Source organism: Lasiodiplodia theobromae (assembly GCF_012971845.1).
Source record: "Lasiodiplodia theobromae strain AM2As chromosome Unknown scaffold_1, whole genome shotgun sequence".
NCBI lineage: Eukaryota > Fungi > Ascomycota > Dothideomycetes > Botryosphaeriales > Botryosphaeriaceae > Lasiodiplodia > Lasiodiplodia theobromae.
The window spans coordinates 1,463,898-1,530,006 of record NW_023336399.1 but is presented as its reverse complement, the minus strand read 5'-3'; the positions used below and the strand labels follow the sequence as shown (position 1 = coordinate 1,530,006).

General features: G+C 56.0%; 21 protein-coding genes across 21 annotated transcripts in view; 8 read left to right on the top strand and 13 right to left on the bottom strand.

Moving 5' to 3' along the window:
* The window catches only part of LTHEOB_462 (Extracellular thaumatin domain containing protein), a gene marked incomplete at both ends in the record, with an annotated part of 979 nt that extends 818 nt beyond the window's left edge, over positions 1-161 (bottom strand). The window contains one exon of the mRNA XM_035513674.1: positions 1-161. This exon is cut by the window's left edge and continues 152 nt beyond it. Coding sequence (XP_035372464.1) covers positions 1-161 — 161 coding nt within the window.
* Positions 162-2,593: 2,432 nt separating this feature from the next.
* Positions 2,594-3,775, bottom strand: LTHEOB_461 (Ketose-bisphosphate aldolase class-2; the record flags this gene model as incomplete). Its single annotated transcript, XM_035513663.1, has 3 exons — positions 2,594-2,792; positions 2,843-3,618; positions 3,668-3,775. 3 exons carry the CDS (start codon positions 3,773-3,775, stop codon positions 2,594-2,596), a joined length of 1,083 nt encoding a protein of 360 aa, XP_035372463.1.
* Positions 3,776-4,608: 833 nt separating this feature from the next.
* LTHEOB_460 (Ribosomal protein l9 RNAse h1) lies at positions 4,609-5,595 on the bottom strand (the record flags this gene model as incomplete). Its single annotated transcript, XM_035513652.1, has 3 exons — positions 4,609-5,070; positions 5,126-5,352; positions 5,406-5,595. The coding sequence occupies 3 exons, from the start codon at positions 5,593-5,595 to the stop codon at positions 4,609-4,611; spliced, it is 879 nt and encodes a 292-aa protein (XP_035372462.1).
* Positions 5,596-5,896: 301 nt separating this feature from the next.
* Positions 5,897-7,750, top strand: LTHEOB_459 (Peptidase C19 ubiquitin carboxyl-terminal hydrolase 2; the record flags this gene model as incomplete). The annotated part of the gene is made up of 1 exon (XM_035513640.1): positions 5,897-7,750. One exon carries the CDS (start codon positions 5,897-5,899, stop codon positions 7,748-7,750), a length of 1,854 nt encoding a protein of 617 aa, XP_035372461.1.
* A 2,536-nt stretch (positions 7,751-10,286) lies between these two features.
* Positions 10,287-11,970, top strand: LTHEOB_458 (G protein-coupled receptor protein; the record flags this gene model as incomplete). Its single annotated transcript, XM_035513629.1, has 2 exons — positions 10,287-11,024; positions 11,074-11,970. The coding sequence occupies 2 exons, from the start codon at positions 10,287-10,289 to the stop codon at positions 11,968-11,970; spliced, it is 1,635 nt and encodes a 544-aa protein (XP_035372460.1).
* A 515-nt stretch (positions 11,971-12,485) lies between these two features.
* LTHEOB_457 (uncharacterized protein) lies at positions 12,486-12,806 on the top strand (the record flags this gene model as incomplete). The annotated part of the gene is made up of 2 exons (XM_035513618.1): positions 12,486-12,500; positions 12,561-12,806. The coding sequence occupies 2 exons, from the start codon at positions 12,486-12,488 to the stop codon at positions 12,804-12,806; spliced, it is 261 nt and encodes an 86-aa protein (XP_035372459.1).
* A 679-nt stretch (positions 12,807-13,485) lies between these two features.
* Positions 13,486-14,364, bottom strand: LTHEOB_456 (Glycoside hydrolase family 17; the record flags this gene model as incomplete). Its single annotated transcript, XM_035513607.1, has 1 exon — positions 13,486-14,364. The coding sequence occupies one exon, from the start codon at positions 14,362-14,364 to the stop codon at positions 13,486-13,488; it is 879 nt and encodes a 292-aa protein (XP_035372458.1).
* Positions 14,365-15,359: 995 nt separating this feature from the next.
* LTHEOB_455 (Hemolysin-iii channel protein) lies at positions 15,360-16,371 on the bottom strand (the record flags this gene model as incomplete). Its single annotated transcript, XM_035513596.1, has 3 exons — positions 15,360-15,551; positions 15,612-15,842; positions 15,889-16,371. The coding sequence occupies 3 exons, from the start codon at positions 16,369-16,371 to the stop codon at positions 15,360-15,362; spliced, it is 906 nt and encodes a 301-aa protein (XP_035372457.1).
* Positions 16,372-16,739: 368 nt separating this feature from the next.
* On the top strand, positions 16,740-17,582 carry LTHEOB_454 (SAC3/GANP/Nin1/mts3/eIF-3 p25 protein; the record flags this gene model as incomplete). Its single annotated transcript, XM_035513585.1, has 1 exon — positions 16,740-17,582. One exon carries the CDS (start codon positions 16,740-16,742, stop codon positions 17,580-17,582), a length of 843 nt encoding a protein of 280 aa, XP_035372456.1.
* A 4,617-nt stretch (positions 17,583-22,199) lies between these two features.
* On the bottom strand, positions 22,200-24,781 carry LTHEOB_453 (Serine threonine-protein kinase prp4; the record flags this gene model as incomplete). The annotated part of the gene is made up of 4 exons (XM_035513574.1): positions 22,200-22,409; positions 22,469-23,739; positions 23,788-24,044; positions 24,093-24,781. 4 exons carry the CDS (start codon positions 24,779-24,781, stop codon positions 22,200-22,202), a joined length of 2,427 nt encoding a protein of 808 aa, XP_035372455.1.
* Positions 24,782-28,750: 3,969 nt separating this feature from the next.
* LTHEOB_452 (BZIP transcription factor) lies at positions 28,751-30,851 on the top strand (the record flags this gene model as incomplete). The annotated part of the gene is made up of 7 exons (XM_035513563.1): positions 28,751-28,763; positions 28,887-29,218; positions 29,278-29,736; positions 29,787-29,926; positions 29,979-30,336; positions 30,420-30,529; positions 30,599-30,851. The coding sequence occupies 7 exons, from the start codon at positions 28,751-28,753 to the stop codon at positions 30,849-30,851; spliced, it is 1,665 nt and encodes a 554-aa protein (XP_035372454.1).
* Positions 30,852-33,139: 2,288 nt separating this feature from the next.
* Positions 33,140-34,391, bottom strand: LTHEOB_451 (Peroxisome membrane anchor protein Pex14p; the record flags this gene model as incomplete). The annotated part of the gene is made up of 4 exons (XM_035513552.1): positions 33,140-33,868; positions 33,917-34,001; positions 34,064-34,301; positions 34,355-34,391. The coding sequence occupies 4 exons, from the start codon at positions 34,389-34,391 to the stop codon at positions 33,140-33,142; spliced, it is 1,089 nt and encodes a 362-aa protein (XP_035372453.1).
* Positions 34,392-35,061: 670 nt separating this feature from the next.
* LTHEOB_450 (Siderochrome-iron transporter sit1) lies at positions 35,062-36,968 on the top strand (the record flags this gene model as incomplete). Its single annotated transcript, XM_035513541.1, has 3 exons — positions 35,062-35,301; positions 35,350-35,574; positions 35,631-36,968. 3 exons carry the CDS (start codon positions 35,062-35,064, stop codon positions 36,966-36,968), a joined length of 1,803 nt encoding a protein of 600 aa, XP_035372452.1.
* An 807-nt stretch (positions 36,969-37,775) lies between these two features.
* LTHEOB_449 (DNA-binding protein Smubp-2) lies at positions 37,776-41,450 on the bottom strand (the record flags this gene model as incomplete). The annotated part of the gene is made up of 1 exon (XM_035513529.1): positions 37,776-41,450. The coding sequence occupies one exon, from the start codon at positions 41,448-41,450 to the stop codon at positions 37,776-37,778; it is 3,675 nt and encodes a 1,224-aa protein (XP_035372451.1).
* Positions 41,451-42,881: 1,431 nt separating this feature from the next.
* Positions 42,882-44,629, bottom strand: LTHEOB_448 (C4-dicarboxylate transporter malic acid transport protein; the record flags this gene model as incomplete). The annotated part of the gene is made up of 3 exons (XM_035513518.1): positions 42,882-43,839; positions 43,890-44,205; positions 44,275-44,629. The coding sequence occupies 3 exons, from the start codon at positions 44,627-44,629 to the stop codon at positions 42,882-42,884; spliced, it is 1,629 nt and encodes a 542-aa protein (XP_035372450.1).
* Positions 44,630-45,471: 842 nt separating this feature from the next.
* LTHEOB_447 (3-ketoacyl- thiolase b) lies at positions 45,472-46,713 on the top strand (the record flags this gene model as incomplete). The annotated part of the gene is made up of 1 exon (XM_035513507.1): positions 45,472-46,713. The coding sequence occupies one exon, from the start codon at positions 45,472-45,474 to the stop codon at positions 46,711-46,713; it is 1,242 nt and encodes a 413-aa protein (XP_035372449.1).
* A 71-nt stretch (positions 46,714-46,784) lies between these two features.
* Positions 46,785-47,780, bottom strand: LTHEOB_446 (uncharacterized protein; the record flags this gene model as incomplete). The annotated part of the gene is made up of 2 exons (XM_035513496.1): positions 46,785-47,541; positions 47,599-47,780. The coding sequence occupies 2 exons, from the start codon at positions 47,778-47,780 to the stop codon at positions 46,785-46,787; spliced, it is 939 nt and encodes a 312-aa protein (XP_035372448.1).
* Positions 47,781-47,994: 214 nt separating this feature from the next.
* LTHEOB_445 (Succinyl- synthetase beta) lies at positions 47,995-49,569 on the top strand (the record flags this gene model as incomplete). The annotated part of the gene is made up of 5 exons (XM_035513485.1): positions 47,995-48,042; positions 48,106-48,189; positions 48,251-48,323; positions 48,371-48,473; positions 48,549-49,569. 5 exons carry the CDS (start codon positions 47,995-47,997, stop codon positions 49,567-49,569), a joined length of 1,329 nt encoding a protein of 442 aa, XP_035372447.1.
* A 2,406-nt stretch (positions 49,570-51,975) lies between these two features.
* LTHEOB_444 (Heterokaryon incompatibility protein) lies at positions 51,976-54,815 on the bottom strand (the record flags this gene model as incomplete). Its single annotated transcript, XM_035513474.1, has 2 exons — positions 51,976-52,858; positions 53,059-54,815. 2 exons carry the CDS (start codon positions 54,813-54,815, stop codon positions 51,976-51,978), a joined length of 2,640 nt encoding a protein of 879 aa, XP_035372446.1.
* A 603-nt stretch (positions 54,816-55,418) lies between these two features.
* On the bottom strand, positions 55,419-55,885 carry LTHEOB_443 (Eukaryotic translation initiation factor eIF-1; the record flags this gene model as incomplete). Its single annotated transcript, XM_035513463.1, has 3 exons — positions 55,419-55,433; positions 55,487-55,713; positions 55,774-55,885. The coding sequence occupies 3 exons, from the start codon at positions 55,883-55,885 to the stop codon at positions 55,419-55,421; spliced, it is 354 nt and encodes a 117-aa protein (XP_035372445.1).
* Positions 55,886-60,576: 4,691 nt separating this feature from the next.
* LTHEOB_442 (Serine threonine protein kinase) lies at positions 60,577-61,955 on the bottom strand (the record flags this gene model as incomplete). The annotated part of the gene is made up of 2 exons (XM_035513452.1): positions 60,577-61,307; positions 61,364-61,955. The coding sequence occupies 2 exons, from the start codon at positions 61,953-61,955 to the stop codon at positions 60,577-60,579; spliced, it is 1,323 nt and encodes a 440-aa protein (XP_035372444.1).
* Between the last annotated feature and the right edge of the window lie 4,154 nt (positions 61,956-66,109).

The window sequence follows — 66,109 nt, the reverse complement described above, 5'->3', positions numbered from 1 at the left end:
TCTGGGCCATCCGAGTCGCCAACCGAGTGGAGGTAGACGGTTTTCTGGCAGTTGTTGATGATCTCGGCGGAACCAGTTGCACCTTCGATGGCGTGGTCAGCCCGAGCAACCGAGCCGAGGCCAACCACCGTGACGGCGGCGAGTTTGATGGCGTACTTCATCGTAGGCAATGAGGCTTGAGGTGAAATGCTGTAGAGAGAACTGAGGAAAGAAAACCTAAGGCTTTTATACCTCACCGTTCGGATCAGACCCTCTCTGTACCATTTTCCGTACTACTTTTTTCTTCTTCAACAGGGTCCTATGGCTTGTTCGTTTTGGTCCCTGTTGCTGGTCCCGAAAACACGGTACCCATTCTGAAAATAGTTGAAGGAACGGCTTGATGACGCATTTTTACCATGTGGAGGCTTCTCCAACATCAACAAAAGCACTTTTGGTTCAAGCAAAGAAATATTTATCCACATCTTTCGGAATAATAGCGGTGCTGCAATCTTTCGTGAGTACACTACTGATTTTTATGGTGACCCGCTTGTCCGTGGTACGAGAAATTAATCATCTCAACTTCACTCGGCCTTACGATTTCTAGCATAGGGTAAACAAGAGAAAGCGCCGGTAAGAACGTAGAAAAGGGTAATAAGCATGCATCAGTTGGCCCACCCTTTACTGTATAACTGTGTTCATACCCAGCCTCATAGCTGCTAAGTCCTCCGAATGTCAACAAAATAGTCGTTCACAATTATAAAGTGGAAACTCGCACTGCGGTATCATCCCATTTGCGCGGCGGAACTTAGACTTCCCCCCATCTCGCCAGCTAATACACCGTCTACTACCAAGGTTCTTGACCCTTCTTAAGCTTCTTTAAATTTTCTTGCGCCACGCTTGTAGCCCGGCCCCAAAGTCTGTAGTCAATCATCTCTCTACAAGCCCCTCCTCTAAGCCCTACCGTTAGGTATGATGAGCATTTCAGTTTCGAGCTCCGTACGTCATAAAGCCCCCAGAAAATCAATGAACGAGCTTTCTTCAATCGGTTTTCTCGACTTTCTGTGGGATGCCTGTGCACATATTTCCACTCCTCTGAGGTGATTTCATCAATTCAGCCAATGAAACGACCGGGCACTTGGTCTAGGGGTATGATTTTCGCTTCGCATCGTCATCAATCGTGCTTGTGAAAGGTCGTGGGTTCAATTCCCACAGTGTCCATCTTTTTGCTCTTTGCGGGGCCTCCAGGTATCATTTTGCTGTCTGTGCTGCTTCGGAAATATTTACTGAGCCTGCTGAACTTTTGAGCCAGCTGAGAAGCCGTTGTGTTGAGTTATAAACTTAAAATTTTTAAGTGATGTCATGCCTCTTCTAGAAATACGAAGCAAGTTAAACCTTTCACGTTCAGACTAGGCGCTGTCACTTTCATTGGTTGTTTTGACAGTTGAAATATGGAGCGTACGTGGCCCCATCGCCTATGCCCGGTTGGTGATGAGCTGATCATTTCTCGTGTGATGCACATCCTGATCCTTACAAATGCTACACCATGAGCTATGGTTCTCGATTAGTGAATTTGTCAAACTTGGCCCTTCTCCTGCAACTAACTCTATAGCAGGTATGGTTGTCAGGCCGGGGTAGCGGCCGAGTATAACGAAGAGTAGAGACAGCGTGACGGACGGGCAGAGCTCATAGAGTTACTACCTAGCCGTCTTTCTATTTTGTATACGGATGCGTGACCATTCACTATAGCAATCATCCGACCCACCTCCAGGGGTGCATAATCTTTTTTTTTTTTCGTTGTACCAAACGAAGGACGTAGGAATACACTCCGAAGAGGTAGATCATACCCCAACTGCATCTTTCCCATGCTTCCCCGACCGATCCTCCGCAAAATCCCGATCTCCTCCCAGGACGGTTCTGCTATCCACTATTTCCCGCATGAAGCTCCCCAGACCCACTATGATAGCATACCTAGAACGTTCTCCGACCACAGCAGCACGGCGTCTTTGGCCGTTGTGAACTCCCCCCGCATACTTAGCCGCGCACCCGGGTCTCCCCGTATGTTCCCGGGGAATGCGCTCCTTCCCCGCTTCTCTCCGCGGCCAAGGTGTCAATGATACCCCGAACGACTTGGCGAGAGCGTGCCGTTGTCGGAGAGCTATCACGGTTTGTCCGGCAGCAAAGGGACGGGCCAGAGGAGGCACATATCCGAGGGTTTGTTGGCTTAGCGATGGCCGAGGATGCGCGGAAAATCGAGCTTGGGCGCGGGTTATCCGAAACACATGACGTTGACCAAGAGGCATCGAGAAGGAGGAATGGGATGCTGAAGGGAGCAATTGATGAGCAACGGCGACGATCGAACGATGCTTAATTGCTGCTAAGGGATTGATCGAAGCGAAGCGCCCATGTGACTTCGGTTTGGCGGGGCTTCGTTCCTGAGTCACAGCTCACTCAATTCCAACGCAAATTCCAATCAGGTTTGGGTGAGTTTCATGCATTCATTTATACATCACAATTCGATCTCCTACTCCAATGATGCCGTCTCCTTTTCCATCCGGGAACGTCGTCACCCATTAAACACACAAAAAGAGCTTGGTTGCGGTCTTAGGCAACAAGCTTACAGCTGGCCAGCAGTGTTGAAGTCGACAAGAGCCTCCTGGACGCGGACCGTCATGGTCTTCTCGCCCTCGCGGACCCAGACACGGGGGTCGTAGAACTTCTTGTTGGGCTTGTCGGCACCCTCGGGGTTGCCGACCTGCGACATGATGTAGTCCTTCTTGTTGAGGACGTAGTCACGGATACCGATGAGGTAGGCCCTACGTATTCGTTAGTGTTTGTAGGAATTGAGTTTGGGGCGTCCACATACCACTGCAGATCGGTGTCGAGGTTGACCTTGACGACACCGTAGCTGATGGCCTGCTGGAACTCCTCCTTGGAGGAGCCGGAGCCACCGTGGAAGACGAGGAAGACGGGCTTGTCGTCAGTGCCGCCAATGGCCTGCTTGACGTGGGCCTGGTGCTTGGACAGGAGCTCGGGGTGGAGCTTGACGTTGCCGGGCTTGTAGACACCGTGGACGTTACCGAAACCAGCGGCAATGGAGAAGTAGGGAGAGATGGCCGAGAGGCGCTGGTAGATCATCAGGATGTCCTCGGGCTGGGTGTAGAGGGAGTTGTTGTCAACGTCCTCGTTGTTGACACCATCCTCCTCACCACCGGTGATACCGATCTCCATCTCGAGGAGCTGCTTCATGGGGGCCATGCGCTGGAGGTACTTGGCCGTGGTGGAGACGTTGAACTCGACGTCCTCCTCGGACAGGTCGATCATGTGCGAGGACCAGAGGGGCTCGCCGGTAGCCTTGAACCACTTCTCGTCGGCATCGAGCATGCCGTCCAACCAGGGCAGAAGCTTCTTGGCGCAGTGGTCGGTGTGGAGGATGACGGGGATGCCATAGGCGGGAGCAATGGCGCGGATGTAGTGAGCCGCGGCAATGGCACCCTGGATGGAAGCCTCCTGGTTCTTGTTGTCGACGCCCTTGCCGGCGAAGTAGGCGGCACCACCCTGCGAGGTCTGCAGGATGATGGGCGACTTCTTGTCGCGGGCAGCCTCGAGCGCGGCAACGACTGTCGACGAGCTGGTGACGTTCTGGGCAGGGTCAGCCAATGGCAAGAACGAGAGGCGGGCGATGACTTACGATGGCGGGGATGGCAAACTTGTGCTGCTGAGCGTACTTGAAGAGCTTGAGGACGTCATCGCCGTAGATGACGCCGGACTTGCGGCTGAGAACGTCCTGGGCACCCATTTTGGTAGAAGTGGTGGGAGTGGTATGTGAGGCTGGAAAGACGTGAGTTGGGGGCGAAGCGCAGGGGAGGCAACGGGGTATCACAAAGAAGACGCAGAAGAGAAGAGGGTGGAGGGGGAGGGGCAGTTTTTGAAGCTGCCGGCGCAGTGGAGCGGTTGCATCAGCGGGGCCATGGCTGGCGGCGGGCTGGGCGCACGGGCACTAGGGAGAAGCGAACTCACCAGATCAAGGCGTGCAGCGGCGATGAGAGTGCGATGATTTCAGTGGGCTCGAGTCGGTGGGAGGAAGAAGCTGCGTGTGTTGAGGGGCAGGTGGGGATTTCATCATAACACTGCGGCCGATTGTGTCATGGCCGGCGGGGCTACGGCTCTGCATCGGCGCAGCACTGCTCAAATCGTCCCGAGGATCCTCGTCGCCGGCAAGCGCAGGCACGCCCGGCGCGCGCCCTCACTGGCCGCCCAGCCCGCAGGATCAGCGACCTGCCGGCGCTGTCCGTCAGATGAATCCGCCCTCCCAAGGGTCCCGTCCCGCTGCCACGAGCTGCCACAACACTCCAATCTCCCGTCGTGCATTGGACACGCTAATCGCCTTGGGCCGTCCGTTCGCTTCGACGGCCGGCGGCGGCCAGCCCGCCAGAGTCTTGACCCAGCCTGCTTATCTCGCAGCATGCCGCATGCCTCTCCTATCTCGCATTCTCGATTTTTTCTCTCGTGCATTTTTTTTTATCGCGCAGCCCGTGACATGATCCTGATGTCCCCTCGGGGCCGAAGAACCTCAGAGTTAGTGTATACACAGTTATTTGCCTCCGCCGACCCAAAACAGAGGTCGGCCGATCATGATTCCACCTCATGCACCACCTCACTCGAGCGCTCCACGGCGTAAACGCGCAATTTTCGCCTTACGCCTCCCTCCGAACCCTTCACCTTGATCTCGACCTCATATTCGCCCAGATGTCTCACTTTTGTCTCGTCGTTTGGCTCCGTGCCGTCCAGGAAGGACACATCACGCTCTGACACCACCACGCGCGCTGCCTCCTCGTTGACAGCAAGCTGCTGAGTGATGAACGCAGCCACGTCCTTGGTAGACACCGAGCCGTGGATCGGAATGCGCGAATCTACGGGCTTCGGCGGCGCTGCAGATGCCGCAGCCAGCACGTCCGCTGCAGACACACCCCGGAGCTGCGGCTGCGGCTGCTCCCTGGGCTTTTCCTTGGGCTTCCCTGTGTCTCTTGGTGTCCCGGCGATATCGATGCGCGAGGGAACGAAGATTTCAATCAGCTCCATGGATCGTTGAGGCTGTGCAACAGTCAGCAATTTGAAGTAGATAGAGGCTGCCATGTGAAGCACGCACGCTGATTCCCTCAACCTCAATCGGCTTGGGCGTCGCGATCTCCAACACCTCAGCGCGCGCTTCCTCCTGCTTCACTTCGGCCTCTTCCATGCCAAACGTGTAATCGCGCTCAATGGTGACATCGTTGGCCTTGAGCTGGAGCAGTTCGGCGGGCGTGATGTACTCGGCGGTATAGCGAGGGAACCAGCCGTTCCTCATCAGACCAGCCGGGACGGGGACGAACGAGCCTGCCGGGATCCAGTGAGCTGGAGCTGTGCAATTGGCAGCTTTCCGGGCGTACCTTTACGGCCATAGGCTTTGACGTCTTTGAGCAGGCGGACGGAAAGCGTCTGCGGGAGGTTGCTGGCCTTCTTCTTTGCGCCGCGGACCTGCTGCTGGAACCGCGGCCAGGCGCCCAGGCCGGAATTGGTGAAGCGGCGCGCACACGAGGTGCATTGAGGCAGCAGCGAGGGCCGCAGCGGAGCGGACATGGTGATGGCACTTTTGCAGGTAAGGTCGACGGCGCACAGCGCGTCTTGGGTTGGACTTCTTGGCGCGCGCAGCCTCGGCCTTTTTTCTCTCCGATCCTCTCTCACGGACGGCGGCGGCCATCGCGGCCTGCGCTGCCGGTCGAGCTGCGCAATAAGAGCAATCGATCTGCTGCCAGCCAGATGGCTGATTCGCCCGCCGCGCTCACGCCCCTCAGCCTGCTCCGGCGATAGCCGCAAAGCACTCCTCTGCACACCTTCATGCCCGCCCAAGCCCCCGCCGCCAACTCCTCCACTCTCTAGGATGCCGGAAAAGCCGTTGACCATTGCGACCTACGCCGCCGGTGCCTCTCTGGCGGCCATCACTCTCGTTTACGTCTTTGGTCCGACCTTCTTCCTCGACGACGATGCCGCCAACTCCGCGCGCAAAAAGGGCGTCGTCGGCCTCAGCAATCCCGCAAATGACTGCTTTATCAATTCTGTTCTCCAGACGCTCGCAGGCCTCCCGCACCTGCGTCTGTACCTGATCCGGGAGATCCATCGCCGCGCGCTCGACGGCCCCGAAGTCTACAAGGTCCCGGAGAATGGCAAGGACGTCGAGGGCGGCCAAAAGGACCTTGACGCGGTGAAGCTTGACGGGCTACAGCAGGGCATCGTGACCCATGCCTTGAAGGATGTGTTGGATAGGTTGAATGAGCGCCCTATATACCGCAAGACCATCTCGGCGCAAACTTTTGTCGGCGCGCTTGAGCGCGCATTCATGTCGCGCATCAGCAGACAACAGCAGGACGCCCAGGAGTTCCTCCAGCTCGTTACCGAACGCGTCTCCGAGGAGTATCATGCCGGCCACATAGCGCGGAGGCGGGCAAGGAGGCAGCAGGCGGCCCTATTGAGAGTCGACGCGCCGGAAAAGGAGAGCGCCGATCTCAGAAAGGAGCTCCTAAAGCAGAAAACGGGTTCTGCCGCGGACGCGGACGTGGATTCGGATACCGAGGAACAAGATGACGAGGAAGGCTTTCCTTTCGAAGGCCAATTGGAGTCCCAGATTGAGTGCCTCACTTGCCACTTCAAGCCGGCGCCATCGGTTTCCAGCTTCGTCACCTTGACCTTGAACGTGCCCCACCAGTCCTCAACCACGCTAAACCAATGCTTCGACGGCATGCTCAAGATTGAGCATATCGATGATTTCAAATGCGAGTATTGCCGCTTACAACATGCTGTGGAACTTAAAGAGAAGGAATTGGCGAAGGCTGTGAAGGATGATGCACGGGAGCGGCTGGAGACAGACATAGCAAAATTGCGCAAGGCTCTGGAGGAAAATCCGGAGAAACCGCCAGCAGACGTCGAACTGCCAGATAGCACTTTGGCGCCTAAAAGGAGGATTGCGCGGCACATGCGCATCTCCACTTTCCCCAAGGTTCTCGCTGTTCATCTTTCGAGGTCACTTTTCATGGCCGGAAACTACGGGACCTATTCGTCGAAGAATATGGCAAAGGTTTCTTTTCCCGAAACCTTGCCGCTTGGCGGAATTCTGGATCAGAGGAAGTACCATTTATTAGGTGTCGTTACCCACAAGGGAGGCCACAACAGTGGTCACTATGAGAGCTTCCGGCGCCAGATTCAAATCCCCCCCTACTCTACACCACATTCCTTTGGTACTGAGGGTGTATATAGTCTAAACGGCAGCCCAAATCCCAGCGCGTTGCCTAGCACAGTGCCCAGCACAGTCCAAAGCCCTCGCCCTTCGGCGTACAGGGAGCCCCTCGAACCCGCAGAGATCCCCGAGTCTGCCCATTTACCCTCTCCTGCCTTTCCCACCGCATCATCGTTATCACTGTCATCCAAATCTTCGCGCTCCTCGATGCGCCAACGTGCAACGCCGACGTCTGTGCCTCGGGATGACAATTTGTCGCTCAAGCAGACGTCGTCTCCCGGACACTCCCCATCGAAGTTGCACTCGATGGGCGAAAGAGCAGCAACAAAGGCAGAGTCGATTGCCAAGTCGGTGAAGCGGAAGTCGAAGAAGCGCGATAACAGGTGGTGGCGCATCAGTGACGACAAGGTCAAAGAGAGCAAGACCAGCGACGTTCTGGGGATGCAGAAGGAGGTTTACCTTTTGTTCTACGAGATCGCGAGACCCGAAGAGGAGGACGTATGAATCCAAACACTTTCCGTCGCGTCTGTACAGCCATAGGAGAAGATGGTGGCGTTTCGGTGTATTTCGAGGCATTCTCGACATTTATTCATTTTGGCATTCAAGCCAGCTTCTTGGGTGGCAGGTGTCAATTACCGGCGGTTGGTCTTCACTTAGAGCGTGTTAGAGATGGGTGACTGGCATTCTTTTCCCTTTCCTTTTATTCGGCATCAGTGTGGGTGTCACCTCTCGCTTTATCCTCTTCTTTCTCTCTTGTTCCGAGACCTTCACATGAGTAGGCCACATGCCTACTGCTCGGACATGTCCATTCCCTGAGAATTCAGATATGCTCTGAATCGTTCAATTTATCTCCTTTTGTCCCACACAGTTGATGGCCTGCTTGCCACTGCTTTATTTCCTGTGATGCTCTCTGGACGCAAGACCAACTTCGCCATTAAGTAAGGATATTCGAATGCTTGAAATATCATCAGTGGATTGCGAGGCTCAGGAAATTTCAATTTGAAAGGCCCCAGTGAACAGAAGCAAAAGCCCGTACCCCGTACATCGCACATAGTGAAGGTCGATACATTTCTACAAAGCTGCAAATTCGTATCTAATGTTCCAGCCGAATCTGAGCACTGGATAGATCTTACGACAATGGCAACCTTGACCTGCGGGGTATGTCGTGCCTTGCAAAGTGAAGTAAATTGCTTCTTAAAAAAAAGTCACCAGACGGAATGCTTAAAATCGCTTGAGTCGCATAACCCGTTGCGTCGTTGCCATCTTTTTGCTCGTCCAAGGCATAAATAATATTGCACCCTTTTCTATTTTCAACCATCCATACATTTTATTCATTGTTTTGCAAAGATGGTTATCCATGGTTGTAAATAGATATCGTGGCCGAAGGCTGGCGCGAAGAGGAAGAATAAGAGGCAATACCTCTGCAGTTTTTCTTCGAGGAACAATACGTCACCCCGATGATTTTAGTTAGTATTTAACTTGTTTATATAGATAGTAGAAGCTATATTCTAGAAGTAAGTGTTTAACGCGATTCTTAATATATATAATTCACATTTGTACCTGTCTAGATTATTGCCTTATCTACCCACGCCACGAACGAAATAAATTCTTACTAGTCTTCGGTTGTAATTAATAATACCTCTCTCTACCTCGTCTACTTACTACCTACGTGAAAGAGTTAAGAAAGTACTTATTAATTAATTCATTCACTCACTTCAACATTTCGGTTGAAAGTGATATTATAGCGGCCAACTAGTAGCAAAGAAAACAGATGCCTGCTGCTGCTTGTTAAGCAGCTCATAAACAAGTAGCGGGCAGGACAAATTTGTCAGTGTTTCCCTACGTGCCAAGGGTCAAAGTGGACCAACCCCCCACCCCTTTTTGCATCCCTTTCCAACAACCAACAACCCCAGAAGGCAAAACAGAAGGCCTGGGCAAAAGAGAAGCGCCAACCCGGGATCGAACCGGGGACCTCGGGATGATTGCTGAGTTTAACTGCAATCCTACGCTCTACCGCTGAGCTATTGACGCTTGCTTTGATTTGCTGGATGATGATACTCGGCCTCAATTTTGCAATATAAAGTGCATTTCTTTCTTGTCTGCGATGAAATGACTCGGAAAGAGCGATAGAGATGAGCAATACGTGCAAGATTACTGGTGGCTGGCTCAGCAATCATCCCGATGTGCCCAGTTCGATCCCAGGTTGGCGCTTCTCTTTTGCCTAGGCCTTCTGTTTTGCCTTCTGGGACGGCAGCACGAGGCGCCGGTTACGCAGCGCCTCCAGACGCGGGGACTGTTCCATAGATGTCTCAGAAGTGAGGAGCGGATTGGCGGGTACAGTATAGCAGAATAGATATTGTCCTTCCGCTGCTCCGGTACTGTATTTGCCCCTGGGATGCAACGACGGAGCAACGGCAGTGTAGTGAGATGGCTTTCTCATTTCAAAATTAGGGAGACTAGTCTACAAAGGCCTAAAGTGAAGAGTACAGGGCGGGTCCACTTAATTCTAAATAAGGGCCCACCGCGAAGGATAGCAGAGGCGCAGATCTGGATGATAAGAGCGATTAGTAAAAAACGCAGATCGAGAGGCTCTTGTGGTGCGCTGGCGATGGTGCCACGGTTCGGGGCCGGGCTGAGGCCTGAGGCGACGACAACCCACGATGCAAGCGGACGGGGCGGCTCGAAATAAGGCGGACTCGTCAGCGTTTTCAGAGGGCAAAGTGGCGTTTGCGCATCGCAATCGGGGTCATTTCGCAAAGCCCTTGCAGTTTTGGCCGGGGGTGGGCCGTGTGGCTGGGGCTCAACGATGGTTGCGCGTCCGGAGACTCCGCCTCTGACGGTGATGCAAGGCGCATCCATGAGCCTGCGACAGCCGCCCTTCGACGCCGATCCCGTTCGGTTGGAATTTGCATGTTAATGGTCTACACCCGCTCTTCGACACGCATCGTCGACCGACTCCTTCGCTCCCCGCTAAACGCCGTTGCACCGTCCTCGCCGCTCGCTCCAACTCTCACACCTCGCTCACTCCGCGCGCCGCCCCATGCTGCCCACCGCCGACGACTGCGATGACTGCGTTCCCGACTACATGCGCCGCTCGGCGTCGAGCACTCTGTTCTCGTGCCTGCCCTTCGTCGCCACCTTCCTCGTAGTCGCCCTCATCGTGCACCACCGCCTGTTCCCGCTGCTCTCGGGCTCGCAATCGCCCACCTCGCCGCCGCCGCCGCACCACCATGAGTCGCACTCGCCCACGACTGCCGTCGCCTTCCGCGAGCCGTGGAGGCGGAAGTTCGGCGCTCCGTCGGCTCAGCGCGTCGCCGGGCTCGTCTTCTCGACCAACGTGGCCCTGAGCACCGTGCTGGTCGAGCTCATTCTCTGCGAAATCTCGAACTCGCTCAACCAGGCCGCCCGCGGCCTGGCCCTCCGCACCACCCTCTCGCTGCTGCTGGTCCTGATGATACTGGTCACGCCCGCCCTGGAAATCCACTCGGTCATTTCCGCCGGAGGATGGAGCTTCACCGATTCGGGCAAGGGGGGGAGGATCAAGATTGCGTGGTTGCTGGAGGGCGTTGGAATGTCGCTTTGGTTGCTGGGTTTCTGGTGGTTGGGCGAGGGGCTGCTGGGCAGCTACCTGCACGAGAAGAGCTATGTGAACAAGCACAGCTTCAGCGAAGGATGTCTCGAGCGGATCGGTGTCATTGGCGTCAGCCTGATGGCCAGTCTTGCAGGCTTTGCCGCCGTTAGTTCTCTGTGGCAGAACTTTGGCGTCAAGCAGAAGACGGTGAGTGCTGCTCTGCTTGTGAAAAGGGATCCTCCACTAACGGCAACAGATCACAGAGGCAGACATTGCTCGCAAGCAGGCTGGCCTGGACGCAACGAATGACATGCTGCAGGCCAAGCAAAGTCGGCTGCGTGCCGTGCAGCGCCGCCTGTCCGAGAACCAGCAAGAAGGCTTCATGACGCGCGTTATCGGAAGCATCCGCGGCAACGCCGAGCAGCAGGAGCGCCAGAGCCTGGAGCTCGAGATCTCCGGCTTGGAGACCATGGCAGCCGGGCTCTCCAACTCGCTGCTGGCCATGCAGAACAGACGTCAAGCCCAGCTGCGGTCCAAGACGGCCGTGGGCAAGCTGCTCAACCTCTTCTCGTACATTTTCTCCATTTACTGTCTGTACCGCATCGGTGCAACCACACTGACGACATTCCGCCGCCTGCACTCGCCCGGCACCAACTTCTCCAACAGCGACCCCATCAACAACATCCTCGCCCTGCTGGCCAAGCACTGGGACCCGTCGCTGGACCGCGCCGCCTGGTCGCGCCAGATTTCCTTCTTGCTGGCCGGCGTCATGCTGCTGGCCTCGTTCAACAGCGTGCTGCAGACGTTCCTGCTGCTCTCGCGCCTGGCCGGCCCCGCCCTGGCCCTGCTGCAGCACGCCCGCTCCAACCTCGCCCTCATCGTGTCGCAGATCTCTGCCGCCTACGTCATCAGCTCCGCCCTGCTGCTGCGCTCCAACCTGCCGCCCGAGTACCGCGGTGTCATCAGCGAGGCCCTCGGCGCCCCGCTCGAGCCCGGTTTCGTCGAGCGCTGGTTCGAGGGCTGGTTCCTGGCCGCCTGCGTCGCCTCGGCCCTCGGCGTGTGGTTGGGCAAGAAGGTGAGGATGGGCGAGTGGGGAGGCGACTTGGACGACGATTACGCCGAGGCCGACGTCGAGATGGGGAAGATGAGCTGAGAAAGGGTGGATGATCCTCTGAAACTTTTTCTCCTTTGTTGTTGATTTGACATTATGAACCTTGTAATCACACCCCAAGAGGAAAAAAGGACGTGCCTCACGACTGTGGACGGGCATCATGCGGATTGCATAAGCGATGGCTGGACCTTTCGCACTACGCACTGCATTTACATGTATTCGCAACCAAGAATCAATAGAGCAATCTGACGTTATAATGAGCTTTCACTTGGCTGTGTTGAGGCTTGGCAGCTTCTAAGATGTGACGTCCAGGCTTCGGTCATGGCACTTGCAGACAACCTTCGCATATCATTCAAGTCTCCACTTTATCATGGAGATATAGACCATTTTTCCACCGCTGCGGGTGATGTCGCTAGTCTGTCGAGGGCGAACGGGGGATAGTTATGGTGATGTCACCCTCTGCGTCCTCGTCCGATATGTTCATGTCAAGTGAGATAGCAGAAATGAAAGACAGAGAGCACTCACTCGAACAAAACCTCCTACTCCAATCCATCAACATGCCTCACTCCAAGGTTCCCGGCGACCAGGCACCACCAGCGAGAAATTTCTGAAGGAGGCGCAGTGTACCGTAGTTGCCCCCCTGCCACCCTCGTCAGTTTGCAATCACTCACGACAACAACACGATACTCTCTACAGCCCACGGTCTCGGCGCTGACAACGTGCCGGCGCACGAGGAGGGTGCCGGCGCTGCGGGTGGTGACGCTCCCGTTGCCGGCGATTCGTACGCCAGCGTCGGCGTCGGCTCGCATGCTACCAACGTGCCTGGCGGCGAGCATGGCAACGTTGGCCAGAAGGTCAACGAGAGACCTGCTCAGTAGAGAAGCATGGTTTGGGCAATGGGGGAATTCTTGGTCTTATATTAGAAGGGGGCAATTCCTGGGTTACGAGTAATGGAGCAATCAAATTAAGCTTAACGATTTAAGCTTTCGATCTTGGAGTTTGCTGTGCCGTGCCGCTACTTAAGGTTGCGAGAGAATCAAGCTTTCCGACTTCCTGACTCCTTAGAGAGACTGCATCCTGTTTATCCAGATGTGAATGTGCGCTTCAAAAACTACACAATGTCAGCCATTCACTTCAATTAAGGACGTACAGGCGGATGTTAAAGCCGAAGTTGAATGCCAGCGCGAACAGTGGCAGTATTCATCAATTCAATTTCTCTGTCCAGAGAATTGTTTCAGCTACCCATAGTTCAAGTGTTTGATACACAGAAAAAAAAATCGTGCTTGTTTTTGATTGCAGGACCTTTGTATTATCTCGGAGAGACAGACTCATTCAATTGATTTGTAAAACAGTTCCACGCATCGTTCAGGAGGTTTCACATAAAAGTTTTGTATGTTGTCAAAATATTTACATTGAAGTTCAAATGTTTGTTCAGCGACTGCGCATTATCGCATGAGTTGCTTTATTTCCACCCAGTACATCATCCCATTTCTATTTCTAGACACATTCCCGTACCGCCATGCCATCAAAAATCAAAAATCGTACTCAACCGGCCATTTAAGGGCAGTTGAGGTCGAAGAGGGCGCCGAAGTTGTCGTCGACGACGCCGAAGTCCTGGGCCTCGGTCGAGGTGTCGTGAAGAGTGTACCACCAGATGGAGTAGCTGGAGGCGTACTTGCACAGCACGGCATCCCAGAAGATCTTGGCGTTCTCCTTGTTGGCGATGCTGTTGCCGAAGTTGGGGCCGCCAGTGGGCCAGCCGGTCTCGGTGATCCACAGGTGGGCGGCCGGGTTGTACTGGTTGATGAAGCTCTGCGTCTCGTCCAGGGCCTTCTGGAACGTCTCCTGGGCCTGGTCGGGGGTCACGCCCTGCCAGTAGGGGTAGGCGTCAACGCCGAGGAAGTCGACGGCCTGGATAAGATCGGCCGACGAGGCGTTGAACGCGTTGTACGTGTCGACGTGGCCGACCCAGATGCCCTTGCCACCGTACTTGTCCTGCGAGATCATGCCGCGGACGTCGTAGACCTGCTCGGCCAGGCGCCACGAGTGCGTGTCGCCACGGTACAGGTCCTCACTGCCGACCGACACGGCCGAGATCCAGTCGACGCCGTACTTGGAGATGGCCGCCTCGAGAGCCGCCTTCTCGGCGCTGTAGTGGGCGTCATCCTCGGTCCAGATGCCGACCAGGAGCTGAATGCCGGCGTCCTTGGCAGCGGGGACGGCCAGCTCAAGCGTGTTGCAGTCGGAGGCGGCGTAGACACGGACGTCCTTGAAGTTGCCGGGCAGGTTCTTCATGCCCTTGAAGTCTTGGGCCCACTGAGCCTGGGTCTTGCAGCTGCCATCGGCGTTGGTGGCGCCAATGTTGAAGCCCTTGCGGAAAGCGCTGGCCAGCGGGGCGGCACCGGCGAGGAGGACGGCGGCGTTGGTGAGCCTCATTGTGAAATTATTAAGCTATTAACGATTGTGTGATTGTAAAAACGAAGGACTACGGCACCAATTGATGACCGTGGAGGGAGAATGAGTGAGAGAGAGGAAGGGTGGAGGATGGAAGAAGAGCGGGAGGGAGCCGTGTGAATAAATAGAAACGTCGGCATGGGTGGATGTGGTGTGGACGGGCTCCACGTCGATGATCAGCTGCAGGGGTGTGCGGCCTTGATCCCAGCGGGCCATCGGGCTAATCTCGTAAAGGTCGAGCGATTTAATGGGCCAGAGCAGGGGAAGGGGCGGAATGAGACAGGAGAAACAGTATTTCCATTGCCGGGGCCATTGGCTGGCCTGCGGCAGACGGGGGGTGCGGGAATGAGGCGCGTTTTCCGGTGGTGGTCGGGAGAGGCACGGCGGCTTGCAGTCGGCACAGCCTCTCCCGGAGCGCCACCCATCCCCACCAACCACGAGCGAGATTGTTCGCTGCAAGGCCAGCCAAGGGCTAGACCGCCGCCATGTGACGTACGTCGTGCGATCCGTGGTCAATGGCTTGCTGCTTATTTCCTCTTGTGCCACGCCAAGAGCGAGCGCTGCGTAAGCGATGCGGCTGAAAGACTGATGTGCACTCCGTCATAGCCGTATCGTTCTGGAACCGTCTGCTGCTGGGGGATTGACGGTAGCCCTACGTACCGGTCAGGCGGCAGTTGTGGAGAGGGCGTTGATGCTCGGAAATGAAAGGAGCTTGTGTGGCTGCGAACGGACCCAGCCTCTCCACCAAGGGGCATGAATTGCATGGACCATGTGCTCCCGCGCCGTTCCTCTGCCGTCCAGCTCTACTTCTATTCATATCTACTCTGTCTTGTCCGTTGATCGTCGAAGGATTTTCTAATTTTGCTCCCAGCTGACAGCAGACGCTGTGGTCTGTACGACTTCGCTTCGATACGAGAAGCCGTATTCTTTGGGCAAGAGAAGTTCGCTCAGGCCTTTCTTGGCGTCCCGAAAGGGCTTCACAGCCAGGGTAGGTCTAGCAGATGCAGACGGTCCACCGTAACATAGGGCTGCGAGTGCTGGAAGTCGAAAGCTTTGATCAGGCCGACCAAGTGCGTGGCTGCAGCACACAGCACCAGCACATGGAATATCTGGTGCGAGCTTCCCCAGATGTCAAAGCGGCCCGGCCAAATGCGTTCGGGAAATCGGATCTAGGAGCATCGTCAAGACACAGCATACAATAGGCGACACGAGCATTGGGAAAATCTTACGGCATATATGGCAGCACCAGCGATGTACATGAGCCCATGCGCGACCAGCCAATCGAGGGCGATCCTTTCCCTTAAGGCCAGGAGCCCGTACAACTTGAGGCCGCTCACGACGGGGAAGATGGCGGACAGGCCGAGCCCGACGAACATGGCAGCTCGGACGGGACGGAAGGCGGGCGAGCGGAATTTGTCCAGGACGGCGGCTACGGCACAGGCGATGCTGTTGGTCGTGATCTGGGCGGTGTCAGCTCGTCTCCTTCGGGCCATGTGCGAGACGGACCATGATCCAATAGAAGCGCACGTAGGACGGATGTTCTAGAAGGCCGTAGTACACGCTCGGGATGAAGCTCCCCCAAATCAGGAAAACGATGCCCATGTAGTCCAGCTTGTTGCCAAAGCGCGAGACGTGCGGCGAGTGGTTGCTGATCAGGTGGTAGGTGCCGCTCATGCCAAGGCAGATGGTAGCACCCAGGAAGAAGCAGCCAAACATGACCACGTCCTCGTGCGTGGCCGTGTCGTAGCGCGGCCTGAGGGCGCCGTACAGGGCACACCCTCCGGAAACGGCGGCAACGGCACCCAGCAGGTGCGTGTAGACGTTGACCGTCTCATTGTGCAGGTAGAACAGGCTCTTTGCAGACTTGCGGAAGGAATTTGAGGCTGGGCGGTAGCCGCTCTGGATGTAGTGGTTGTCCTGCTGCCAAGGGTGGATTTCGTGCCAGAGGAGGGTCAGGCGCGTTTCAGCGCGCTCTTTTGCTGAAGCCATGGCTATGGCGGAGAAAGAGTTTGTGGATGAGCAGTTGTTGGGCGAGGAGCCACGGCCTGACTCGTGCGGTGGTGTCAATCGCGCCTGCCTCGCCAACACCACCCCGCCATAGCTCCGACACCGCCCTCAACCGCTGTCACCGACAATGAACGCCCCCCAGCGGCCCGTTGGCCGTCGAGGCCCGTCGATGCAATGGAGCAGGCTCAAGCCAGGCCCTTCAGACCCGCTCGAGGCCTACGGCCTGCCTTCCAAGGGCGAGACAAGGAAAGCCTAGCTTTGGCCCTCGCTGCTCTTCTCTCCTAACGCCCACCAGGCTCAATGACGCCCGCGCCCAGGAGTCCTTCTATAACAAAATCGTAGACCGCTACATGAAGTTCTGCGCAGCTTCCGGCGGCGGCGACAAGCTGGCCGAGCAGTTCGCCGCCATGTCCGTCTCTCAGACAAACCCGGCCCCGGCCCCAAAAGTATCACAGTCCCCGTCTCCCCCGGGCGCGCGTCCTTCTCTGGCCTCGCCGAAGACCGTGCCGCTGACTCCCTCGACCGTCCGTCCGACTAAGCGCGACGCTTCGCAGACGCTCGATTCGCCGCCCGTCTCGTCACCCAACCCGACTGCCGAGCTCGGCACCATCCTGTCCGCCATGCGCAAGCTCCGCGAGGCCATCGTAGCTTCCCACCGCACCGATCACTTCGCTCAGCGCGCCTACATCTTCATCATACACGCCGCCATCCTGACCAAGTCCTGGGAGTCGTATCTGCCCGCCCTGCGCTATCTCCTCAACCACATCCACGCCCACACCCCCATGACAAGCTCCGAGTTCAACGAGTTTGCCGGCTACTACGTGCTCGACCTGGCTTGCCGCCAAGGAGACCTTGCCTCCGCCTTTGCGCACAGGTCCAGGCTAGGCCTCGCCTATTCAGACCCGACGGGCCGTGTCGATCGCCTGCTCCGAGCGCTGGTTATGGATGACTGGATCAGCTTTTGGCAGCTGCATAAGCTGGTCGACGGCTACCAGAAGCGCATTCTCGAGTTCAAGGAGGACGACATCCGCCTCCACGCTCTCAAGTGCCTTGGTAGGAGCTACTTCGGCGCTGAAAAGGGGTACATCGAGAAGTGCACTGGCCGCGATTGGGATCAGCTCGTAAAGAGCGGGGTCGGGTGGGAACTTCACGAGGGGGATAAGGTCGTTATCCGCCGTCCAAAAGCAAGGTGAGCTTATCGGTCAGTACGCGCTTCGTCATGTTTATTGCTGTCTGTGCATGCATTCTGTGGAGTCATTGGTTAGGTTAGTATACCCCTGAGCTCCTTTCTGTCGTATATCAAAAGGCACTGTTAGAACTGCAGTGCCGAAAACATGAGTCACGTTAACAGCAAACAAGAGTGGTGTTCTCGAATCGTGACTGCGTGACTTTCATGGCAAAGACATTCATATTGCTGCATCCGATGGCTCCAGAATTCGGATGTGCTGCAAGAGACATGTTAAATTCGTCATGACACTTTTTACGAGCTTCAGGACCTCGAGAGACACTGAAAGCTTGTCCAACGCATTGCCAGGTCTTCAGTAAAACTCCGCTAAACATTTTAACAAAGTACTACAGTGTACTTTCCCGTAATCATTCACTGTAAACGAAGACATTCGCATGCTTACGCCGTGAATTCCTACATTGAAATAAACTGTACTTTCCCCTCGAATTTTTGAGTATCTTGCTTGGGCTTTGGTTCTCATTTGTGTGAGTCTCGTTTATCACTGCTGAATAACGCCATGAATACCGGACATCGCGAGGGCAGAATCATCCCATTATCAAACGAACCCCCGTTCCTCTTTCTTGAAAGCGTTGCTGGACTGATCTCGGAATGCTGCCCTGCACACAGTCAGCTTTATCGACATCAATACTCTGGCCGAAACATACCTCCACCTCACTCATCTCTCCAGCGGAAATCACACAAGCTCGCCCCCTCAACAGCGCAGTCAGGATCCCGTCCCTTAACTTCCGCTTCCTCGCCTGCGTACTCATTCATATCCTCCATGATCTTCATATTCTCCACCGGCACTCTTATCTTCCTTCCCCGTCCCTTCTCTCTTTTGCCTTCCCCATCCATTTCCTCCACAACCTTGCCATTTCTATTATCTACAAAAACATACTTATCTGAGTACTACTTGACTACTAAACTGGTATTGGATGCAGGATGAGCGGCAGCACACTGTGATGAAAAAAACATCTATGCGTAATCATACGGGTGATGGGGTACAGTAGTAATGCTGTTGTGATAAAGGTTGATGATGACAAGCTGAACGAGGGGCGTAGTGGGCACATGATCAGCGGTGTATCATCATGGCGCTGGAGGCTACGGACATTATGCAGCCAGGTCCAAGGGTGGATCTCTTGACAGAAAATAGCAATATGGCTGGTCAATGGGGTCGAGGAGTTGAAAGTGTTGGTGGGGGTGCAGTAAAAAAGGGAATTCTGAGCAGGGTCAAGGATGGTCAGGTGGTGTTCGACTATCAGGAGAAGAAATTCAGGAAAAGGAAATCCAGGAATAGCGTGAAGGGAAAGGGGAAGAGGTGGATAAAAGTAAGAGGAGTGGTTTTGGTGATGTTTGTATCGTGCGGGTAGTCGTTCCTTTTCTTGACTGGTAGAAGTGGTAGGACGTGGGGTAGTGAGAAAAAGAGAGAGAGTGTGTGTGTGTAATTGGATTTTGCGCTGATGATGCAGAATGAATCGGAAACTGCTGTTGCTCACTTTATCGGCCAGTTACTGGCCGTATATATATGCGTTAGTAGAATGAACGTATTCTCGTAAGGAAGTTGCCGTTGAAGTAAGGAATGCAATGCTGATTATCCGCAAAACAAAAGAATGAAAGCCGCGATTTCATGAAGAAAATGGTAAGCACAGACTTGGGTGTCACAGCAGGCATAGTGAACTGGGGATTGACCTGCTCGTAAAACTCCTTTCTAAACAAGTGCTTGAACTCCAGTTAGAACTACGCACTTTGAAAAATTTCCTGTAGAGCATAATCTGATTGTGTAGGCACAAGAATGGAGTCAGTGGCCACATATTTCCCAGAAAATTCTGATGGAATGTCAACAACAGTGGAAGCACGGTCGACAAACGAGCGCGTTTCACATATGAATAATCAGGTCTAGATATGTGCAAAAGTGAGTAGCACTGCCGTTAACAAGGCGAACTAGATAAGGTTTTCGGCATCTGAAGGTATACTTCAGTATCACAGCTCAAGTATTCATTATCGAGATCAAAATTTCATACCCACCGGACCTACTAAATGCAGACAAGGTCACTCTCGAAAGTGTGTGATTACCTTGTACACTCAGTCTCGTAGTGCCCAAATCTGTCAAAACCGATTCGCCCCTTGCAGCTGATAAAAATTTGGCGGCCTACCCCTGTGGTGAGTGGTGCGGTACGCTACTATGTAGCAGTCTCCCTGTTACCATCACGTCTGGAAGCAGAAGATTTGGCAATTGCATCCCACACCAGTAAACTTTTTAGTTATGTCTTTTTTTTATTCGAGAGAGAGAGATACGAGGTCCATTATCGAGGATGTTACCAGTCTAGCTTAGAGACAGAGTATAAGAAGAAGAGCGTTCGACAAGGCAATCACAGGAACCAGACACCGTGGAGACGGAATAAGGAGCGACGTACGAAGGGGCTAGAATCATGTCTGGCGATTCAGTCGTGAAAAGGAAGGCGCAGTCCGGAAAATTTACTGGATAGAAACTCAGGAAGCACCGCTCATCGAAACGAGCCGAGGCCACAGCGCAGCAGCGCAGAAGTCTGAAGAGACGGCCTCGCAAAACTTCGATTTTGGATTTGTGTTACACACAATGCCATAACATGCAGTGGTTGTTTCTCATTATTGTGCAACTGTGCTCGGGATTTTCTCGGTAGAAAGAAAAATTATACGGTATTAAGCATTGCGGGCCGGGTTGTAATCATCCAAAGGCGCGGTGGCCTAATGGTAAGGCGGTAAGTCATCACAACATCACACCTCAACATCAACAACGTACTAATTGAAATATAGTTGCTTTCCGGCTTCCAAGCAGTGGAACATGGCAAAGATTGTGGGTTCGAGTCCCATCCGCGTCGAGCGTATCTTTTTTTGCTTCTCCTGGGGCCGTGGGCGAGGGAGTGATGTTTTGTGCCCCACCGGGTGGGCACAGCGGGCGGCAGAGCTGCATCGGAGCAAACTCCTCCCGCGGAAACCGCCATGGCGGTGACGGGCGGGGTAGCATTGCATCCAACATGGCGGTGGGTGGGAATGCAGGGACTGAACCCTTGGAGTGGGACCCCGGCGTCGAGAGGCGAGAGCTCTCTGTACCCAATGATTCTTTTTCCCAGCCAACGCATGCGGTGGGTCAAACTTCAGCCTTACTTTTGCCGTGAAGAGTGATTGGTCGAAGGAGGGCATTTCGTGCTGCACGTCGAAGGACAGCAGGATCGGGCAAGGGTGCAGCTCGGCTGGCATTCGCTCGATGGTCAGGGAAAGCCCTATGCCGCCATGACCCCACATCGGATACAACGTTCATACTACGCTCCTTTCGCCTGTGCTGAGCACGACACCGGCTGCTATCGGCTTTTGGCGCCTATCATTTCCGCTCAATCTTCGCCGATGGATCATGGTGCGGCGCTCAGGGGGGTGGAGGAGTCTGTGAAGAAGTAAAAGACGGACGGACATGCATGTGTCGATCGCTGGGATGTTGCTCCTGCTGCTCAAACCGCGCAACGAGCGGGAAGCAACTGTCTTCTGACTACTGGCCTACAAGGCGTAAAAACGATCCTCCGGTCCATATTCAAGGACAGATGACTGCCACTCGAACAAAAAAAAAAAATGCTCCTTTGTTGACTGTGATGCTTCTTCGATCCAACATAAGAGCGTAAATTTCTGCGTGAAAAGGATGCTATTAGCTTCTTCTGTCTCAGCCATCAAGGAACTTATCTCCGACGGAAGATGTCCGGCCTCACACGCGACACCAGTGTGGCTCTGCACGCCATTTGCTTCATTCAGTAAAAGACCGTGTGGCTTGGCGAAAACCGCGGATGCCCAACGTGCATCAGAATGCGAGGCGCCGGCACAACGAATGAAGAACAGAATCCCTAGTGTAGACAGCTATTTTAGCATGCATTCAAGGAGGCGAGCTGCATGCATGAAGCCCGAGTGTCAGCAAGAATATCCCATTACGCGTCGCGCACATCGGCTTTTTAGATGCCCAACAGGTTCCGAGGCGAAAAATAGTCAGGCAGCAGCAGTGTTGGTGAGGGGTCGGAAGGAGCGACACAGGAGAAGCGAGCTGCTCCGCTGATCCGCTGTGTCGGAATGCTGGGACAAAAGGAGAAGCGGAGTGTGGGTAGGAGCCATCCGTGCTTCCGACTCTAAGACACGCTGCCTGGACGTCTTGCATGCTCCCTGCATCGGCACTAAAGTCCTTATCAGGATGGAGCGGCGGTGCTTTCCCTACTTTTTCTGCGAAAGCAATTTGGGATTCGCTTTCGGATTCGGCCAAAGCGAATCTCTATCTATGTACCAACTCACGTGTAAAATGCATTACGATACAACTCGATCCATATTGTAACTCTGCCTATCTCTGATCCCTAACAAGTGATCCGAGAAAGCATTCCACCCTCAGGCGTCCGAGAGCCATCCCCAAGCATCAAAACCACTTCATAAAATGCAATGACACAGCCGTGTGGATTCGGGTATGCAGCCCATTGTGAATATAATGCTCCGTACGCCCCAATGTGCCCTCTCGTCAGTGCCCATGGTCCCCTGTAATGCCAGTGCAAAATGCGAATGCAAGAGAATGCTAATGTCAACCCTAGAGTTTGGTGCGATGAATAAAGGGGTGCTTCAGAGCTTCCGTGGGCGTGATGCGCTTTTCAGGATTGAGCGCTAGGCACTTGTCCAGGAGGTCGTAGAAGAGGTTGATCTCCTTGATTTCAGCCTCGCTCAACCCCTTGGTGCTACTGATCAGGCGAGACTTGAGATCACGGCTTGGCTTGACGAAATTCATCATACGAGTCACGTCCTGTGTGCTCTTTGTCAGTATCTCCTCTCGTGCCGATACATCGGGCCGGGCCAACATACCTTTCCAGTTATTTTGTCGGTCTCCACACTTCGGAACATTTGAAAATTGACGTCGAAATGTTCGAACACGTAATCAGCCCATCCCTTTTTCAGAAGCTTAGGGCTAAGTTTGCCGCGGCATTCCTGGATGGACCGGAGCATCTGGTTGTTGTCGCGTCCCGTGAACAGAATCTTGCCCGTGTAGAGCTCGAAAAGAGTGCACCCGACAGCCCACATGTCGATGCCGTAGTCGTGAGGAATCCCTAGCATGATCTCTGGGGCGCGATAGAAGCGACTCACCAACAACCCAGCCGGAACCTCGCATTCTGAGATGTCCGCCGCGGATCCCAGATCGCAAATCTTGAGAATGGTCCGATTTTCATTGACCAGCATGTTGTCGGGCTTGATATCCGCGTGAACAATGTTGCACTTGCGGAGCAGACTCAGGGCGACGAACATCTGCTGAGCATAAGAGCGGACTGCCTTCAAATGAAGTCCCACATCGCGGCCAAACTTTTTCAAGACTTCACGTAAGTTAATGCTGAGATGCTCGAAGACCATGCAAAGGTGGTGCTTATGATCGAACGACCTCTCAAGCCGGATGCAGTGCCGTTTGTCCTCGGGGTCGTTGTCAATGAGCTTCTCCAGCATCTCAATCTCTTTTACACCGGCTTTTCGCAAAATCTCGTCGTTGCGGATGATCTTGATCGCGACGAGGTTGCCGGTCCTGATATCCTTTGCACGGACGACCTCCGAGAACACTCCCTTACCCAGACGAGCTTGAACCTCGTACCGGTCGTCGAGAAGCTCGTTGAGAATAACCTTGTAGTACCCTTGCGGGTCGTCCCAGACGTCGAGCATGCTGCTGTCCAGTTTTTTGACTTGCGGCGCCTTTGCATTCTCAGTGTTCTCGCTAACTTTGGCAGGGGTCTCAGCGAACATGTCGTCATCGTCATCCTCGGCGAACATGTCGAAGTCATCTTTGGCCTTCTTCGCGGAGGCGTCATCGGCCTTGGATTCTGCAATGGGGGCCTCGCGTGGTTCCGGCTGAACTTCAACCTCATTGTAGGCCGCGGCTGACACATCTTGGCTGTGTCGTCGGTCAATTCTGGCCCTGTCCTCCTGAGTGTCCATGGTTGGATCATAGTCAGCAGCAGAGGGCCCTTCGGCATCAGCAGTATCCACACGCTTGCGATTGGCAAGCTCTTCGTCGTTTTGAACTGCAACAACTGGTGGTGAAGCTGGTGCGGAGCTGTCTTGCGGAGTGCTGGGTGACGTCACCATGGGTGAGACTGAATGCACGTCAGCTGCAAGTACACCACTGCTGGTGTAATACATACCAGAACGCTCCGTATGACCACCGGGACTCTCGGCTTGTGGGGTTGAATGCCCTGATTCAATCCCAGGTTGCAGAACTTGAACACGCAGAGGCGTAGACTGGCCCATGTACTTAGCTTTGATTGCTTCCCTCCTCTTGCGACGTCGCTCCACTTCAGCGTCGTAGTTAACGGACTCAGGTTCGGGTTCGGGCTGATCTTGGTTGTGTGCATCAACCATTTCGGCATCTCCGCTCGCCCCGTTCGGAGCTTCGGCTGGACTGCATTGCATCAGTGGACCGCCAACATCAAACATAGAATGCACGGACCTGGTGGTCTCAGCATCAGCATCTCCCATGGCCGTGTCCTTCCGTACATCCTGCGGCGCAGAACGAGAAGGAACGCCCTGTCGCGCCGGGGTGCGGCTTCCGTGCCCACTGTTGACTCGCTCAGTGCCTGGATGCTCCCGTGAGCGCCAATCTGCCCCGTTCTCCCGACCTTGCTGCCTCCGATCTCTCCGCTCCGGTTCATGTCTTCCATTGCGCCTGTCATAAGCCCTGTCGGGCCCTCCCCTCCTGGGCGGCGAACGGCTGCGTGTTGAGTGCCTGCTGTAGCGGTTGCGTTCGCGGTCTCGGGGATCGTCGTACCTCGACGATAAGCGGGACGAGTCGCCGCGATCTAGATCGGCATACGACACACGATGTCGGCGGTCATCGTCGTATGAGCGTCTCTCTTCGTAGCGAACCTTGAAGTGGCGTGGATCGCGACGGTCCCGGTCGCTGTAAAAGTCATCGTCCCGGCGGCGCTTTTCTCCGCGCGGCGAGCGGTGTCTGTAGGGAGAGCGCGAGCGGTGGCGGCGAGGAGGGTCCTCATACGCGTCCCTCGGAGATCTCGAATCTGATGCGCGGGGTCTGGAGTGACGGTCAACGCTGATGCCCCTCGACGATGGCTGAGCCGTAGTTGCCTTGTCGACCTCGTGTTCGTGGATCTCTCCCTCAGATTCGGAGCGTGAGCTCATCTTGACTGTAGCTAACCTGTGCGGAATCTAGTTGCCTGCGGCGGAGATGTGGAGGGTTGCAGATTAGCTTGCGTCTCTGCGTAGAAGGCAGGCCTGACAGAAGTCGAACCAGCGAGATGTGTTCCTTCCTCCTGAACCCCCGACGTGGAGACTCTGCTGCGAACCCTGCGGGCGCAATGTGGCGAGGCGAAAAACGAAGTGCTGGCAACGCGATTGCCCCGCGCGCACGTAGATAATGGATGAAGAAGCTCCGGCTGCGCAAAAGTGACGCGGTTGCGGCTCATGCGCTGCATCTAGAAAGGGCGTAGGTCGGTCGTAACTTCTGCGGGCTGCCAAGACGCAGCCGCGACCTCGCTGATTTTCTGCTCGGGCGTAAATTTCTGGCTTGGCGCTATGTGGCTGATGACCTGGCTCGTTTGCTTTGTAATAAACACGATCTGGCCAATCCGTGCCTCTCGTTGAGGTGAGCTCACGGACCACAGATACCGCGCTAACGTTATTTATGCCTGCAACCGTGGTGCGTTGTATGGGAACTAAAGCAGCACTAAACACGACGCCGTTGCTGCTACCCGTGAGACAATAGTAGCCTTAGAAAGAGCTGCTCCAGAAACTCAACTGCTTATCTCTTAGAATGTCTCCGACTTGTACTTTCACCTTTTTTTATCTAACATACTCATTATCTCGTTCGCCGTTCTGAAGGGTTAACGTTTCGCCGAAATGCATAAGGCAAGGACTTCTTTGGTTGCCGTGGGCTATCCACATTTCAATTTACTTTAACCTGAGACTGAAAGGGTCCCTCACCCGAACGCATTACGGATCGCTGCTCAAGTCCTGAATTTTGGTGGTGTGAGGGTGGTAGAGAAATTGCTGCACCCTCAACTAACGTATGAGGCAGCTGCTTGTGATTGATTCATGGATATGTCTCGGCTTTCAGTAGAAGTAACTCTCTGATTGGTTTGTTGTCTCGCGTTACTCAGATGACGAAACAACCGGCAAATGCGACCGATTTGCTAAGTCATCAGCCCGCAGATCGTTATGCTCATCCCTCTTATTATTTCGTTGGTCTCAGTGCGCGAGCGTTGGTCCACCTGGCACCCGCCTCCCCGCCATTCCGAAATTCGCTCGCAGTGATCAGGTAGCGGCGCAGGCGCAAACACGGACGAGAGTCACAACCGATATAGCAAACCCGTGGGCACATGAAGGAGGGGTCATGAGCGAGAGGTGGTCCCGTTGCCTGGTGTCGTAACCACGGCCCATGATTCGAGGGCTCCGATCGCTGCTATATGGAGAGGGCTGCCCTGTGAGAATCTTCATCTATGTCTGGCAAGGGAAAGGCGCTCATGCACCAAAACACCCGCTCCGGCGGGGGCAGCAATCTCCCGCCACCAGCAAGCAGCTCCTGGACCTGTCCAGCGGCCTGACCAGCATGATGCCACTTGTGGCCTGAGGACGCGGGCGCTTGCGGAACGCTTGACTTCATCAAAGCTAGCCACGCATGCTTTCCTTTTACCCCAAGCCATCTGGTAGAACTGGCTTGGATCTAAGAAAAGTCACCCCTGCGCCAATAAAGCAAATGACTCGAAAGCCGAGTTTCGAGGCGCGCTCATTGGAAACGGTTGCGCAGGATGCATGTCGGCGCAGCGCAAGAGAGGTTTCAGCTGGGCCACGCGAACATGTCGTCGACGTCGACGACCTGACCTGACCCACGCAGATGCAACCTCGAGTGGTGGGACCCCTGCTGACGAAGGGAGCTGAAAACCGGGGAGCAGGATCTAATCGGCGCCGCCGTTAGGCCAAGCCGAGTATGTAAAGCGGGCGCCACACGATTCATGATCGCCTCTAGCCAGCGCAGGCGGTTCACGCCGTGGCGGTCTAGCGGCATGCAACTCGGGCACGGGAGCCAACGCTCGCAAGCCTCGCAAAGCTCAGCTCGTGTTCCCGGCGTGTGCCATCGCCTATATGCCGGCAGGCGATTCGAGTGCTGAAGTATAACTGGATCTGGCTAAATTCTTTAGCTCGACGAGGATGGCTGCGCTCGAGTGCCGGTCGATCCTGACCAAGCTCAGAGCTCATGGCTGTCTACGCGCCAGACCATCAGCATTCTGCCGCTCGTCCCCCGGTGATTTACATGTCATGCTGGCTCGAGCGCGAGGCCTGCTGGTCGGCATTTGCCTGCACGCTCTTGGCATCGAACTCACGTCCAGCGCAATAAGCGATGCCTGGAGCCTCAGACATTGCGGGTTCTCGTCTCGGCCTTCTGCGAGGGGAGCCAAGGAGCCTAACGCAAGACGGTTTGCCTAGCAGAAGGCGATCCCGCTACAGGCGAGATCCGAGCAGGACTAGGAGGGGCGCTACTGGTCATCAGGCACGGGTCGGCGTCTGCTTGTACGTGCTCTCGAGCGCCCTACGGTTCCTTCGTACATTCGGGACGCAGGGTGGGAAAAGATGAAGGACCCACAGCCACAAAGTTTTCTGCATCAACACACCCTCAGGGGCGGCGGTGGCGAGTGGACACGCAACCGTCGCCGTCCACTCACGACGCAGCCCGACGCTTCTTTCCCAAGCGGCGGCGTTGGGAGTGCCGGCCTCTGCGCACGGAGATTTGGACGTCGAATCCCGGCCCGTGCAAGCCATACGAGGCAGGCGCGACGAAAGGAGTTCTTTGGGCGTCTAGGACTTGGGCAGCAGCAGTCTGTCCAAGCTCGCAACACCAGCGCTACCGACGTTAACCTCGGAGCCGGCAAGGCACGCGGCTCTGCTGGGCCGTCCGTGTGCAACGGAACAGAGCGGGTGTAGAGGATGCTGATCTGGCGACCCAACGGCGGAGATCAGCAGCAAGCATGTGAGCCTGAGCCAAAAGCCGCATCGGCAACGGATCGCCGTCCCTGACGGAGAAGCGCGCTACGGCGGGGACTGGCTGCGCGATGATTGCAGCGGCTGTCGACGTTGGAGACGCGGGCGCCACCACCACGCGTCATCTGGCGGCTGTGGCTCGTGGAGAGAGTGAAGAAAAGTCGGGCCGATTGCCGTTCTCTGTGTAGTAGAGGGTGAGGGCGAGGGCGAGGGTCCACGATCAACACTTGGCCGCGCAGCGACGGACGACAAGCGCAGGCGTGGCGATCATGTTCCAGACCGGCCGCTTGTGGGGTAGTTCCCGGGAGTGCTGCGAGGTGGAGGACGTCAGGGTGCAGCGGCAGCCGTCAGATCTGGCGCGCACTCATCAGTGCCTCTCCATGGACGGAGCCAGCGCCTGCGAAGCCATGGGCCGGCGGCGGGCAGGCGCTGGGCGGCGGGTGGACCGCGACTCGATTGCTGCGCCCACCGACGATCCCGCTCATCAGGGTGATGCTCGCATGGGTGCTTGAATCAGCGTCTTGGGCGGAGCTGGTATATCTGTGCAAGATCCGGCCGCACTGGGCGTGGGTGGTTCCGGATTAGCTGGGGCTAGCCGACGTAGCGTACCGCAGAGCCAGGACGCGTGCTCGCGCTCGAAACGAGGTGTTTGCTCGCCATTGTCAAAGGCAGAGGCTGTCTTCATCAAACTAGCGGCCCCAGGGTTTAAGAGCAGACGGCAGCGGTAGGGATCAAGGCCCGCGGCTGATCGCGCGGTCGTGGGCAGAAGGCGCATGGTGCGTTTGTCTGCAGCAGTCCACCGCAGGTCCGTCTTTTAAAATCGCCTGCCGGTCCTTTCGCGCAAGCAGGCTCTCGCGCGCCGTCCCCTATTCGCCCGCACGCCTCGATTGCCCGCTCAGGAACACCGCTTAGGAAGCATCTCCGCCCCGGCGCTTGGTTCGGACGTCCACTAGGTGAGGACCCTTATGCGCACTGGGCCGCCCCGATTTGCGCCATTGGGCGCTGATAGTGACCGCCTATAACCTGTGCAGAGACACTCAGTTTTGCGAGGCCAAGGCCGGCCCCAGGCCGTCGCAGTGAGAGAATTGTTAGACCGTCCAGCCGTCCATCCGTGGTATGCGTCCATCAGGTAAGAAAACCGGTGCCTGGCCCTGCGCCTAGCGTCGTGCTTAGCCTTTCCCTCCACTGCGACACGCTGACAGTGCCCAACCCATGGTCTTGTTGTCTTGACACTGACAACAGCAATGTGCAGAATTGCCCATAGACCCGACCCTGCCCTCGTCGGTGACTCCGCAAAACCATTCCACCGCCGCCGTCCCGCCGCCGCCGAGATCTGCAGACGAGACAGATCATCGAGTCATTCTGTCTTCCTCTTCATCCGTCCCCGTCCAAAGAGGTAACATGCCGGCCTACCAGCAGCGGCCTTTGTTTCGACCCATCCAGGTCGGCCCTTCTCCTCCGCAGCTCTCTTCTCAGTCCTCGGACAACACTCCCTCGCCCACCACCACCACTCCCAAGCTCGGCTCCAAGAGGGGGCGCATCACCGCCATAGCTTGCGTGCCGTGCAAGAAGCGAAAGAGCAAGGTGCGTGTCGCGTCCCGCTGCGTCGTCCCACCTCCCACTGACGCCGTGGCCGCCTGCAGTGCAATGGGTTGCAGCCCGTCTGCAACACATGCGCTATCAAAGGCTCGACATGCAGCTACGACATGCGACAGGAACATAGGTGGCAGGGCACGCTGCGTGTGAACGTGAAGAAGCTGGAGCAGGAGCTAGAAGAGGTCAAGTCCGTCCTTCCGTTGCTCGCAACATCGTCCCAGCGCGAGGCTGCAACCCGACTCGCAATCGAGATCCAGAACAACGGCTTTTCCGAGCATTCGGCCGACGAGATGAGGAAGATACTCGAGGGGCCCAGGACGATCCGACCAGAGCCCGACGACGCCGCCCCCGCCGTGGGCTCCTCGTCGTCATCGTCAATCGGCGGCGACCAGAAGAGTGACGTAACGGCGACGGCAGCATCGCCAGAATCGATGCCAGCCTACTACGCGGGATACGAGCAGAACGTCAGTCCTGGCTTCACCCAAGGCCTGCCCACCACCACAGAGGTGTGCTCCACACGCCCCATCAGTCTGAGGTACCTAACACGACGTCGTAGGCGCAATGGTCGGCACATCCCCTCCTGACGACAGGCGACAGCGGCGTATGGATGCCGGACGGCACATTTTCTCCACCGCACGTGCAAACGTCGCCGTATCGGGAAGGGTCAACCGCTCCCGCGGTCTTGTCGCACGGAAAGTTAGTGCCATCAAGCGACGGGCCCGAGCACATCCACTGACCTTTACTACAGCAAGCAGGACATTCTTGGGCCGAGTGCTTCGTCGATTCCCATCGCACCCCATCCCATTAACCACCCATCCATGAATTTCCAGTCAGCCTTGGCGCACGGGTCGTCAATCAATCCAGTGACGTATACCTACGCAACCTTCCGGGAAAGAAAGAGGCAAGAACAAGCGGACGGAGAACCAGATATGAAGGTCTTTGGCGACCGAGAGAACGACATCCGTGGTCTGCTGAATGGGGAGACTGAGTTTAGTAACGAACAGCCTCTGTCGGTCTGGGCTCCACGGGTGGCAAATGTCTTTTTCAACCACGTTGGTATTCCGGAAAAGCTCGCGGCCTGCGAAGTGCTAAAGGAGGTTATGGCGGTATGCATCCAAAGACTTTCCAGCGCTCCCAAGGGGCGGAGTGCCCGGTCTAATATGGTCGGTCCTACTGACAAGCGAAATAGTGGCAAATCTGTCCCAGCCGGCAGAATCTAGAAAGGCTTCCAGAATGGGCGAGACCCACGCAATTTCAGCAGGTCATGCCGCACGATCCGACCATCGACTTTCTCCCCTGGTAGGTTTTCGAATGGCCGGAGTACGGTCCGGGAAGAGGACGGAAAACTCCTAACACTTTGTCCTGTAGGCCTTCTGTCCGCGACTTTTTTCTGCACAACACCGACCAGCACGTAGCAGGCGTCCTCGTAAACCATCTGTCCCTAAATTGGCCCCACGAAGATTCCCATACTGTTTATTGCGAGCCGAGCTCTGGTAAACTGGCCTTGTCAGTTGCCTTCCGCGAGCACATTAGCAACCTCAGCAACTGGACGCTTGCCCCAGAATTGTTCGAACAGATGCCGTTCCTGCTCGGTAAGGTCCGAGCAACAGGGATGCATTGAGGCATGCAACGGTTGAAATGGTCCTGGCGGCACATCCCCCTATGGTTCGGCCCAAACGGACATGTGTGACGATATTCGCAACGGCCTTGGATAAAATGTGTTCACCCAGCACGACGACATGGTTCCCCTCGACTGATAATAAAAAACTATCCGGCGATTGGATCTGCGGGGATTTTGATCCTTGGGAGACGTGGAAAGTAATTAGTTGGAACGGTGCAGTGCTGGACCGAGACAAAATCGGCACCGCTACACATCCTCTCTTTGCAATCTTACCGTCGATCCTGGTAAAATCCGACCTTCACACATAGTTGGCATTGGACTGCTTGCTTTGATGCAATCGTTGATCCAACGAATCTGGTGTGCAACGTGCATGCGCTCCGTCGTGTGTTCATGTTAGATGATCCTTTTCCCCCGTGCGAGTGCCGACCCCAGCTCTTTCATGCTTCACCCCCTTGTACATCAGTTGACATTCCCCCCAAGTTTTCGCGATATTGTATTGTCTTTCTCTTGCTCTTTTCCTTTGTTTCTAGTCGGCAGTGTTGGTACGTGCGTATTAAGCCTTTCGGATTCTGTATTTGTGTTTGAATATTTGACTTTTCCAAGTTTGGTGTTTTGTGATGAACGCCTATGGGCAAAATTGCAGCAAGCGTGGCGCTCAAGAGGAGGGATATCGGTTTTATTCCCAGTACTGTTTGCTTTCCTGCGGTTCCTCGGCGTGTGTGTGTGATCCGATAGACACGAGGGAAGTCTGGCGTTGTGAATTTCGGACGACAGAAGGACCGGCAATCCTTATGCAGAAACTCCTTTTCAGCTTGGCCCACCGTATTCCCTGCGGCTGCCCACCTCGTCAGTCTAGAATCCACGGGGGTCGGTGTCTGACTCAGGACAGATGGGGAAAGGGCCGAAAATGAAGTGAGAAGGGAGGAGGAAGGAGAGGTGGAGCAGCAGCCTGTAGATAAATAAAAATGGGGAGGAGAGGAAAAGCACAGTGTCAGCAAGCCATGCACCACGAGCCAAGCGTTTTGGATTGTGTAAGATCAGGGCCGGGCGACCTTCAGTTCAAGTAGCGCAGCGGCCACGGGCACCGTCGCCAGCTGTGCCCGAATTCTATTAGCATGTATTTCTCCAGGTCGCAACGTAATGGCTTGGGCGGAAATAATCCGGAGCAAACGAGGGGCGTTCGTCTCTTTTAACAGACTGACAGGAACGCCTGATCTGATCGGATTTACAAAACATGCACACGCCCTCGCCTGTCCACACAGTGCGCTCCGATCTTCGCCCATTGCGTCACGGCGCGAATCGGTGCACGGAATGCATCACCCGTTTGGATTCCTCGTAATCTTACTGGTGCACTCCATGCGCTCTTACAACGGCACCTATACAGCGCCGCAGTGAACAATACCTTTGATGGGCCGCAGCGACACATTCACGCCCAAGGACAGGTGCTGCGGTCAAGCCCAGGCCTCAGGCGCCAGAGGCGTGCGGCCCAAGCATTACCCGATCTGGCATTTCTGAGGCGGAAAAAGAAAACAAAACACGCAACCAACCGAGATTCCGATTGACCGAAGCGGTAGCTGCAGGGTCTTCACATGGAAACCGCCCAGGGCTCAACGCGAAGAGCTGCACGAGCTGTTCGTTATTTCCGGCCGGGCACCTGTTTATCTCGTCGATGGCTTCCATCTCGGTGAAAAGGCCGAGATGGAAGCCATCGAAAGATTACGCCGCTCTACTGTCCCCACCGGAGTACTGCATGTAAAATATGGTTGCAAGGAAGGATGGCCCCACTCGCCCCGAGGGCGCGGCCCCGCAAGGTACAATATTAGGAGTTTATGCGCAAGCTCGGGTCACGGGAGTGGTCGAAAACGTGCTCGCGCCATGTGCCGCTACAGTCGTACAATTGGTGCTATTACCGGTTTCTCTAACAGGCCAGAACTACGCGTACTTCATATATTGTATCTCGATCCTGTTTTCGGGGCCGGATGCGGGGCGCAAGGCCAGCCATACACAGTGGCGCTCGTCAAATGGCTCGAGCTCTACACCAACGAATGATGTAATGGGTACGCCTGGACCCGAACGATTTAGTCGAATATTGAACGCACCGACCTACTCATGTCAGAAGCAGCATGTGGATTGGGAAATGCCAGTCACAATGTGAAAAAACAAACTGCGCCGCACGCCTAGACTAGCCGACAGAGGGATGCCATCCGAAACACACCACTAATCGTTATTTCCGGCCCTTGCAGCCTGCCGCCAAGAGTATACACAGCCTACGTTGCTCTCCACGACTTTCATGCCCCAGCACCCGCTTCGCTGACGGTACCACTCTCCGACGTGTCCTTCTTCTCTGCGTCGTTTTTCTTGGCTGCTGCCATTTGCCAGGCCGGAATCGCGGCGCGCCCGTTGCTGAACCTGGCGTACGGGCTTGAGGATGCCTGCGCGGCAGGCGTCGCCGCTGACGAGCTGCTGCCATCTTGTTGCTGTGTTTCGCTCGTGTTATTCGTTGAGCCTCCGGCCGGCGCAGACGAAGCTGCAGCCGGGGTCGCAGGAGTCGGACCCCCGCCATTCACACCAGCAGCTGGAGAGCCCCACATATTTGCGCCTGATGTCGGTCTCGCCGTGGTGCTTGGCGTGCCGGACCCCATGCGGTTCCCAACCAGCGTCTTCAGGCTCTTCAGTTCCTGCGAAAGATCCTTCAATCTATTGTCGGTGCCCTCCTTGTGTGCTTCGAGTGCCTTCGGGATCAGGTCCCGCAGCCCCCGCACGTCATCCTCCAGCCTGCGGCTGTCGGCGTCGCGCCGCTTCAGAGATTCCTTGAGAGAATCCATGACCGACTCCATTTCCGCGACCGCTGAGTCCAGGCGCTGTGTCCTTGCTTCCTCGGCGGCCTTGAGAGCGGTTGTGTCTGTATTCAGTTGGTCCAGAAGGGCGAATGCTTTCTCGAACGACTCATCAATCGACTTCTTATCCTGCTCGAGCTGGGGTGGCGTCGGGGGTGCTATTAGAGGGTAGATGTAACGCTGTGCGCGGTCAGCCTGAGTTAGGCAGACGGTATGGTCCTCATCTACCTTTGCAGTGAAATAGAGGCCGTAGCCTACTCCACCCATTACGGTGGCCATGATGAACCAGTCTCGCCAGTCGCGCTTTGGCACCCTACAATCGCGTCGGATCAGCCACTGGTTCGATTTGTTCTACGCGTCATTGCTGTCGCTTACGGCGGCGGAGGTGGAGGTTGCTGCCAGTAGCCCGGATATGCGCCATACCCAGGAGGCGGCGGCGGTTGTTGGTAGCCATAGCCTGGGGCAGGGCTCGAGACTGCCGATGACGGCGGCGGACCCTCGCCGCCTGCGCGAGCTAGAGCAGCATCAACCTCCTCCTGCGTGAGGTTCTTGGACTGGAGAAAGGCAATGCGCTTCTCTACGGGAGCGCTAGCTACTGAGGGATCTTGGAGGACTGCAATTGACGGTGAGTTCGGGTCCGGACGCGCTGCTGCAGATTTTGCTCACACGTAACCGCTGAGTTGACGAGGTCCTCGCGGACCATGGTGACGGCGGGTTTGGCTCAGCACTGAGTGTTCATTGAGGTCGGAGAGGTTGCGTGCGGGTCGCGGTGGAAGCGGATCGATAGCCGTTCACTGAGCCGAGGCTTCTGACCTGGCGCAGATGATCGTTGATCTTATCTAATCTAGATTGACCGTAGTGCTCGTGACACGCTTGCTCTATTTAGTTCTCCACATCCATGCTGCATTCTTTTCCATAGTGCTCGCTATGTGGCTCGCTTGCGACTGCTGTTTTCAACCGCTGCCCAGCAAATCCCAGCAAAGCACTGACTCGATCTCGTATCACGGATCTGCCCCGTGCCCACAGTGACTTGCAGCTCAGCCATGTACCCAAGACATCGATCATATCTATCTATATCCTCCAGTGTCACCTTCCCTATGGCTGCTTCATGCGTTCAGACACCACTCTGCTGTCATTTATAGCTTCTGGTGTCCGGCGTCAACCGTCCTCATGAGCGGCGATCCTAATGCTGTGCGCCGCCTTCGGCCTTGGCTTTCCTCTTCTTGCCTAATCGAATCCATCAGGTCGTTCTTGGGTCTGAAAATTCTCGACGCCTCCGCCGCCCTTTCCGAGGCCAAATCTTATCGATCAATCTCTTATACTGCCGTCACCCGGCGAAACTGTGAAACTCTGTACTTCGAACACAGCACAGGATGGCCACAGAGATTATTTCACCCAAAGGAATCGCTTCCGACAATGCGCCTCGTGATGAGGCCAAGACTCCCTCACGGGAGGAAGAGTTCCAGTTGATGGGCTCCACCAGCCCTGGAGTCAAGCGCATGGAGGCTTTATCTGCTCATCTTACTCTATTTGATCGCATCTTTCTATTCGTGGGCGTTTTCATCATCGCGTACTCATACTCCCTCGACGGAACCGTGAGGTACACTTATCAGGTATAAAGTCCTTTTTTTGGGCCGTATTCCTTTGCTAATCCCTCGAAGACCACTGCCACGGCCTCCTTCCAAAACCACAGTCTCTTGGCTTCCATCAATGTCGTCCGTAGCGTCATTGCCGCTGTTGCTCAGCCCACCGCCGCCAAAATTGCAGATGTGTTCGGTCGCATCGAACTCGTTCTCGTATCCATCTTCTTTTACGTGCTTGGAACCATCATCGAGGCAGTTTCCAACGATGTGGCCACATTCTGTGCTGGTGCTGTGCTGTACCAGGTCAGTGACTCGCATCTCAATTCATACCTAACCCAGCGCAGCTAACCCTGGTTCAGTTGGGCTACACGGCCGTCATATTGTTGGTTGAGGTCATCATTGGTGATGTCTCTTCCCTCCGTTCTCGTCTCTTCTTGTCGTATATTCCTGCAACCCCCTTCATCATCAACACTTGGGTTTCTGGCGACATCACCTCCTCAACCCTCGCCAATGCTGGCTGGAGATGGGGAATCGGCATGTGGGCCATTGTGTACCCGGTCAGCGCCCTCCCTCTTCTCGCCGCTTTGTTTATTGCCCATCGTCGCGCTAAGAAGTCCGCCGGGCTTGCCGACTACAAGACGCCCTTCGAGATATTGGGCGCTAAGGGCCTCGCAAAAGCGCTTTTCTGGCAGCTCGACGTGATTGGCATCATTCTCATGATCGCAGTATTCGCTCTGATCCTAACACCCCTTACACTCGCCGGCGGTACCGCCGAGAGCTGGAGCAAGGCTCATATTCTGGCCCCACTGATTATAGGCCTTTTTTGCATCCCGCTCTTCGCCTTCTGGGAAATCAAGGCTGTGCACCCGCTCATCCCATTCCATCTGCTCAAGGACCGGGCTGTCTGGGGTGCCCTCGGCATCGCCATGTGTTTGAACTGGGCTTGGTATATGCAAGCAGACTTCCTCTACACCGTCCTCGTCGTCGCCTTCAACGAGTCGATCAAGTCTGCCACGCGCATCACCCAGCTGTACAGCTTCGCCTCCGTCCTCATGGGCTGGTTCCTCGGCATCGTCGTCTTCAAGGTCCGCCGGCTCAAGCCCTTCATCGTCTTCGGCACGTGTCTGTTCATGGTCGCCTTCGGCATGCTGATCCACTACCGCGGCGGCACCTCGCTGAGCCACCACGCTGGCATGGTGGGCGCTCAGGTGGTGCTTGGTTTGGCTGGCGGCCTCTTCCCCTATCCCACACAGGCCTCGATCCAGGCCGCGACCAAGCATGAGCACTTGGCCATCGTTACCGGTCTCTTTTTGGGCACATACAACATCGGCTCGGCGCTGGGTGCGTGCGTCTCAGGTGCCGTCTGGTCGCAGGTCCTGCCAGGACAGCTCGAGAGGCATATCGGCAACGCGACGACGGCCGCCACCGTCTACGCGGACCCGCTCACCTGGTCCTACAGTAACCCTGTGGGTACGCCTGACCGTGATGCCGTCATCGCCGCCTACCGGACCACTCAGAATTACCTGTGCATCACCGGCATCTGTCTGAGCTCCCTGTTGATCTTCTTCTCGCTCGTCCTGCGCAATCCAAAGCTTACGGACCAGCAGAGTTTGCCGGAGGCTGAGGAGAAGGGCGGTGCGGCCCCCGAGGTGCAGGAGGGTGGGCAGAAGACTGGCATTCTGGCGAAACTGTTCTAGCTCTCTGCCTTATTTTTTTTTTATTGAAGTGCTTCACTATCTGAAATGTTAACCACCATGCGTATAGTACCAGGGGGCTTTGTATACGCTAAGAAAAATGTAGTTTACATATGTGATGAAATGGCCTGGAAGTTCTTAAGTTATAGTGATAGGAATGGATTGAATTAACGAAGCGATATAGAATACTAAAAAAGAGGGGGAAAAAAAAGCCCCGGAGACCACGTGGTTAATGAAAATTCACTTACTAGTATGTATTATCAAGGTCCTTCCTTGTCGGTAAGAGAGTGGTTAATGGGCGCAATCGTGCTTTTGTAGTAGAGCAGTCAACTAAGGGGGGGTACGCTCTAAGCGCGTACTATGCTGATCGTACGGTACGAACCCATACAACAGCACCACAGCCTATTAGCTATGTGGTAAAGGATCGGAGGACTGGCTCGATGACTATAGGCATACGTGAATAACGAAATACTCCCAAGCAAGGCTCGAACACGCGGCCTCCGGGAGCTACTGATGCGTGTGCTATGGAATACGCCAGCATCGTTGGTATGAGGAGGAATCTCACGTGCTCTCTATTTAACCCACCTTAATATTCAGTGAAAACCCCTTTCAGATTGCATATTACGTATCTACTCCGAGACACCCGCACTGAAGCAAGGAGCAAACTTTCTGCTGCCTTGATACCGCCTGGCTGGATTTTCGCCGCCACAGACCATCTGTACCTCGACTTCGACAGGGACGCGGGCACGACGAGGTATCTCGGCTCACCTGGGAGCTTACTTTTATTGAATACATCTAATGCTGACTTTCTTATGCTGCTTGGTCACTCTGGCCGTCTTGTCTGCCTTTAGCGTCTCTTTCCTTACGCTTGCGGGACTTCCTGCTCTTCTTCTTAACTGGCTGCTGGTCTTGCTCACTTGCTGATGCCGCTAATGATTGTTGTTCGAATTGATCGAGTAAGCCACTTCCCTCCGGCGCAGTAGTGGGACCATCCATATCCGCATGCTTCCGCTTCTTAGTGCCTTGCTCCTTTGGTGCGCCCGGATCCAGCGTGCTGAGGAAGGTGCTGTCGGTGATCGTGATTCCGTTCAAAGAATCACAGAGATCATCACAGCTAATGACCTGATTCTTCTCGTAGATGTTGTAGACCAGGTTGATAAAGTGACCATGATCACCGTTGTAGTTCTTATTGCTGAAAACAGGGTCTCTCCCACGGATCAGGTTCACCCAGCCCTTGAAATTTCCAAAGAGGAAAAGGAACTCCTGCGCTCTGGAGGTCTCGACATTAAGCTGCGCTGGACTCGTGATGAAGCCAAGCGACCTGGGTGCACCCGGTTTGTTGGCGACCAGAGACACCAGCACAATGCGACCCTCCCCACCCTGAGCAGCAGCAGTAGTCGCTACCGGTATCGAAAGGAGAGAAGCGCCGTCCTGACCGCGTATGCCTTGCTTGTGCGCCCCGGCCAGCTTTTCCACAATCAATTGTCGTTGGCCACCGTAAGGGGTAATGTCCAGAAAATCACTGGGCACGATTGTACGTTGCCCAATAGGATCGCCAGGCTCGAACTTGAGAAGGCCTAAGATAACTTGGACGACAAATTCAGCCTCGAAATCGTTAGCCTGGGATGTCTCGTTTTTTTGCGAAGAATACACCTCACGGCTATGTAGGAGGCTGCTCGAGACATCCACGGCAATGCGACGTGGAAGAGGCTTTTGCGCCACGAAGAACGGAGCGTGGGTCGAAATGGCCGAGTTGATTGTGTTCCAAAGCTGCTCGTCGCCTGGATTTTTGCAGTTCAGAGCGTCCCCGTAGAATCTATGAGAATTCCAGGCTCCGACGTCTGGAGTCAGCCGGTAAGAGTTTCTGAGCATATGAATGCGGTTGTCGCCGCTCTCATGAAGCTTCTGGAGCAATGAGTGCCTCAGTAGATCACCAAACTCATTTGACTGACTCGAGAAAACAACAGGCTGCTGCTGTTTGTGATCTCCCGAAAGGATGAGTAACTCTAGGCTCTCCCTGAACACCCCCAGAGGCACGGCCAGCTTGGGTATAGTGGACATTCCCGCCTCGTCCACGAGTAGGCACTGCACTTTTGCGTAGAGGAAGATAGGGTCTGCAGCGCATTGTGACTCCGTGAGGAAGATTATTTTCACTCGGCTCTTAAAATAAGCTTCCGTGAATGTGAGCTTCCTAAGTTTGTCTACAACGTCGCGAAGTTCCTTCATACTCCGGGTGTCGAGCCCTGTGACTTTTGCCTCAGAGAGCTCCTTCTTTTTTTGGAAATACTCCTTGGCCATGGAGTGAAGCTCGTGGGTAGGGCTGCTCCTCACGCTCTCCACAAATTTGTCGAGTTGGGTCTCGAAGTCATAGCCAGCGAGCTGATCGTCAAAGCCAGTCATCTCGCGGCGCTCGTAGAGTTCCCAGACTTCATTTATGAGCTCTTGGTCCTCCGGCCGCTGCTCAGCGCCATCTTGGTCCATCTGAAATGGGCCGACCTGGTGACCACCATTGAATCTTACAATCTGGTCATCGGCCAATTCAGTGACACTCAAAAAGTTGTTCATAGCAACATCTCGAGCGATTTTGGAGGGAGTTGTATGCCCAACGACTTTACCACATTGCGCGAGAGCCTCTCCCATGGCAACGTTTGTTGTAGTCTTGCCTGTTCCTGGAGGGCCCCACAAGGCGATGACACCAGTGGCACTGCTCATGGCTGACATGGCGGCGCTTCGCTGGTTCTTATCGAGCTGAATGCGGCTCATAACAGTCTGGAATCTGTTGCACATCTCTTTCTTCTGTCCGAACTCCTGAGCGAGGCAATCGGCATGGGTGATCATGGGCTCATGAAACCCAAGCAGAGCCCCGACATCGACGCCTTTATTGGCTTTCTTAGGCTGAGCACATAGATATAGCCCATTCAGTATACGCGATGTCGGGACCTCGTCATCAACGAGAGTGATGAAGCCCCTGTATCGGATATCCTCTTTAAGTGCGCTTGTATTGCCGACGCCACGGACACAAGCGAAAATGTGACAGCGAACATTAAAGAAGTCCTCGCAGGTCATCTCATTGAAAACCACATCCTTCTTGCCGATTCTGACTGAAATTGAGATGCGCGATTCAAGGCTTGGGAGCTTGGACGGAGTTGCCATGGGGTCGTGTCCTTTTAGCCAGATAGCAACAAGGAATTTGTTCGGCTGGCCGCTGAACTTCTTGAACTTCGTAACAATGTTGAAATCAGTCTCTAGCCTGCTCTCTCTTATGCGGCGTTGGTGCTCTTCCCTCTCACGCGTCACGGCAAGTTGGTATTGAAACATTTTTGCGTCTGAGGATGGCGCCTCGGTTGGAAGCCTGAAATTGGTCCAGTGAAGAGGTATTTCCGTACCCGGGATAGGGATATTGTCCTCATTGAGACCTATCTGCCAGCGGTTGACAAGCCAGCGTGGTACTGGGAGGCTTTTGTATGGGAAATCACGATCACTGAACTTCTTGGTGCTTTGGGCCTCCAGGCGGTAGAACCAATATGGGCCGTGGTCCATAGAAATCTTCATCAACGGACGAAAATACTTGATGAATTCCTTCGCCGTATCGACAGACTCGCTTGGGGTCCAGCTGTAGATGTGCATCTGGAATGATGGTTGAGCAAGCCACCAGATGATCTTTTCCACATCATTCAAGCCAGTTTCGAAGTCCCTCTCGGTGGTTTCACGGATGTGTTTCAGGTCTTTCGCCGCGATACCAAAAAACTTTATACCGGAGTCCCTTTCGGTAGACATTGACTGGATCATCTCAGGTGACTGGTCATCCGTCACGATATCATCCTCGAATGGCAACGCGGCGAGGCGAGAGCTGCTCAGTCCAGGCTGCTCCTCCTCAGGACGATCAGTCGGCCTTGATGGATTGATATCTATGCAGGTAAGCCAAAGTTCGCCGGCTGAATGAGCAGCAGCAACTCCGGTAGACTCGTCGTTGAGAACCTTCGGCGAAATGTATTCTGTCTTCAAGCTGGGGCCGACGTCCATTTCAAGTGAATGAAGTGACGCATTTTGCTCCGGATCTTGAGACATCTCGATAGAGTTGCCATATATGAAGGCCTCTATCAGAACATGGCGATGCTTGCTTTTTGCATGAAGTAGTTTTAGGTGGATAGAAGGCGTCTGCGTTGAAGGGAAATACGCCACCGTTATAAGCGACTCCAGCGGAAGTTGTGTCGATATCTTGCCGAAGACGTTGCTCCGTGTCGCATTGGAAAAAGCAACAACGGCTGGAGTATGGCTGAAAACCTGCGCCTTTTGGTTGCCACGTTTGCCTCTTTTGGACGTCTTGATTAGAAACGGCTTCTGGTCACGACCGCGGTGCTCCTGAACCGCTTGTTCCATATTGAGGTGGCCGGCAAATTTCGGGTACCCGGGGGATTCTTTGACGCTCTTGAAGTCGTTTGGGAAATCCTTTAGGTCGACAATTTGGCTTGAAGCAATTGCCATAGAGATCTCCTGCGCGCCTGCAGCGATCTCTTCCTGTGCTTTTTCTGCCTCTTGTTGCGCTGGACCTGCGGGCGGCGACGCCAGTAGTGGTGGTGGTAAGGGATCAACGTCCATTTTGCACTATTAAAAGCATATATCGAGGTTAGAGGCCAGTTCAAACCAGACAAAAGTGAGAAAGAGAGGGTTGCCCGAAGGCGACGGAAAGAACTTACCAGCGAAGCACGGGTGAGCGGCGAGGGACTGATGAGGAGTGGAGGAAAGACTCGACCATGACGGAAATGTTTTGTGGAGGACCAGCCTGCCGATGGCACTATACCTAAACGGGAAACCATGCTAAAATAGAAGGCGCGGTTGGGAGCCTACTACAACCGCCTGTAGCACGAGCCACCGCCAGCCCACCTACAGAGGGGTATCGCAGCCGACGACTAACTGAATTTATTTTTCGCTCATGCGATGGGTAGTTGAAGCTATCGTCCGGATGTGTTTGCATGAACTTAAAATCTACATCTACGTCCGGACATTAGCTCCATCTGCTCCCAGATGTAAAATAATTAAGGCAGACGCCACACGTATAGCGCGTCGTACGTCTGCGCACAAATGGCGGCATTCTTACGTGAGTAGTTGAAGCTATCGTCCGGATGCGAATGTGGAATTAATAAATATACATCCGCGTCCGGACAATAGCCTCTACTGCTTATATATGTTGCTACTCGGAGAGAAAATTTCTCAGGCAAAGCTACTGTAATAGAGGTAGGAGAACAACGTCGGAAGAATTAACTGGCTTTTCCCGTCACTTACTTGCCGTTCTGAAATACTTTGGTAGATGTTGCCTAGTGAAATTTCCGCAGTTAAGGCGATTCTTTTTATAAACCACCCTGAAATAACATTCTCTAATGTTGAACTGGCCTTTCATAGCACGGAGCATCACTCAAACAGGATGATCGCAACCTCTTCAGCCAACGAGAGCTGTAAATGGGCGTGGTTGAAAATGTCATTTTTACCGTATACGGGAAGAAACCGCTTTATGTGTAATTCCTAGGAGATTTACCACTATTGTAGAGAAGAAAGATGCACTAAAGCAACTAACTGGAAGATTACGATCAACGGAATCTACGGACAGTACCACTCCCAGGCTCTCCATCATTGGTCACATGAATAAACCCCCAAAAAGAAAGCTGGATCAAAGATTAAGCAAGTTGGGTATCCGCTGATCTAACGCCGAATAAGCAGGGGGCATACTCGTAAGCTTGAAAACGTAATATGAGAATGAAGCTTGTTCCTTTTTGGGAAGAGACTGGGAAATCAGCACGAGCGAACCATAGGTAAAAGTTATACAAAAGCAAGAAAGGAAGAGAAGAAAAAGGAAAGTCCAGCAATGCTGGGTGAAGATCATGAAGCCGCACAAACGACAATGATTACAGTCTTGCAATCTCAAGGCATCAACAAATCTGTCTTTCTTCTGTGCAGACCTTTGCTCAGGCGCTCCGACATCTGGGCCTGTTGCTCGGCCTGCATCTGGGCAGGAAGATTCGTGTTGCTTGCGAAGGGGGTGCGCATGAAGGGAGTCGGGGCGGGACCGGGAATGGCGCTGCGGTAAGGCTCTTCGTTGTCCAGCTGCTCGACGACGCGCTCGCGGCGGCGCTCGTCACGGGTCTGGCCGTGCTGGGGCGTCTCCTTGAAGCCTCCCTCGTCACGGTCCTCCTGCTTCTGCGGCCAGAGGATCTGTCGGGTCAGCACGGCGCGCACCTGCATGTAGGCCACGAAGAGCCAGAGCGGGATCAGGCCGACGGTCAGCACGCAGCCGACGATGTTGATGGGGCGGTTGTTGTCCAGCGCCTGGGCAACGGAGAAGGTGGCCGTCGTCAGGGCCGTGTTGGGGAAGATGAACGAATACCAGGTCATGGCGAAGTCCATCCGCCGGCGCGTGGCCGGACTGGCGTGTGCGCCGACGGATACGAAGAAGAACCAGAGGGCCAGCCCCCACAGCCAAAGGCCGGCCCAGTTGGCGAGAATCTTGCTGACCTGTCCGGCGAGCTTGCCGTCGCCCATGAAGGAATCGGGCACGCAACTGGGGAGGGTTTGGCCCATTGTGATCAAGCCGGAGATGGTGAAGCCAGACGGACCAACCGAGATGAACATACCGGGGCGAAGGGACTCGCGTGGTAGCTTCTGGGTCATCAAGCGGTAGAGAAAGGCAGCGTATATCATCAGCGAGACCATGAAGCCAATGCCCTGCAGGACGACTCCTCCGACGATGATCTCGAGTGAACGTTCTGCAACGGTTTTCTTGGCCAGATTGCCAGCGTGGGGGCCAACGATCAGAAGGGGATAGGCGGGGAAGATCCATACTGGTGTCATTTTCGAAATGGTAAAGGTCTGGGTTGACCACCTGGTGAGAGGTTAGTTTCAGGCTGCAGCGACGGGAGCAGGAGGGCTTACATGATAAGATAAATGCCGCAAGAGAAGACAATAGCCAGTCCACAGTATAGCCAGAAAAGGACGACCATAGCGTCTTCGAGCCAAGGGCCTGTCGAGTCTACGCCGTATTGGGATATGTTTAGAAGAACGGTGCCGAAACTAATGACGGAAGCGGGAATGAACAGGCATTCGGTGGGGTGGAGGAAGCTGGCGCGAAAGGTCGAGGGATATAGGTAGAAACGCATGCTGATCATGAAGACGTTGAATATGAAGAGCACGATGTTCAAAATGAAGAAGATGCATCCAATTTCGTACAGGCCGTTGAAACGCCAAGGGACTGCGGGCTGAGGTTAGTCGAACTAGCGCAGGGATCATGCTGCGCCAACGACGGATTGGGATAACGTACCAGTGTGTAGCACGTTGGCAATGCCCCCCGTGGCCATGGTCATGGTGAACCAGGTCCAGGTAAAGTGGCGCAGACGTTCTCTCAGAGACAAGCGCAGCGGGGCCTCCTTCTCGCTCATGTCGTCGGCGTCCTCCTGGACCTTGATGCCGTTCTGCGACGAGGCCATGGCATCTGCGGCGCTGTTCTCATCAGACCAATGCACGGTGGAGCCGCGATGAGTGTGAGCCGGGGGCGAAGACGAGCGGGACGAGGCCTCGGGCGAGATAGCAAAGGTGAAAGGGTGATTGCCAGGCTGCTCTGGCGAGGGAAGTGGGCTGGGCTCTCCCGTCGAGAAAGGAGAGCGAGATTGGGCCATTTAGGCGGCGCGGGTGGATGGCTGGAGGGAAGACGCAAGCTGCCGGTTGCCGAGCTTCGTGCGCTCCAGCTCCCATGGATAGAGACGCACGCGAGGAATTATGGAAAGCGAAGATGCGTTTCTCTCGGGACCGGCACGGCACCATGACGATCTTGGGCATGGGACTCGACAGGGCTGGCAAATCGCAGATCGACAATTCCCGGGCGGCATGCTGCCCGCGAGCTGCTAACCCCGCGAAAGGTGGCTGAAACCTGTTGAACCGACGCCCGAGCCTTCTCCATATATACGCCATCCTGTTTGGCTGCGACGCAGCCGCATCTGCCACACTTCAACCTTCTCAACACTCACTGACATCACCGTCAACGCCAAAGGATGTGATCAGCTGGAGCGTCGACGCCCTGAGGCCAGGTCCCTTCCCGGTCCCGCACCGAAGCGCACCTCATCGGCGCATCCGATTCTTGACCGCTGTCGCGCGAACATCGGGTACGGCACCCGACCGGAGCTCCGGGACCTGGGGGAGCGCGACAGATTCCCAAATGTCGACCATTGAGTGCTGCTGGACGAAGGCTAAATGAAGAGACGATGTTGGAGAGAGATGCAGGGCTGAGGGGCTAAGCGTGCGAGGCTGCGGAGAAGCCGGATTAACGAATAGCCAAAGCGAATAGGCAAGCCGTTCTTCCACCCGCGATGCGCCGCGCCCGGGGCCCGACTGCCGAACTGACATCCGCTTCCGACCCCAGACACCATATAGTTATTACTCCGCATGGCAGCCCTCAACTTCTCTCCTCTACCTTCCACTTTTCTTTCCTCTCACTGTTTCTGATTCAATTGGCGTTTCCACCATGGCAGGCTTCATACAAAAAGGCGCCAAGAACATCCTTCAAAAGAACCCCAACGACATTGTCTTCCTGTCTGCCCTGAGAACCCCGGTAACAAGGTCCAAAAAGGGCGGATTGAAGGATGCCTACGACCATGAGCTGCTCGCAACCGTGCTGAAGGCCACGCTTGACAAGAACCCCAAGCTCGACCCTGCCGCAGTACAGGATATCCAGATCGGCACCGTGCTGTCCGAGCTGGGCGGCTCTAAAGCCGGCCGCATGGCCGCCAACCACGTCGGCTACCCCACCAGCGTCTCCTTCCAGACCGTCAACCGTGCCTGCAGCTCCGGCCTGGCCGCCATCACCGGCGTCGCCCACAGCATAGCCGTCGGCCAGATCGACGTCGGCATTGGCGGCGGCATGGAGAGCATGACGCGCAACTACGGCTCGCGCGCCATCCCCACGGTCCTGTGGCCTGCGCTGAAGGACAGCCCCGTCAAGGACGCCCGCGACTGCATCATGAACATGGGCATTACCGCCGAGAACGTCGCCGAGCGCTACGGCGTTAGCCGCGCCGACCAGGACGCCTTCGCTGCCCGCTCCCAGCTGCGCGCCGCCCAGGCCCAGAAGGATGGCCTCTTCGACGCCGAGATCGTGCCCGTGACGACGCGCTTCCGCCCCGACCCCGAGGTGCCCGAGAATGAGGAGGAAATCACCGTCACCAAGGACGACGGCATCCGCCCCACCACCACCGTCGAGAAGCTGGCCTCCATGAAGCCTGCATTCAAGCCCGACGGCTCGTCCACCGCTGGCAACAGCTCGCAGGTTTCCGACGGCGCCGCCGCCGCTCTCATGATGCGCCGAAGCACCGCCCACGCCCTCGGTCTCCATGACTCCATCATCGGCAAGTGGGCTGGCACCCAGGTCGTCGGCTGCGCTCCCGATGAGATGGGCATTGGTCCTGCCGTCGCCATCCCTAAGCTGCTGGACTATACCGGTGTGAAGACGGAGGAGGTTGGCATCTGGGAGATCAACGAGGCTTTTGCCAGCCAGGCCGTCTACTGTGTGCGGAAGCTGGGCATTGATGAGGAGAAGGTCAACCCCAAGGGTGGTGCTATTGCCTTGGGTCATCCTCTGGGCGCCACTGGCGCAAGACAGTTGGCAACACTTCTGCCCGAGATGGAGAGGCAGAGCCAAGAAATTGGTGTTATTAGCATGTGTATCGGAACGGGTATGGGCATGGCCAGCTTGATTGTCAGGGAGTAGTCACAAGGCGGGAATCTGTAGAAATACCCTAAGATAAAACAAAAAATTCGATATCTTGTAACTTTCGTGACTTAAGGCTCTTGTGTTGCCTCGCCCTTGTTCTTCTTCTTCTTCTTTTTCTTTTTCTTCTTGTCAGAGCGGTCCAACAGAGCGTTCTCCGCAGCGACGGCAGCGTCACCAGAGTCTCCATGTTGTATAGAAACTTTTGCCGGTGCTGGTTTCGAAGTGGCTTTGTCAGACCCATCCGCAGAGTCTTCTTCGTCTGCCATTTGCTTGGTTGCGGGGGCGGACTCGGACTTTTGCTCCCGTGAATCGTCCTTCGGCTCCTCTACCGCTGCCTTCACCTGAGCCCCTGCCTGAGCCTTTTGCTTTTTATTCTTCTTCTTCGTGCGCTCCTCCAGCAGCTCATCCAGAAAACTGACGGGTCGCTTCCTCGACTTCTCCTGCGCTTGTGCTGCCGCTGTATTCGCCTGTTTAGGCGCCGCCCTGCCCTTTGCCTCCTCCTCGGATCCGCTCTCTTCTCCCTTCGATGCCTCTTTTTTTACTGGAGTCAGGGCAGCCTTCCTTTTCGACTTGAACATAGCCGCACGCCCATCCTCCTCCTCATCGCTGTCGTCCTGGGCTCTCACAGGCTTCGTTGGTCGTTCCAATTTCTTGCTCGGCAGGTGGGCGGCGGCGGTAGATTTTTGGTCTGACGACTGGACGCCACGGCTCTTAGCAGCGTTCTTGCCGAGGATCTGCTGGCGGAGGCGCTCGTTGGAAGAGAGCTGGTTGCGCTTGAAGCTACCGTCCAGGATATCTTTCGGTGGCTCAGCGCCGACGCCTAGGCTGGAAATCTGTGAGCAAATGACATCAGATTGCAAGTAGCATAGCCAGGGATCATACATGTCGGAACCAGCAGTAAACAGGGCAGATTCCTCCTTCTGCAGCTGCTCGGGTGTCTTTTGCGCGGCCTCATCTTCAGTGGAGCGCGGGGGCAGCCATGACGCGACCAGACTCTGGCTGCGAGCGAGGGCGACGCTGACGCGATTGAAGGCGACGTCTTCCGGGCGCACGGCGGAAGGCATGTCGGGGTGGTGCGGCAGCGAGTGAGAAAAAGTTGAGCGAGACCGAGACGATGTTCATCATCTGCCCGAGGCACATGCCGCCTGGCCGTCTGCCGCGAGCTGCCAAGAATTCCCGGAAAAGCTGCTTGAAGCCGGAACCATCACAAGTGCAGCAACAAGACCAGCACCCCATCTCCGCTCCATCCTTTCCCTCTTCTATCGCCCAAAAGCCACCATGTACAAGTTGGCGCGCGCCGGTAGGCCTATGGCCAGTGCCCTTAAGGTACCGCATCCTCATGATGATGCTGCGACCGTCCCGCCTGCATGAATGCTAATCCGCCTCCAGGGTACTCCTTTGAGGACTTCCATGGTCCAGCAGACCCGCAACCTGTCCATACATGAGTACCGCTCTGCGGCCCTGCTCGAGTCCGTATGCTGCCCGCCGCGAACCCCCACCACGCGTCCCGACTCCCGCTAACCCCGGCCCGCAGTATGGCATCGGCGTCCCCAAGGGCAGCGTCGCGCAGACGCCGCAGGAGGCCGAGACGGTTGCGAAGAACATCAGTACGTGAGCAATTGAGCTTGCTCGTTGGACGGCTGACCAACAACAGTAGCGGGCGACGACATGGTCATCAAGGCCCAGGTGCTTGCCGGTGGCAGAGGAAAGGGCACCTTCGACAACGGCTTCAAGGGCGGTGTCCGGGTTATCTACTCGTAGGGCCCCCCCTCATCCTCCTCCGAGTTATCCCCAAACCACGGCATATCAGCTGATCGTAGTGCTAAAATCAGACCCACCGAGGCTCGCATCCTTGCGGAGCAGATGATCGGCCACAAGCTCATCACCAAGCAGACGGGCGCCCAGGGCCGTCTCTGCAATGCCGTCTACATTGTCGAGCGCAAGTTCGCTCGCCGCGAGTTCTACCTCGCCATCCTGATGGACCGCGCCACCCAGGGCCCCGTCATCGTTGCTTCCTCCCAGGGTGGCATGGACATCGAGACCGTGGCCAAGGAGCACCCCGAGGCCATCATCACCACCAAGGTCGACATCCACAAGGGTGTCACTGACGAGATTGCCCGTGACATCGCCGTCCAGCTCGGCTTCTCCGAGCAGTGCATCGAGGATGCCAAGGACACCATCCAGAAGCTGTACAAGGTCTTCATGGAGAAGGATGCCACCCAGATCGAGATTAACCCTCTGTCCGAGACCACCGACCACCAGGTCCTTGCCATGGACGCCAAGCTGAACTTCGACGACAACGCCGATTTCCGCCAGGAGGAGGTCTTCTCGTGGCGCGACATCACCCAGGAGGACCCTGACGAGGTCAAGGCCGCTCAGTCCAACCTCAACTTCATCAAGCTTGACGGCGACATTGGCTGCCTGGTCAACGGTGCCGGTCTCGCCATGGCCACCATGGACATCATCAAGCTCAACGGCGGCCAGCCCGCCAACTTCCTCGACGTTGGTGGCGGTGCCACCCCCGAGGCCATCAAGAACGCCTTCGAGCTCATCACCTCGGACCCCAAGGTCACCGCTATCTTCGTCAACATCTTCGGTGGCATCGTCCGCTGCGACGCCATCGCCAAGGGTCTGATCCAGGTCGTGCAGAGCATGAACCTGCGCATCCCCATCATTGCCCGGTTACAGGGCACCAACATGGAGGCCGCCCACAAGCTCATCAACGAGTCCGGCCTCAAGATCTTCTCCATCGACGACCTGCAGAACGCCGCCGAGAAGTCGGTCCAGTTCTCCAAGGTTGTCAAGATGGCCCGCGACATCGACGTCGGCGTCGAGTTCACCCTGGGCATCTAAATACCCCGACGCCCTTCCGGCCGTGCGTAAATCTTGATTAATTGGTTGGGATGGTGGGAGGAACGCTGGGATTCGAGTCAAGCAAACATTAGAGGCTTTTCTTTTCTCTTACTGGGCGGCGTGTCTACCGAATTCCTTGGTTCCTGTGCCTATGTGCGTAAATGTATATGTGCTCCAAAGCATCCATGTGAGAAGCGAAAAAGCGAATGTCGAGTATGTCAGACAAAGGCGTCGTGCTGTGGGCGTGCATTTTGGATACATGATGCATTTATATTCATGTTGATGATGGAAGGCTCTTTTATCCATGTGGTTAGAAGCACAACCACACGGGGACTCTGAGCATATGCAATTCAAAGAGTGGCACGAAAAGCTCAACAAACTCAAGAGACGAGGATCCGGGAAACGGTGAGAAGAGTGAATTGGTTGTGCATTTTGATGGCGCTCAGAGCACTAAACTGAGATGTCTAACTTTCTCCTTCGAAGACTGCCCTCGCAAATGACTTCGCTATATCTTGAAGAGAACCCGGAACTTGGAGACGCATATAGGTACTCCGACCACACGCAAAGGGTTGGGCGCCTTTGCCAGACTGATGCCCAGTAACAGAAGCAATGTCCGACAGCTCCCTCCGATCGAATGTAAATTTGTCGTACGGCCAACAATGAAGATGATGTCTTTTCCGCGATCTTCAAAATCGTGTCTTCTTTGCGATCGGCTTCTCATTTGCACAATTGCTGGTTGGGGTGGGGATGACCATCTGTACAGAAGTTAGCCCGCCAGTCTTGCGCCAGCCGGAAATGCTGGTATGGAATCGAGTCTGAAATAGTTACATTATGCGCATGTCGTAATTTGCCGTTCCATCATGACCTTTGCCGGCGCTTCTACTCGAGGTGAAGAGGAGTTGGACTTTCGGCAAGTCTTCTACTAGAGATGTTAGTGATAAGACGAGCCTATGCGCATTTCCATGCGATACAAGAACTCAGAGGAAGTGCGTGGCTCACCTTTTGGTTTCAGTCAAGAAGGCAAAATCCATGAAAGCCAAGTGAGAAGGAGAATCTCACGAGGGAGGAGAAGTGAGACGGTACCCAATAATCCGGGTCGGATGCAACCAACTCGCGGCCGAAACGACGAGAAGACTGGGAAGAAGTTGCCAAGTCCCGCCTACAGGCTAACGAACCCTGATCGGACGGACGGTTTTAGGAGAAAAAGCCGACAAACCGGCGACGAACCTCGCAGCCGAAGCCACGAAGTAGGTCGGGCACACTTCTGTGCCTACGGGCTAACGTACCCGCTGGACGGACGGTTTTTTGAGAAAACTCCGACAAAAATGAGGAAGGAAATTGCCCAAGGCAAGAGGGAGGAGATCATTCGGGATCCGCTTAAAGGGCGGACTCGGCTCAGCCACGCGGTACGAAGCCACGAAGGAGCCTGGCACACTGAGATGTGCCTAACGGGCTAACGCCCCCGCTGGACGGACGGTTTTTTGAGGAAAAAGCCGACAAAACAAAGAAGAAAGGAAGGAAAGAAAAAGTGCGGTGGACGAAGGCGAGAAATTTATAGGAGCGGGCGGTGCGCGCTATTCCCAAACGAGTAACCATGCATCTTCTGAAAGGCGCGGATGGCAGAGCAACGCGCCCAGGTGGATCATTAAGCGAGGCGCACTCATACAGCGACAGATGACGTAGATAGAAGCGCTTGCTTCCACCTCTTTCCAATTCTTTCGTTCTTTTACCATCGCTTCACTGTTCGTGTCCATCCGCGACTTCAAAGTCTTAACGGCTTCCCACACCTAAGCTGGCTTCTACAACTATAAAAGGCCAGTCTATTATCTAAAGTAGATACGGGCTACTAGACACACGCTAGGCCTACTGACTGATTGTTGAGATACATGTAGGTATGCACGCGTGACGAAATAGCTAAGGAGGACTTGAGTTATAGTGATGGTGTACTGAAGAATGGATTGAATTTACGGGGCGATGAGAAGTATCTATACTGAATAGACTAGCCTAAAATGGAACGTCGACGTGTATGTCCTAGAGCTACAGGCCAACTCGACATACAAAGAGGTCACTTTGCAAACTCTTTTAATACTCTCCTCTCTCTCTCTCGCTCGCTCGCAATAATTCCACCGTCTACCTCACAGTGATAGCCTTAATACCAAGTCGTAGGCTAGAGGGATACCCGGGATTTATCGCCAAGCTTGCCTTCAAATATAGTGGAAATTTACTTTTAAGAAATAACGACATGAGCCTCGGGCACAATAGCCGCGTAGGGTGTTTAGCCAAGAGTCGCCAGTTCAATGGCCTTATTTTAGCCACTCCGGAAGTTTACCCGATTCAGTAAGGGTGATAGGATTCGGTCACGATATAGCAGTCAGTCGCGAATAGTATAGAAAGGTAGAATCGCTCTTAGATTAGTGTGATCGTCTGCGGCTTCAGCCTTTCTAAAGCGGTCATGTCAATCTTCGCATCGTAAAGGTATAGATCGGAAATGGCACCATCATACTCCCCTTCTCCCGCCTGCCCCTCTCCTTCCCTTCGGCGACACTCCAACGCGATATCTGCGGCCTCCTCAACGTTCCGCAGATTCTCCTCCCAGTCCCCTTCCTCCATGCTGTGACCGGGCTTGACCCTGTACCTCAGCTTCAACGCCGCCCGTCCAGACAGCTCCACCATGCCGATGCGCCTGAAGACCCGCCGCCCCCCGCTCGCCTTCCCAACAGGCTGCAGCAACAGTCCGACAACCTCCACGTACCGTCTTGGCAACTGGTGATGCTCGGCCTCGACGAAAAGGCAGAAGGCTTGCAGCACCTTGCTGTTGCTGGAGCGATTGCCATCATCTCTGCCGCCGTAGTGGTCGAGGTGACACTCGAAGTCCGCTCCGCTGTCGCCTCGCCAGGAAACACCGACACTGCGAAGGCGTTTGCTCTTTTCTTCTTCCTCATTGCCATCGCCGCCATCGTAACCGTCATTGCCGTCCTCATCATTGACCAACATGGTATAATGATGCTGGACGCATATGTAAGGAGACGATCCGACGGTCCGCGGGGGCGCGAAGCTGACGCGGTCCCAAACGACACCAACGTGCCGGATAAAGCCAGTGATGGTAAGGGAAGTAGAGGGCTCAACGCCAGGCAACGGGGTGCCGAATTGGTCGCGGAGGGCGGCGAGGTTGCCGTCGTCTTCGATCCGTGCGATGGGAGTCTGCGGTTTGGCAAAGCGGCTACGAGCAATCGGCTGGCTGGCTGACATCCAGGACCAGGAAGGTGCGCCATATGTGGTTGGTGATGTGCTGTTTTCGGCGGGGGATGAGGGGCTTGACAAATAATCTTCACTCTCTTCCCATGATGGGTGATAATGTTAGAAAAGCTCTCCGTATCAACAAGCACTGGTCCAGAACGAAACTCTTCCATCCTTCCACTTCCAAATAATATCTCAACCTTCCACAACAAGCTCCCAGGCAGCTCTCGCTCCCACAACCCCGCCACGTACGCATCCTCCGGCAACAACGCCCTGAACTCCTCAGCCAAACTCGACATGATGACTGGCATATCGCTCGCCTTGGTCAACCCCTTCCGCGCAAACTCCTCACAGACGTCCCGCCACAGTTCCCGCACGCGGGCGTCTCTCCCCTCCGTCGCGGCGACAGCGTCCCTCACGTCCCGCCTGGTCTGCCATTTCGCGTTGCCCACGCTCTGGCCGGGCCGCGCGAAGGGCCTCCTGAACGGCACGCCGCCGGGAAACGTCTCAGTCTTGAATGATCGGGATGGTGGCGGCGTCGACGGCGACGACGACTCCTCGTCCGCCTTGGCGCAACACTCCCACATCACCTCGGCCTCGGTGAAGTGCAGCACGCGCCTCGCGATCTGGCGCTCGTGATGGATCCACGCGCGGTCAAAGGACGGCGCCCTGCCGGCCCAGTGGCACGCAAAGGTGTCGAACGCGACGCACCACCAAGCCCGGTGGTCTCCAGCCCTCAACCGCAGCACCCGGTCGTCCTCGCGCCTCCGCTTGACGAACAAGCCGCCCCGCGCGTCCGCGGCGTGGTCGGCGCTGAGGTTCAGCAAGGCGCGGCGGTACGTGCTCGCCATGGCGGCGGCCTCGCGCGCCCAGTCGGCCGGCGAGTCCTGCAGGATGCACAGCGAGTCAATCCACAGCCAGCGCACGCCGAACCAGCCGCCCGCGACCTCGACCGCCTCGCGGAACGTCCGGGGCAGGTCGGCCAGGCTCGCGCCCGCCTCGCGCCGTTCGTCGACGTTGCGCGTCGTCAGCACGGGGAGCTCTTCCGCGCCCCATTGGCCCCAGCAATGACTGAGCGTGATGTAGCGGAGGTCGGCCGGGCCCATCGACGTGGCGTCCAGGTCGGCTTCCGGGCAGACGAGTCGCAGACGGCCGGTTCTCCTCGCGGTTTCGACGTCGAGGACGCGCGTGGGCAGGTGGCTGCGGCTGCTTTGCTCCTGGACTCCGGCGAGGGAAGCGTTGTTGCATTCGTCGTGCGCGCCGTCCGCGTTCTCCAGGCACTGCTTGAGCCACGCCTTGGAAACACGCGCCGACGCCACGGATCCAGAGCTGTCGTTCGCAGCTATCTCCCCCAGCTGTCCCTTCTCTTCATCATCCGCAGTACTTAGGTGCAAGTGTGCGTCAAGTGAGCCGTTCTCCACCGGCCACAATCGTAACCGGTAGTAAGTGTTGTAGTTGGTATACTGGCGCGGTCGCCGCCTGTCGGTCCAGACAAAGTAGAGATGGTTGCCGCCGTCAGCCTCGCGCGGACCCCAGCACATCTCCAGGCGGCGATGCTCGAGGTCGTCGCTATTTTGCGGGCCGGCAGGCGCGCGCAGAGCCTCGAGTAACTGGGAACACAGGGAACATTGCCCGTTCGCAGCCGTTTCCATCAGTGAGCGGATGTTGCGGTGATGCATGACGGCAAATGGCATATTCTGGTCGTCCGCGATCCCACAAGCCTCCTTGTCGTCGGCGATGAAGTGGCAGTAGTAGTTGAAGGCGTTTAGACATGCTCGGCAAAGACTGTGGACGGATTCTATCTCAATGGGATCCTGGCTAAGTGGTGTGGCGCGGACCACGTGTGGCTGTTGTGGAATGAATATTTGCGCGTCATCCGCGTCCAGCTTGTATCTACTGCTGTTGAGCACAATAAATACGAAGGAGAGATCCTTCATCTCTTCCTCAAATTTCGCCGATAGCTGCGCCTCATTCGAGGGAATGAAACCTGGGAAGTCTTCAAAATCCATTAGCAGGTTAATCCGGGAGTCAATTCTTTTCAACGTGAAATGGCACGACGGTGCAAAGAGAAAATGAGCCAATAAGAAAGGACCTGTTCAGTTTGAAGTTGAAAGGGGCGGAGGAAAAGGGCAGTAAGCACACAAGTAGGCACACAACATTGGCTGGGTAATCAAGACGGAACGATTGCCGCCAAACCTCAAGAGGTCCTGTTAGGGCCGGTAGGTCTCCACAATGATTGGCGCTGGTCAGATGTGAAATTTTGGGGGCCAAACCAGCCTTGCAAGAGCCGTAGCAACGGCCTCGATTTTGAACACCAGAAAAGGTTTTGTTGAGAAAAAGAGCTGCATTGCATTCCATTCTTGACGTGCTGCTGCTGCTGTCTTTCTTGTAGCGGGCTCAAGCCCAAAAGCAACGCATAGAAGTAGTACCGGATAAGAGTCGTAAGTCATCTGTGATCTACTCATGCGCCGTCCCGCTGTAAAGCCTTGCTGCCTAACCCATTGTCACATCTCGCGGCCGGTATATATAAGGAGAGCCAGAGCCAGTGTCTGGACCGGATGATCTTGCACGATCATGGAGTGCCGGGCGCGGCGCGGCGTAGCGTAGCTGGCTTAGAAACCGTGGACCTAAGAGCGACAAATCAGCCATGTCCAGAGCGGAAAAGGGCGCGGAGACTCACCTTGATGGTCTTGGCATCTAGCTCAAGTCCCTCCTTCTTGTCGATGAGGAACTCCTGGACATCCTTGCGCTGGTCACCCTGGAGCTGGATGACCTCGCCCATCTCACTGTCGTTCACGATGGTGCCATTGCAAGCGAACTTCTTCTTGATGACCTTGAGGATCTTCTTCTGGTCAAACTTCTTCGGAAGGCCCTGAACCGTGGTCAAAGTCTTGCGACCATTGCGCTCTGCCAAAGGCTCCGTGTCAGCGCTCCTGCGAAGCAAGGCGACATCGAAGGATTACGTACGCTGAATGCGAATGTGAATGTAGTTCTGGGTCTGACCCTTGGTGTCGCCAGTATCCTCATCTGCCTCCGCGAACGGATCAAATGCCTTGAGGTTCTGGATTTCCGTGGTCATGAACTCGGCTTGGACGGTTCGTGCGGCAGTAGGGTCTTTATGCGCGCAAAGCGGTAGTGCGGGATCGGGGTCTGGCTCGACGCTCGCGGTGTGTCGGGTTGAGTGGTGATGGTGGGGTAGTCCGAAGAGGTGGCAGTCACTCGTGAAGTGGAGGCGCTCCAGAGAGCCAAGCCCCGCGCTAATCCTCTTTGGTCGAAAAAGATCAGATATGGTAATGACTCAGCACCATGACCCTACACAGACTACAATCTAGCCTTCAGAGCCATTTCGATGCCTCTTCACAGGACAGCAGGAGCCTGTGTACTCAGCCTTATACCTCCCCATGTTGTAGATGTAGAATCCACCGTAGGACCTCCTGCTGCTACCTACCCAGCTGGCTTCCCTGTCACCCCATGGACTCATCAAGTTTATATTTCCTTTCTGTTTTTCCGTCAAACCACTCTCCAAGGCAGAAGTGCAGTGGTGGCATAATTCCAGCCATCACCCAATATGTGCACTTCACATCCACGGCCAAGAAACTCTGGCAATTTCCAGCAGCATTTCCTGGCCCTCGATCGCTTGCATCTGCTAGAAGAGATATTCGACCTTGCAGAGCCTACCGCCTCCCTCTGTGTGTATTATAGGTTCGAGAAACATCAGTGTTCCCGAAGATTTCCCTAGCTTTGCTATAGCTTTGACAACACTAGGCTGATGCCACTCGTTTTGGATGTAGCGAACGTCGGTCGATCGACGGTTTCGCAATACGGGCAAGACGAAGCAAGAATGCCACAGGAACCCTACGCATAATCCGTGAGTCTTGGACATGAAACTGATAGCGCACATCTGTTGACGCTTTTCTCCTTTCGACCATTGCGACACTATCGAGACGCAAGAGCCTCTTCAAAGATTCTAGGCACAAAGAAGTCGCGTGAGAACACCTCACGTCTCCAGACGGTATATTCCGCACGATAAAGCGAGCCGAAAGTGATGTGGCGATTCGTCTGTATCGACAAAACAACGGTGATACATTTGCTGCTTCCATATCGTTGGCGCGTGACGAGCCGATGGTGACTCTATCGTGATGGTATCGATGAGACAACGTGACGCTCCTGCTGCCTTCGCAAAGCCTTGAATTGCAACCGGCTCAGCGGAGTGGCGGTTGCCGCGGTATCCACATCACTTCTTGATGATATTATTATGAGTTGTATTGAGTGAGGATCACGTCCCCTATCAGCATAGGCACGAGACCAGGCCATCCGTCGACTCCGACCCGACGAGTACAAGCACGGGCGACGGCGCATGGCTGGTAAGATAGATCGTAGATGGAGGCGGGAATCCTTCGCCACCCGTGGTGTCATCCGTCGTCAGCCCCGGATAAAAGCACGCCCGGCTAGGATCGGTTTCCAGGATCTGAAGACTGCGAGAGGAATTGAAGTGGCATGAGAGGGTGAGTGAGCAAGCACGCCGTTGGCTAACTGGAACCATGGCTTCTAAGTGTCGTGTCAGTGCTGTAGACAGTGGGATCCGGATGACACGAGAAAAAGTAGTTACGCCGCCGGTGATCCAGTCACCTTTGTTGCCTTGACGGATGAATGAGTGGACAGCGCCTGCTTGCAGTGGTCTAGCGATTGCTGCTGAGATGTCGCCCATGTCACAGCTGCTCGGGGGCGCATGTACGGATGTGCGTGGTGGGGTGGAGCGAGCATTGCCAAGTTGCTTTTCTTGCTTTCGTGATCTCCACGTTGTTATCGTGGTTCGACATGAGGAGCTAGATGACTCCAGGCGCAGCGCGTGCACCCCCGACGCCCGTTAGATCAATGCGCCGGATTACGAAGGGCCGGCAGGGGAATGGCTGGAAAGAGAAGGAAAAGAAAAGAGACGTGTCATATTTCATGCCTCAGTGGCTGGGCGCGTAATAGGCGTGAACAACAACACCAATGGATCACCATGTCTACGAAAGTAGTCTGACGAGAAGAAAATGCAGAGACGGGGACACTAGGGGCGAGGAAAAGAGCACTGTTGGACAGCATCGGCCTGCGTCTGACGTTTGACGTGTATGCACTGCAGCGCCCGACTGCAGTGCGTCCGTCCTACTTCTACTGCCCCGAGCACGAGTGGTCCAGACACCGCACGCTCTCCGAGAAGGACTCGACGGCAGGAACAGCCGCATGCGTCGACGGGAAATCGCCGACGGACTGCCGGGGCCGCTGCAGGATCTCGAAAAGGAGTGTATCGAGGGGCCACGGGGTAACGCAGCGGGTGGTAGTCACGAAGACGGCAATCTATTTCACATGGCGATACATGCGTGACGCTGGGGGGGAGGAAGCGCTCGAGCGGCGGCTGGCGGACCGGCACGCGAGCAAGGCCTCAGAGAGCAGCGCTGACGGGCAAGATGCTGGCAGCATGCATGTCCCTCTGAGACAGGCCGCCGGGACCTTACTTCGAATAGAGGACGGCGGTGGAGCACTGCATGGTCGCCCAGCCTCTCGCTGACGGTGGCGTTTGCCGCTCGCAACGTCTTTGGGTTGGGGGTGCCACCGCATCCAGCCGGGTGCATGCATTAGAGGCTGCATATGGTCGGATCTGGAGTACATGAGGCGGGCGGGAGCAGCAATTAGCAGCGCCGTCGCACACAAGCGCGCGCGTTCCGCTCCGCGGGCTGTGTCGTTGGCCGCCTGGCGGAACGGAGAGCAAGGGCGCATCGTGCCACGGCCCTCGATCAAGAGCTGGTGGAGGTGTGACAAGACAGTCCCGTAGGGCGGCGGCGACACAGGGACTCTGTGCATGTGTGCAGCCTGCGGCGGGTCAGCCTTGGTGCGAGAGAAGAGAGGGAGAGGCTTGGGTAAGGCTCAGCGGGAGGAGCGGCGCGCGCGGGGCGGCGCGGAGGGAGCAGTGCCAGAGGCCATGGCAAGACCCAAGTCCCAAGTGCCGGGCCGTCAGGCGGCTTGAGAGTGCGGCATCTCGCATGGGAGATGGCTGGAACGGGCGGTGGAGGAGGGGGGCGGGAGTCGTCAGGTAGAGGAGCTGGTGCAGGGAGGGTTGAGTTGTGTCAGGCCGTGAGTGGGCTGGTCTCGCATGCGCATCTTAGCCGCGACGTGCTTGTTCAACACCGAGCCCAATCGACGCTGTCTGACGTTTGACAGGACGACGAGTTGCGGGCGCGGAATATTTGCTTCTTCGCCAGTGGTCTGGTGACGCCGTAAGCCGCATGACTGCGCCGCGCTCGAGTCCTGGCCCGCGTGTCGAAACGGCCACACGTTCGGTGCAGAAACAACAGCAAGGGACCGCATCCTTTTGCCACTCGCCGTCTGTCGCACGTTGCGCCATGAGCCAGCCTAACCACACCGGTCAGCCTGGCCGTGGTGACATCTACGGGTGGGGCCTTCGCGCCCATCACGAAGATCATGATGCGTGCGACCCAGCACCGGCCGGCCGGCGGCTGGGTGTCTGGAGCGACGCTAGGTACCTGCCATCCGCCGTGGCAGGAGCCGCTGCCGCCGGGTCAGATGACATTGGCGGGCAGATCTCTCGCGCAGCAGAATCGTGAAATGCACGGCACGGCACAGCGACAACAAGCGGCAGGGCTGCGCTCGGAAGCTTGCCTCAGAGCGTGCCACCCTGCGCCTCGAAATCGGGCCATCTCGCCTTAGCTCGCGAAACTGCCGATGCCAATGACGCTGCCTGCCCAACCTCATTGGCCGCGTCGTCCACACCCTCCTCGCGCGAGGCAATAGACTCAGCCTGCATCCTGGCTCGCTGCCCGGCGGAGGCTGCAATCCAAGGGCCCTCGGCGACCGGCGGTTGGCTGCGGCGCAGACCACCGAATCGCGTCTGGACGTCTGTGATTGCTAATTTCGTCAGTGTGAAAGGGGAAGCGAAATTATGACGTCCGTCCCGCCGGTAGCTCTTTTGCCTGCGAACTGTTGAAGATTGACCGGGGGCCTGTGCCACCCAAGACATGCGTCGCCCGGCGCAACCTTTGTCGATCAATGAAACTCTCACTCGTCACCAAGGGATTGGATGCACAGACTTGGAAGGTAGCGTGGCCGCTATGATGCATCTTCAGGCTTCTATTGTTTATTTTTTTTTGTTGGTCCATTGCTGCGCCTCTCGCTAAAGGCACCATTCCAGCGAACAAAGCCATCTTTGGTCAAATGTGCTAATCTTACAAAATGAGCTTTTCTGCTCTGGTATCAAAATGAATGTGAATGGAGCAAACTAAATCTCCAGCAAAATTGACACTCCAGGTGCTTATTGGGGGGTAAACTCCTCGAAATGCTGCATCTGTGCTCCGGGTCTCCTCTGAGCTGATCAGGTTCTTCCACCCCGGAAAACGGTCTTGGCAGTAAAAGAGAAAAAAGCAGATATCCGCTCGCCATTCTAATGAAGAAGCGACTGGGCCTCACGGCTGTGTAGTATCCGGAGCAATTAAAAGCAATACAGAAAACCTGGGAACCCCCTTTGTCTATATCTGTCCGCGGCGGAAGCTGAAACCAGGTGAATAAAAATGTCCATGGAACGCCGTCGGTGATTCGTTTTGCGCCGGACCCAGACCAACCCCGTAACACCTTACTGGAAAAGAAAAACAGTACAGCTCATCTCGTCGTGACTTTTGGGAAAAGTAGTATAGAACACATCGTGAAGAAGGCTCATGAAAAAATAAATGGGGAAATCTCCGTAATTGGTAAGCTTCCAGCCGGGCGGGGTCCCGTCTAGTGGGCGCAAAGGGGCCTTTGGAAGGACAGTTGTTGAGAGAACTGCTTGACCAGGTTTCCGGCCTGCTGGAAGTAAGAGCTCAACCATGCGTTGGCAGGGCTGGGGACGTATGAATGGTGGGGAGCAATGCCCGCGCCTTGGCATGGCACGTTCACGTGCTGAACGGAAGAGGCCGACGAGGCCGAGGAACAGGAAGAGACGTGGGAGAAGACGGATCCAGTGTCAGACCCGGAGCTTCCAGAAGAGATGGACAGCTCGGGGTACTGGAGGGAGTAGGGCGGAGGAGAGATGGGGGCCTGAGGAACGAAGTTGGCCATGTAGGGTTGCGGCATGGGCATCATTCCAGGCTGGAATCCGGGGTTGCACTGGTCATACGGCTGGATCGGAGGGGTGGAGATGGGAGCGGGAGCGTAGATGGGAGTGGGGGCCTTGGTGAACCTCGGGCAGCGCTGAATGAGGTCCCTCAGTTCGGGAAGCTTGATCCTAGTGGCCGGGTTGGGGTCGAAGATCCTCCTCAGGATGGCATCCAGCTCGTAGGAAATGGGCAGAATGGTCCGGAGGAAGTTAGGGTCCTTCATGAAGGCACGGAAGGTGGAGTCCTCCAGCGAGGCCTTCTTCCATGGGTTGCGGCCGCAGGTCAGGTTGACGAGAATGACGCCCAACGACCACACGTCATTGGGTGCCGACTCGTAAGATGCGTAAGCCTTGGGGTTGGGCTGTTGGCATTCTGCGTCAGGTTAGTGAGGCTGCTTGCAGGGATCATCGCGGTCGAGGAATGCTTACCTGGTGACATGTAAAAGGTAGAGCCGCAGCCGAAGTCCGAGGTGTAGGGATCCGAGGTGGCAAGGCCAAAGTCAGCGAGCTTGACCGTGTTACCGTTGTCGGTGACCAAGATGTTCTCAGGCTTCAGGTCCCGGTGGTAGATGCCAAGGGAGTGACAGTATCCAACGGCGTCCAAAATCTGCAGGAAGGCTCTCCGGGCAAGTTCGTCATCGCGAGCATACCTTCCACGCTCGGTGATGTTGGAGAAGAGATCGCCATCAGGGCAGTACTCTAGAACTACATAGGTGCACTCAGGTGAGTCCATGATCTTGACCAGCGACACTACATTCGGGTGCGAACTGGCCAAGTGATGGAGCTGGATCTCACGCTGCTGGAACTTCCTCTGGCGGGGCTCGAGGTTGAGCTTGTTCAGGGCCTTGACAGCATACTGGACTCCGGAGTGGATATCGACGGCCTTGTAGACGGTTCCGTAGGCGCCCTCACCAAGGATTCCAATGAACTGCAGGCGGCCGGCGAGAATCTGGCCCAACCGCTGTTGCGGCGGCGCGTATCCTCCACTGAGCGTCGGCGATGCGGGCGGGGTGGGCAACATGGTGGCGAGTGTGTCGTCCTTAGCGGTCCAGCAAAGGGCTCCAAGGACGGAAGAGAGAGAGAGAGAGAGAGAGAGAGAGAGAGAGAGAGAGAGCTGGCCAAGTATTAAAGCGGTAGATCCAAGCGGCCGTGCGGACAAGAAAACACCAGGATTCCTGTGGCCGGGCGCGGAAGCAAGAACAGTGAAAAAGGAAACCGGCGGGTTGCAATTGGGTGAGGCGGGGGAGGGAGGCTGAGGGCTGGTAGAGGGAGAGATGAGGTTGGAGAGGGAGGGCGGGAGGTTATGATGTAGGTTGGTGTGGCAGGCAAGTGCAGCAGTAGTAGGCGGGCAGCCGAGGCGGCAGCGGTGATGATAAGTGCTGCAGATGTCCGGGCGCCGATGAACGTTGCAGGGCGCGACAAGGGCCCGTCTAATAGGAAGGCGCAGGCTAGGTGATCCATGCTCCACCGCAATGACGAAGACGGACTAGGCGTGGCTACTTTGTTGCGGGCCCCCCTGGCCGGCGGCGACACGGCGCTCAGGCACTGCAGGCTGACGCCGGCGGGATTGACGTTAGCGGCACGGCGAAGGATCTCTGGCGTGTCGCAGCGGGCGTGACTGCGCTGGGCGGGCCAGAGCCCTAGCAGCGCGGCCCAGCACGCCCTCCCTAGCGGGCCTCTTGCGTGCAGCGTGTGCAAGGAACAGGGCGGCGCACGGGCGCTGCGCCCGCCCTCCTCGCAGCCGGGCCCAGCCAATGGGGCTGCGCGCGAGCGTCTCGCCGGCCAGCCAACGCGCTTGGCGTGCAGCAGGCGATGCTCGCGGACCTCGCGCTGCAGCTGGGGGCCGGGTGGTGCTGCATGCGTCGCGCGGGCTTTGTCTGCGCCGGGCGAGGAATGGGCCAGCCATGCGCTTCGCCCGTTCGAGCGCCGCGCTGAGACATTTTTCGCTGAGCGCACGCGGCCGCAGCTCCCCAGACAGCGATCTGCGCTGGCCCCCTGGTGCCGCGCTTTATTGTTGTTGCCCACGAGCCGTGCGCGCCAGGGCAGGGCGGCGCGGCCACCTCTCGCGTGCGGTCGTCAGCCAACCCAACGGCAGCGTTGATCAGTGCCCTGCCAATAAGCTGCCGCTGGGCTTCTAATCTTGGGGCGCCCCGGCGATGACTCGTCGCCTTCATGCGCTGGCGCGAAACGCCCGCGACCCTTCTCACGCTCCGCGTCGCAAGCTGATTGGGTGTCTGACCACAGCCCCGTTATTCCGCGAGGGCCGCCTTGCCCGGTCTGCCATTGGCCACCGCCCGCCTGCCACTCGCGCGCGCTGCTCGTTATTTCGAGCCTGCCAGCGGCCGGAAATTATGTGACAGGCAGCGAATCGCACCGTTTCAGAAACCAGACAAAGCTCCGCGGCGCATGACCGCCCGCGACGAGAGCTGGTCTGGAAAAAGCCCATCTCGCCTGCCACGTTTTGGGGTGGGCCTTTACGCGATGGCGTCCAGCGCTCTTGCTCGACGCGGCATGGCGGATTGCCCGGATGGGCGGCCAACCCTACACCGATGCAAGCGTGTTGACCGGCGAGCGAGAGAGACAACGGGGCGCCTCCACAGCCCTGAGTCTGGCCGTTTCGATAGAGCGGATCGCTCAAGCTCGCCTCCCTCGTGTGCACGCACCGGCACCGCCCGCCCAGAGCGTCGGCAGCCCAGTCACCATGCGCGCATGCCTTCGTAACCGGAAAGGGCGGAGCTGATCGGTGGAGTGCCATCAATTCTGCCACTCCCCGCCTGACTTCCAGATTTTTCGACGGGGCCTTCCAGCAAGGGTGCGTGCTGCGCCGCCGCCCGCGGCAGAACGTAAGGCCGTACCGCACTGCCGCGCACGCTGGGGCTGAGGTTGCTGACGGCTACTGTACCCGCGCGGTGGAGGCGCAACCGTGGCCACAGCAGCGGCGGCGGCAAAAAAAAAAAAATCAAGAGTGTTGCAGCGTGCTCCCGTGAGCTGCTCAACCCCACATGCCCCGTCACAGACACACCACGCGCAGTCTTCAGCTTCGCTGTCAAGCCTCTGGGCCGGGCGCCGTGTCCCACGCACACCGCTCGTCTCCTCTGCGGGCCCCGATGCACGCCCGCCGTGCCCAAGGGATGCTTATCGGCAATCGAGCCTTTCCCTTTCCGCCTTCTCCACACGGCAGCGGCGAAGGAAGGCGGGAAGGTCGGCCCATCAGCCACTGAGGCAGGCCGGCGGGCTCGGGGCAGCCCTCCCTCGTTCCGTAGCGCCGTGTTGCATCACTCCAAGGCCACAAGGCCAGCGCGATCCCCAGCCTCGTTTCGATGCGGATCTGACGGAGCTTTCCCTGCCGCTGCTGCCATCAAGCTTCCCGCTACCGTCTCACGACCTGGCTCGAGTAGATTGCGACCCCAGAGTTGTTCGTGGATGCGCTGCAGGCCCGGTGAGTCCATCAGTGGGGCCGCAACAGAAACACCGCTGCGCGCTTCGTGGAGGCGGTGGGAGCCTGAGTCGTTGGTTGCAGATTGCCACGATGTCCTTTCAAGCCACTGGCGCTGCGTGCTCGACGCAGCAAACGCTGGCCTCTCCACTCCCCACACAGACTTCCAACACCATCCGCTTGTGCTGATCTCGCTCTCCGTGGTATTAATGCACCGAACGCGCAATCAGCCGCCGCCGTCACAATCAATCAATCAATCAATCAGCACACGCGAGATTCCGCTCGCAACCCGTGACCTGCCGCAGTCGTCATCACGGCCGCACTGCCGCTTCAAGCCTCTCGCATTGATCGAGAGCGTTTCAGCTCGTCGCACATCCCCCCGTCCCATCTCCCTGCCCTCGACCGCCGCAAGTGTCGCTCTCGGAGCTTTCCAATCGAGATGACGGCCTGATGAGACGCGCAAATCTGAGATGCATGATCAAAGCTGCCCGTGCATGGTGATGAGCACGCGAATGGAAGCGCCACAGCCCTCTGCCAACTCCTTCCCGCACCACGTCCTGTCGCCGTCCCCCTGCCTAGTTCGGCCAGAACGCCAATGCGCATCAACCGCTTGGCGCTGCTGAGAGCTCACCACCAACCCAAGCTTCCAAGGCTCTCGAGCCGCCACATTTCTGCTTCACCATGCCATTTCCCAAACTTTTCGCCCTTCTAGATTTTTATTTATTTATTTTGCCTTTCCCGGAAGCCCTGACTTCCGCGTCTGTCTGGGACCGGCGTGCATCACAATGCCACTTTGATCCAGTCCCTGGGGATGGGGCACGGTGACGGAGCACGGCTGTTGGGTGGTATGTGCGTGTGAGGGAGCGGGAGAGCCGGCGAGGAGGAGAAAAAAGCACGGGTTGCCGCGACGGGAAGGCTCATGTCTCATTCAGACGTCAGCCAACACTCGACAACCAACCATCGAGATGTGATCATCGTCACCCGCCAACACTAATACTTTAGAAGAGCAACGATAATCGCCGAATGAGAGAGCCACGCTACCGTGGGTCGGCCGTCTTCCTTTCGCCCTTTTTCCTTTTTTTTTTTCCTTGTTGTCTCGTTTGCTGACTTGAGTAAGGCCTTGCCGGGAGCGATCCAGTGGTACACGATCGCGCCTCCCAACCGTCATCTTTTGCCTCTTGGCTGCTTGGCTGTTTGGTTCCACGCCTCTCTATCAGCTGTCCTAATCGTACGTTTAGGAATGTATAGCACCGGGACCACTTCCGCGCGCCGTCACACGATGCATCAGCAATGAGAAAGCTTAAATCATCAAGAAACTTTCCGACGTGCGTGCGTTGGCTGTATGCTCGCGCCCGTTGAGTCAAGTCATCTGCTGGCAGAGCAATGTAGGACGCAAATCCAAAGGGCGAGCGACAATGCTTGCTCCCGATGCCATTGCCAAATCAGAAGGCCAGCAGGCGGACGATGCTGCTGAAGCTTTTTGCAGTATAGCGTCGGTGGCGTTGCGAAAAAGGTAGGCTAGTCATCTTCGAACTCTATTTCCGCTTGCATGCATGTAAAGGCTGCAGCTGAGGGGCTTGCACTACTGCTTTCTCTTACTCATGATCTCGGGACCCTTGGAGTCAGTGAGCCATTCGGCATGCTCTCCATGCTCTCGTGTTGCGGGTGCTTGCAGCGTACGACTAGCCTGCAAGCATGTGCCCTCCCCACACTTTTTCCCTTGCACCGTGCGCAAAAGG